The 71,509-nt window shown below is 44.0% G+C and overlaps 5 protein-coding genes, 1 non-coding gene and 1 pseudogene across 8 annotated transcripts; 2 read left to right on the forward strand and 5 right to left on the reverse strand.

Annotated features, from left to right (window-relative positions):
* LOC8058097 (expansin-B3) lies at nt 7,588-9,094 on the reverse strand. Its single transcript, XM_002467463.2, has 3 exons — nt 8,800-9,094; nt 8,570-8,679; nt 7,588-8,362 (listed from the first exon to the last, which is right to left on the reverse strand). Exons 1-3 carry the CDS (start codon nt 9,017-9,019, stop codon nt 7,844-7,846), a joined length of 849 nt encoding a protein of 282 aa, XP_002467508.1. The 5' UTR covers nt 9,020-9,094; the 3' UTR covers nt 7,588-7,843.
* LOC8070815 (dnaJ homolog subfamily C member 2) lies at nt 26,665-30,590 on the reverse strand. Of its 2 annotated transcripts, XR_002448422.1 has the most exons (3): nt 30,345-30,590; nt 27,061-29,176; nt 26,665-26,978 (listed from the first exon to the last, which is right to left on the reverse strand). XR_002448422.1 is itself a non-coding variant. In XM_021449303.1 (2 exons), exon 2 carries the CDS (start codon nt 29,117-29,119, stop codon nt 27,155-27,157), a length of 1,965 nt encoding a protein of 654 aa, XP_021304978.1. In that variant the 5' UTR covers nt 29,120-29,176; nt 30,345-30,590; the 3' UTR covers nt 26,665-27,154. The 2 variants fall into 2 exon arrangements, 1 of the variants encoding a protein (XP_021304978.1); XM_021449303.1 differs by having other exon boundaries at nt 26,665-29,176.
* LOC8055666 (nudC domain-containing protein 2) lies at nt 31,947-35,246 on the reverse strand. 2 transcript variants are annotated; one of them, XM_021452039.1, is made up of 5 exons: nt 34,964-35,246; nt 34,747-34,862; nt 34,554-34,602; nt 33,509-33,651; nt 31,947-32,504 (listed from the first exon to the last, which is right to left on the reverse strand). In XM_021452039.1, exons 1-5 carry the CDS (start codon nt 35,010-35,012, stop codon nt 32,418-32,420), a joined length of 444 nt encoding a protein of 147 aa, XP_021307714.1. In that variant the 5' UTR covers nt 35,013-35,246; the 3' UTR covers nt 31,947-32,417. The 2 variants fall into 2 exon arrangements, with proteins under 2 accessions (XP_021307714.1, XP_002467510.1); XM_002467465.2 differs by having other exon boundaries at nt 34,714-34,862; nt 34,964-35,240.
* LOC8055668 lies at nt 43,440-44,090 on the reverse strand. The gene has a single exon (XM_021452291.1). It carries the CDS (start codon nt 44,088-44,090, stop codon nt 43,440-43,442), a length of 651 nt encoding a protein of 216 aa, XP_021307966.1.
* On the reverse strand, nt 46,488-46,560 carry TRNAQ-CUG. Its single transcript has one exon. It is a non-coding gene; the product is annotated as a tRNA-Gln (tRNA).
* Nucleotides 54,481-56,438, forward strand: LOC8057256 (zinc finger protein ZAT4). Its single transcript, XM_002464907.2, has one exon. The coding sequence runs from the start codon at nt 55,013-55,015 to the stop codon at nt 56,171-56,173; it is 1,161 nt and encodes a 386-aa protein (XP_002464952.1). The 5' UTR covers nt 54,481-55,012; the 3' UTR covers nt 56,174-56,438.
* The window catches only part of LOC110432256, a 4,854-nt pseudogene continuing 864 nt past the window's right edge, over nt 67,520-71,509 (forward strand).

Here is a 71,509-nt window from a genome sequence, read left to right on the forward strand (position 1 = left end):
GGGACCCCGAGGAAATTGTCGCGAAAAAGTAAATCGTACTACTACGGCCCTACTGGATTCGAGCCGTGATTAGCGGCGCTAAAACCCATGTTAACTTGCATGGCTGACTTGCAATTAAGAGAAGCTTCGATGAGCAGACGACTTTAGATTTCACTCTTGTCACCGCGTCAGTAAACGCGATCACGTGAAATGCAGGTCGACCTTCTCTAATGTGAACACACATTATAACGATGATCGAGAATGGATCTAGATTCAGGAGGGGGGATGCAAATGATACTTTGCGCCACTTAACGAGCCATGATTCTCGCGCAATACACATGGACATGATGACATGGATGCACTTATTAGTATTTGGAGCGGGCTTAAAAAAAGAACCCTTCGGTGCGAATAGGCGTCATTTCTCTTCTCAACTTTTATCTCTACAAAATAATCCTGAGATTAAAAAACTAATTTTGGTGTATTCTTTAAAGCTAACAATAACTCAAACGTCCACTAGGAAGTAGACGATATAATCACTCAAACACTGGAAAGAAGATGTTTCGGAGGTGCTAGTCGCCAAGAAGAGGAGCAGTCACGTAAGAACTTTCCGCTCCCTAAAATCTATATTTACCTATACACATGAGGTGTTGCAGATAGACGTCGATTAGTTTCGAAGATCTGCTCTTCCAACCTTGCGCACAGGACATCGGAATAGAAAATTTTGAAATCATTAGAAACAGATAAGATGTAGTGATTCTAATTAACCTCTATGCACACAGGAGAAAGAAATGTGAAAACTTGGAAATAGTAGGAACAAAGAAGGAGAGTGGTTCTAACCTCTTTGTGCGAGCGGAAGATCGGAACTGAAAAACTTAAAGCAATAGGAACAGAGAAGATGTGATGGTTCTTTGTGTTGTCTGTGCACACGCAGGAGATCATACTAGGAAAACTTGGGAATAAAAAAATTATGGTGGTTCTAACCTCTATGTGTGGAATAGGAAAACTTGGAAGTAGCATGAAAAGAGAAGGTGTGGTAATCCTTTGTGTTGTCTCGTGCAAGGTTTCTTGACAGATAGCTCTCAGGTTTACTAGATACGGACAAATGGAGTAACCACAGAGAGTCCACATCTGAGTCAATTAGTCTCGTAGTGGTTTCATGTAATTGCCGAGTAAATGGTTCTATCAATTAGCCCAAGTGGCGCAACTAAGACCACCCTGCACCACATCATATCTTAGCCCGAGCCCGGGCATGGCTCGGTGGCGATGCATAGTCACACGCCGTTTTTTTCTTTGAACCGATGAGCTTTTTCTCTGTATTCCCATAAACAGTGCACACAGAAATGCAGTGGGCGTCGGGTTCGAACCCAGGGTGGTCAATTCGTGCTGCTAACGTGACCAAACGAGCACACGCTCATTCTCTCTCAATTTAATATTGTGATGTATATAGTTTTACTTTTTTATGGAATAGGGTTCAAACCATATATTTCCATAAAGAAGTAAAACTATATACATCACAATATGTGGAGTAAGCCACATATTATAAGTTAAGTCAACATTTAATCAAAATACCATAAAGAAGTAAAACTATATACATCACACCTAACTTTAAATATAGGTATTACGATTTATTTGATTTAATTAAATTAAAATTAGGCTTATCCCAAATTAAATCCAACAATCAAGAGATTGATCGAAATACTGTTTGTAGGTTGGCGTTTCTAAAATTCTTCCATGAAAACATGCTCAAGTCGCGGAGAATAAGGCCAGTCTTAATGCATAGTTTCATGGTATAGTTAACAAGACTATAAACGAGTCACATGAGTTTCATGGGGATAGAATTATTCTCTCATCTGGTGAAACTCCTTCATTTAATAACTTTGCTAAGTCAATAATTTTATTTATGTGATACCTTATTTAATATATATGGCACTTTTACAAAACATGCATTGAGACTAGACGAACCGCCAATCGAAATTGCTTGCGCTGTATTTTATTATTATTATTATTTTTTTTTGCATCACGCACATCTTTTTTTTTCTCTTGTACGGATAAACTCGAGATACGCAAATCTTGCCTACCAGGCATTCCGCATTCGAGGCCCCCCACCATTTTATCTCTTCTTGTCGTGCCGAGGAACGCGACGCGACGTTGGGCAACTTTGGCTTGAGCCGCAGCCGGGGCCCGGTGGCCGCCGGCCGCATGTGCGCGCGAAAAGAAAAGCCGGACGCCGACGGCGCCGTCTGCTCGCTCTCGCGTCGCGCGCATGCATGTGAGGTGCGGGCCACCGCGACAGCAACCGCTCTGCCGCTATCGGCAAGGCAAGCTGCTGTTGCGCCCGCGGCGGGGAGTTTGTGCCGCGCACGCACGCGATTCTGCTCTGTGCTCTACCTCTCCGTCTCCGGGTCCGTGTACCGCATGTGTGCTGCCTGCTGCATGTTACCCGGGGAGACTAGCTAGCTACAGTGGTGCATGTATACGTCGTGCGTGATCCGACTCGCTCCTTTCAGTTGCTAGCTGCTGCGTAGTACGACGAATGATTGGAGCTACTAGCTAGCATGGGGTGTGTGTGTGTGTGTGTGTGGTTTTGTCATGATCGTGCGTAATTGACTAAGCAGTAGTAATAACGAAACTTACATGGCACTCCATGATATCATGCCGGATTATGGTCGATGATATATATGGTGATAAGGTCAAGTTGCCGCACGTACTCCCAATGATAGCGCGCATTCGGCCGGGGCGATCGATAGCCAGAATCGGGGCCGGTTTTCAGGTGTTGGTTCGTGCTAGACTGTTAGTAGCAACAACTTGGCAGACGGAATGTTTGAACAACTGATGAATGAAGATAAATAAAAAGAGAAAAATAATGGAGGTTGGTCGGCACCAGTAGAACTGAAACAAGTAGCTTAGTGCACCTACATGATTTCAGAGATTGTCATCCCTAGCTAGCTTGGTCTATAGGAAATAATAATTAACGAAGAAAACAAGGGCGCGCGACGCGAATGGGCGGGGATGATACGCTCCACGTCACGGGTGAGGAACTGCAAACCACATGTACTGTCGTCCGTCCGCTAACTGAATTTGGCAGTGCACTTATGAGGAGCTAGCAGGGCCGGTCAGCGAAGTTCAGAAGGATGTTGGCATGGCTTACAAGCTGAAGCAATCAAACGTGCATGCTGCGGCGATGGCACACAGCTCGCTCGATCACATGGCAGGTTTCCTGCTTGTGGTCAAGAAAAGAAACACACACACAACCATCAACCAGGCGGCGTGCATGGACTGCTAATAACGCCGTGCGTACGTACGTGGCGTGCTCGTTCATCAAGGACCCCCCGTGATGGCCGGTTATTAGGGCCGGGTAGTGATGTGATGTGATGCGCACGCTGCCTGATCGTGTCAGGTTTGGAAATTTCTTCCCAGCTCACATGGGTCTGCTCGTGCTAGCTCCAGAAGCATGGAGACGCATGCCGACCGCTCACCTATATCCGGTTTGTTGCAGATCGGAGTCGGAGCCGGGGCAATAATCCCGTGCTAAAGCAACGACATGTATTGCTCGGAGGAGGGTGCAGTGCCGGCCGGACGGACGTAGGTACGTACGTGTCAAATGACACTGACAGAAAAGCGCCTACGTTAAACTGATGCGTGCCACAAGGCCGGGGACCAGTGTACCTGCGTGCAACAACTAGTACCTGACGATACATGGCGCAGCTGTCTAGCAGTGCTGCGACCATCGGACGGCCAAGGTCGCCGGCGAATACGTACAACAACGTCTAACCCGTTTCCTGCACCTGCTTTGGGTGGGCTTTGGCGAACAATCACCAGCCAGCAGCATTGAAAAGGGTGAAAGCGGCGACGGAGCGGCCTCCCTTCCTCCCCATGTGCCCCCGCGCTCCCTCCCGTGCAGGGGCCCCATGCCATGCCCATCGAACCGATCGATCGGAACCGCGACGTTGTTTTCGTGCGCGCCCGTTTTGTCCACGGCGAACCGGACCGCGCCGGACGATGCAACGCGACGCGACGGAACAAAGGAGGGGCCGGCCACTGGAACTGGACCACTAACTACCGGGGCGGGGCGGGGCGGGGCGCGGGCGGCCGTTGCGTTGATGCATGGGCAAGGCGTGGTTGGTCCGGAATATAACGACCGGCTAACGGTCGGGGGGGTGGCGCGGAGCCTTTGATTGGCGTTGTCGGTGTTCTGCTTTTAGTCCGTTGGTTGTGTGCGCTTTTAATGATGGCTTTTGCCTATATGTCTCGCCATGTGACCGCACGCACTCGCGGTACGTGCTCTGTCGCTACCGTCGTCGGCATGGCATTGCATTGCATGCCCATCATGCATAAATCATCCCATCACGCTGCCATGGATATATAATGGATTTACAACAACATGCCTAGTCTTTGAAGCTGGCGTTGTTTGGCCTGACTCAGTAAAACTGTTTTTTAAAAGCTTCGACTCTATAAATAGCTCTATTAGTGGAGCTAGAGCCATTTTGGTGAATCATTCGGTAAAACAGCTCGTTCTTTAAAATGTGCTCTCACAGAACACCACGTAGAATTGGGAGAAGTCATTATTTTTGGCTTCTTCACAGCCTAAAGCTCTATGAGAACACGTTTTTAGAGGCTTCATTGATGGAGCCATTCTATTTTACCCTGTTTGGCAAAAAAGGCTCCAAACAGCTCCTGAAGCCGTTGGAGAAGCCGTACCAAACGGAGCCATACTCTCCGTCCTAAATTATAAAATGGTTTAGTTTTTTAGATACAAGACTTCTCTAATTTACTTAGACATACACTATGTTCATATATGAGCAAAAATCACCGTCGGTCCCTAAACTTGGTCGGCGATGTTATCCAAGTCTTTAAACTTCAAAAGTGATATCTGTCGATCCCTAAACTTGGCAGACGTTGTCATCCATATTTTTGAACTTTCAAGGTGATCACCATAAATTCTCAAACTTACCCGATAGTGTCATCCGCTTTCTTAATTTTTAAGGTGATTATCTTAGGTCTCTAAACATGCAAGCGGTATCATCCCTGTCTAAATATGGTCTAACCTACTCTATAAGCTGGTGTGGCACGCTGACTCCAAGTTAGATGTGAATCCAACATGTGCCAATTAATCAATCATTATTTATATAATATTTATCTTCAAAATATAAATTATACTCCCAACATATCCGTAAAGAAAGTCGTTTAGGACAATGACACGGTTTCCAAAGCCTAACTTTGACTCTTTGTTTTTATAAAAATATTTACAAAAAGTGATATATGTATATTTTCATGAACGTATTTTTCAAGACAAATCATATTCATATGATTTTTATATTTCCAAACTCAACAATTTAAAAAGTTATTCATGACTTATATTCTCAATGTTTGACCAAAACCTTGTCCAAAACGACTTTCTTTATGGGTATGGATGAAGTATAAAATAGTTTACATTAGCAAAAAAAAAAGTTAAAGTATTAAAATAATTTACAACAACAAATATATTAGGTTTGAACTAAAATAGAAAAGTACTAAAACTAATTTAATATTTATGTATCATTAAAGTGTTAAAATAATATTAAAATTCCTATAGTATTAATAGTTTGCTCTAAAAAACTTGGAGATACAAAAGTTATGAGACACAACTTTTGTATAAAAGTTCTAAATAAAAAGTAAGGATTTTACTTATAGCTTATGCCAAACTTGGGAACACAAAAGTTATTAAACACAAAAATAATGGATTAATTTATAACTTATACCAAATTAAAACACAAAATTTATGAAACATGATTTGGGAACACAAAAGTTATTCATGTTCTTTCATTAGAACTTGTTGTGTGATGTTTCTCGCTTTTCCTTGGATTTTCAAACAAAAGAATAAATATCTCAGATATTTTGACCGGTGGTTACCTGGACCAACATTAGTCATTATTACAAATGTAGATTCCTACATCGCCACTTTGTTGTGTAGCAGCGAAAACTATATTTTGAACTTGTCTCTGCACAAGCCTTGTTTAGATGTGAAATCTTTTTGGATTTCACTACTGTAGCACTTTCGTTTGTTTGTGGCAAATATTATCCAATTATAGACTAATTAGGGTCAAAAGATTCGTCTTACAATTTACATGTAAACTATGTAATTAGTTTTTATTTTCGTCTATATTTAGTGCTTCATGCATCTGTCGCAAGATTCGATGTGACGAGGAATCTTGAAAACTTTTTGGATTTTAGTGGGAACTAAATCTCCTGGAAGAAAATAACATCAGAAAAGCATGGAAAGCTCGTCGTTAACCAGTGATCCCAATCTCTGTGTCTCTGATGCAAGGTGAAGAAATGGCCTTGTTTATTGTGTCATACCAAATCTTTGACGTATACATAATTTTTTGTTTGCGAGACATACATGAAGTATTAAATATAAATAAAAAAATAACTAGTTAAACAATTTGTCTGTAATTTATGAGACGAATTTTTTAAACCTATTTAGTCTATTGTTGAACAATAATTATCAAATACAAATAAAAATACTAAAAATAACCAAAACTAAAATTTTTTCGCAAACTAAATAAGACCTGGACTCCAAGTCAGCTACAGACCAGCAGCCTGTACTAGGATACCAATCATCTGATTAGAAAGTCAATTCATTTATGAGAGGCACAGGTCCCTTGGCCCTGACATAGTTAGTTGTGAGTATGCCATAATGCTGCTGCACTCCTACATTGCTACTACTATACTTTTTCCATACCCATATTAGGGTCTTGTTAGTTCACCCTAAAAATCATTTTTTTAAGATTCCATATAACATTAAATCTTACGACATCTACATGGAGCATTAAATATAGACGAAAATAAAAAATAATTATACAGTTTGCCTATAAATTGCGAGATGAATCTTTTGAGTCTAGTTAATCTAAGATTGGACAATAGTTGCCAAATAAAAACGAAAGTGTTACAGTATCTAAAACTAAAAAAAATTCGAAACTAAACAAGACCTAGTTAATGTTTAGGACATAATTATGCTTAGCAAGGAGTTATTAATTAGAGAAAATTTTTTCTTGTCTGTCCCTATTAAATGAGACTGCAAGTGCATTTTATATAAGAAATAACAAAGACTCATATGGCTAGTGCAGTGAGGCTTGTGGCACAATAGTTTTGGTGCACGATTTTGCATGGGCAAGCCTTGCGTTCGTTTCGTCATGCTGTTACGGCTTGATTTTCTCTTTTGCGTGTGCGCAGCGATGGGCCCTGCGGCTATGCAATTTAGGCCTTGTTCAGTTGGTGAAATAAAAAATTTTCAGCAATTATAGCATTTTTGTTTATTTGTGATAAATATTATTTAATTATAGACTAACTAGATTCAAAAGATTTATCTTACAATTTATAGATAAACTATGGAATTAGTTTTTATTTTTGACTATTTTTAATACTTTATGCATGTGTTGCAAGATTTAACGTGACGAAAAATCTTGAAAAGTTTTTTATTTTTGAAGTCAACTAAACAAGGCCTTACAAACCGATCGGGAAGTTTAGGCTGCAAGTGTAGTATTGAAAGTAGCTGAATAAAGCCAAGATGCCTACGTGCACACGAAAGAGAGAACCCTTTTTCAGAAGACAAGAGGCAACATGGTATAGTAGTTAAATAGCAGCAGATACTCCATATAGTAGTATAAATTATATATAACCATGATTTGCTGGTTACACACTCTGGTAATGGTAGAGTGACAGTGTGGGCGGGAGAGCACATTGATGCTTGCCTCCTCTAATTTCCCACGCATCTTCAGGACACACTAGCTCACACACCACGACGGTATTGAGGTGAAAAATCCTCAAGTCTCCGAGCCACTAAACAAAAGAACACTTAATTAAGATGGACCGTGTGGTCGGTCGATTAATTAGTATACTGGACGTAGGAGCGGTAATCGACGTCGGCGACATAGTTGGCCGGGATAATGTTCTTGGCCACCAGCTGCTTGCCGGACTCGTTGGTGATGCGGATGGAGAAGGGGCCCCTGAGCGGGCGGTTGGGGTCGATCCTCCAGATGGATCCCCAGGACTCGTGCATGGGCTCCCAGTAGCCGGAGTTGTTCTGCATGATGTCCGCCTGCACCACGTCGCCGTCCTGGTTCTCGTGCTCGATGAGCACGGCGAGGTACATGGGGTTGGACCCGTGCTGCACGCGGAACGTGATGGTCAGGCCCGGGAAGTTGCACGGCACCCTCCTGAACTGCATGTCGATGATCCCGGCGTGCCGGAGCTTGTCGTTGAGGCCCCAGCTCGCCATGGCGCCGAACGCCGTGCCGCTCAGGTCGAAGTGGTACTTGGCAACCGGGTAGTAGTTCATGTCGGTGATGATCACCGTCTGCGGCACGCCGGAGCAGGCCGGGTGGTTGCTCTTAAGGCACCGTATCTGGGAAGGAGGAAAAGCCAAGCACAAGGTCAGCGGATGCACGTGGTCCTGATGTGATGTGAGCAATCCAAGGCGAGCGCTACGGCCGGACGCTAGCTACTGCTGCTATCTTCAATTCATTTGACCAACCAAGTAATTAAAATGATTGGGCACCAACTACTAAACGATCGTCGGCCGTGGTGAAAAACGGTTATCACCCACACCCACCTGATAGCATGAGCCGCAGCCCTTGCCGTCCTTGAAGATGGGCTCGTTGCCACACGACGTCATGGACGAGAACGGGTACTGGTTCGTGCCCTTGAACCCGCACGCACCACCTAGCAAAGATTCAGGACAAACAAGAAGACATTTAGGCATGGCCACATTGCAGAGGACAACATATACAGACATGGATCGGAGAGATCGATGGATGGCTTGGAATGCGCGCGGATCCTTACCGTTGTCGTCGGGGCCGGCGCCGGTGGGCGCTCCGTACCAGGTGGCCTTGGCCGGCAGCCAGCCACTGCTGTAGGACAACAAGGATCTGTCCTGCGACTGCGAGTCGGTGGCGTTGTGCAGGTCGGGCTGCTGCTGGGCGGGAGCGCCATAGGTGACGGCGACCACGGAGAGGAGCGCGGCCACTGCAAAGGCGGCCTTGAAGGAGAGCGCGGTGGCCATTGTTGCAGTAGCTGTGGCCTAGGGACCTCGGCTTTGCTTGGCAGTTCGTTGCTGCCTGGTTTGTGTTTCGATGGTGTGAGGTGGAGGACATTGCTGGTGTCGTATTTATAGGCAGGGACACAGCAGGACAGGGAAACGGGGACGCTTGAACTACCAATCCGCGGACCGGCCGGCCGCGGCATGGACACCTGACCCGCGTTATTGAGGAGCTCGCGAGGTCCGTCGTGTCACATGGGCACCGCGCGAATCATGGAGGAATGGAAGGCGTCGGTTAACGAGCGAGTAATTATAGAATCAAATCTTGGCAGTTATGGCTTGTTACTTGTAAACACACAATTCCTGCAAATAATCTCGTTCTATCGAAGGCCACACACTCGCTCTACGTACACCTCTTTGACGTTGGATGGCAAGGCTGGAATGATTCGATATACTATAAAAGTAGGATTGGATTGGATATGGTGCAACTGGAAGCCAGTACCTCTACTGATCCCGTGCAATACATGGATAATATATATCCCTCATCATTGCAAAGCTAATTTAAAACCCAATGTGTATTGATCCCGTGCAGTGCATATATATGCCACTGACACGGGTAATCGGTCTCCACACCCACCAACTAGCTACTGCTCCTTTCGTTCTAAATTATAAGTTATTTAGTCTTTTCTAATTACACTATGAATATTTGCCCAATAACCCATGTTCTCACACAGGTTAAAATTTTATGAGACATAACCATTAGTTGCTATTTAATACCTTTGTCTAATAGAAAAAATCTAGGCAGCTTTCTGTCAAAAGCCTGCATCTATCAATCCTTTTTGCATCCTAAGATAATTGCCTTTGTTAATAGCTAATTAAATGAGGTGAATAGTCATAGGGTGTGGAGAGGTCCTCTGAATAGTCATAGGGTCGCAACCCAAAAGGAGATCCTAGTTTGGCTGGAACTATTGATGGAGCAAGAATTAACATGGATCCAAAGGGCGCACACAAATCGGTTAAAGCATGGTGATCGTAATTCTATTTTTTCCATCATTATGCATCTAGCAGGAGGAGAAGAAATAATATTAAGGGCTTGGTTGATGACCATGGGACAAGGCATGAAGATGGCAACACTCTGTGGTCTATGATGTACAACTATTTTCCTAGTTATTCCAATCAGAGGTTTATGAAGTTGATGAGGAGGTGCTGAATGTAGTTAAGTGGTAAGTAATACCAGAGATCAACCATGGTTTGTTAGCTCCGTTTTCTTATGACGAAGTGAAGCAACACTCTTTCCTATTGGGGACCTAAAAGCCCTAGGGCCGGATGGGCTTCATGAAATTTTTAGTAAGAGATTTTGGCATATGTTGAGTGATGATCTAGTGCAAGAAGTATTGCAGGCATAAATTCAGCATCTATTCTGGATGGATGGAATGATACTACTATTGTGATGATACCAAAAGTTGACAATCCAAAAAAGGTGGCCCCATTTTGCCCCATCATTCTATGCAACGGTTGTTTATAAGGTGATTTCTAAGATGCTTGCAATTAGAATGAAGGGTGTTCTCCAGATGTTATTAGTGTCCACCAAAGCACCTTTGTGCGAGGGTGCTTAATAGCAGATAATATCCTTAATGCTTATGAATGTATAAATTCATTCCATTAAGAGGAAGAAAGGAAAGCATAGGCTATGGACAGTAAAGTTGGATATGCATAAAGCATATGATAGAGTCGAATGGGGATTCCTAGAAAAGATGATGATCAAATTAGGATTTGACAAACGGAGAGTGAGACTAATTAAGTCTTGTGTTTTTAATCGGTTCAATTTAATTCTATAGAGACAAAGATAATAACACCTACAAGGGGTATTCAGCAAGGGGATCCCTTGTCCCACTATCTGTTCTTAATTATGGTGGAAGGCCTCTCTAGCTTGATCTAGCAAGCAGATGTAGGGTTGAGATGGCAGACTAAAGGGGATTTAATAGCCTTTTTCTAAAATTAATCACATCAGCTAACCAAAATAAATGTGGAATTGAAACTATCGGTCTAGCTAAGACTGCACCCCTCTATCTGTATTCTCAAACACCTTAGAAAGATTCTAGTTAAGTGTTGACGATCGTTAACTACTAAAATAAATTGTCAACCAAACATAGAAAAAGTGCATAAAAGGAATTACCTACATAGAATAGGGGTTAAACTGGTAGAATTGTATAGTTTTGGTGAATCACTATTTCTGTAGGGCTTTATTAGGATCAGGAGAAAATATATCAAGGATGTTAGGCTCAAAAGCATATTCCATCACGACACCAACTTGAGAAGACTCTAGAAGAAAAAAGAAGGTGACCCATCGATGAGGGAGCCCACCTAACATTGAGGCAGGTCAGCTGACCCCACCCCTAAGTCGGTTGAGCTAGCTTGGTCCTGCCTATCAGCCGCCCTTCGTACGATGGTCTTCCACCGCCATTTAGATCCAATCTACCCTATTGATTGAAGTTGGTTTGATCTGAGGGCTCTGGTTCATCCCACCAAACTATATAAGTAGGCCCTTGGCCTCCTAGCTAAGAGCATCCTAAAACCCTAATTCATATCTCCACTTAGGATCGAGAGAGGGGTCCTATGAAAGAATCTACCTCTCAGAGTTAGCTAGCAAGGGAAGATTAGTTCTCATTAGGATCTAGTCTTAAGAAATAGAGAGATAGAGAGAGAGAGAAGAGTTTGGAGGAGGTGGCGGCTTTGTCGGTGCTCCCTCTATGGCTTATACCTTGGCAGAGTCAATCTACACATGAGATTTATCTCGTAATCAACTTCTTCTTTTATTAAGCAACATTGTTTATATTATTCTTCTGGTTTGTAACTCTTTTGAGTGCTTTATTCTCTTCCTAGTGGGAGTAGAGTATTAATCTTAATGTAGGCGTAGTGCTTAGACTTAGGTTAATCATAAATGCACCCTACATCTCTGGACCGGTTGCATAGCTCACGAAGGTGACTTTTATAGCTTTGTTGAATCTTGTGTAGTCCACCTCTGTCTCTAGGCTTGCTAAGATTAAGCATCCTCTGCTGGTGTCTTTTTCCTAGTACAATGTCCCCACATAGAATAGTATAAGACATAGTTTATTGAGATTAGAATGCAACCTCTATACTCTCAACCTTCTTAAGTCTTAGGCTACTCTAGGTTAAGTTATACCATAGTTAACATCACATGTTTCACTATAGATACGATATTTAAAACCTCTAGGTGAAATGCTACATCGGTATCCATGCGCTTGCAGATCATTCATTGTAATTATTTTGTGTGCGTTAACAAATACCAACAAGTATTTTTGGCGTCGTTGCTAGGGAAACAGTTGCTGAATTAACTACGAATGTAGCTTATCCTTGTGTTGGGTATCATAACCCGGGGTAACCAAGGCAAAGAGTTAAGAACCTCATCTTTCCCCTTTAACAAGAGGCCTGATGGGCCAAATAGTCGCTCCTCGCTTTGCCCGAGACCTAACTGCCTCGGTGAAGCCGAGACTTGCCTATTTGTTTTGACTCGCCCAAGACCCAACCTTAAAGCCTCAGACAAGTGAGCAATCTCTGTCTCGCCCGAGGCTTAGCACCAAAGCCTCGAAGGATGCCAGGAGACTTCTGCTTCACCCGACCCTAGGGCTCAGGTGCCATTTCCCCATTGGTGCGCTCGAGACCCCCTATGATGTCATCCGCCACGGAGTCATAGTATGGCAGGATGGGACACAAGTCAATTTCCCACGCCCCTACCAACTCTACACAAAGTAGGGCATGACGAACACTATGCTATCCACACTCGTCATTGTGCTACCTACTCCCATCACTATTCATATGGCCGAGATAAGAAGGGACGCTTAGACGTCAATCTGAACTCCTATGGCCATGGATCCTCTAGAGTCCAGGGCATGGTCCGTGGGAGGGGGAGTCTCGGGAGTCCATTTCAGACAATGAACAGGGGTCGGCACGGCCACTATAGGTATGGACGTCCCTGAAAGCCCTAGTTTGATTTTGGATAATTGATGAAACCCTAAAACTAACCTCTATACTAAGTGTGTATAGACTTAATCAGGCTAGTACATGCCAAGTGATTGAGCAAGTGATGATCATAGTGATGATGGTGATGACCACAAGATGATCAAGTGCTCAACTTGGAAAAGAAGAAAGAGAAAAACAAAACCCTATGGAGATCAAGGCAAAGGTATTGCTTAGGGTTTTGGTTTTGGTGATCAAGACACCATAAAGGGTGTGATCACATTTAGGATAGATAGCCGTACTATAAAGAGGGGAATTCTTTAGCTAAGCGGTTATCAAGTGCCACTAGGTGTCATTGTTCTTGTGCATGCATTTAGAACCTAGTGAGCTAACTTAACTCCTTCGAAGAAAATGATTGTGAAAATGATAACACACGTGCACATGTTGGTTTACACTTGTGGTGTTGGCACACTTTGAGAAGGAGGTGGAGTTTGAAGAGTAGAGAGAGGATGGGTTCCTCTCGGCGCTTTTGAGAAAATGAAGTGCATATTTTGTATTGCGCCGGTGGGAAAATTTGGAGAAGTCGCGGGAGTGTTTCACCGGACGTTGGCCCAGAGGCACCGGACACTGTGCCTATGCGTCCGGTGTGCAGGTTGCCTGGCTCAGCTAGGGTTAGGCACCGGATGCCAGGCACCGGACACAGACTGGAGCGTCTGGTGTTCTGAGTCTGGTGTTCGCACGTTTTGCAATGCTCCCTGGGTTTAAGTCCGGTGAGCACCGGACGGTTCGGTGCTCAGCGTCCGATGACCACTCGAATCTCCACACCTCCCTGAGTTTAGGACCGGTGTGCACCGGACGTGTCCGGTAGCAACTTGCTCAGTGTCCGGTGCTTTGCAGGTTACCGTTAGACTCTGACACGTGGTTGTTTCCAGAGCAACAGACGCAGGGGTTTGAGCGTCCGGTGCCCCCTGAAGAGCGTCCGATGACCCCGAGTTTTGCCCAGTGAAAGAGCCAACTGTTGACGGTCCTTAAGTACTAAAATTAACAATCAAATAAACATGGAAAAGGATCAATATGCACCAAACATCTAGAATTAGGGTTTTATCTGATAGAATTCCACGAGCTTTGGTGTTTATCTATTTCTGCAGGGGGTTATCAGAGAATATGGAGAGAAGGCCCACATGTCATGTTTACAACGAGATAATTACGTGCCGCGCAATTTTCCTCAATCTAGAAGAGTCCAGAAGCCACGGGAACGAACGAGAAGAGGATCGGGCTCGGGGGCAGGGCGCCCGCCCACACCCCTTGGGCGCCCGCCCAGGGTTAGAGTCAATCAGGACTCTCTTTCAGGACTACGCTCCACCGACCTAAAGGATGAATCTAAACCATACAATCAATGTCGGTTTGATCCAACGGCCTAAATTCACTTGAAAGGACTATAAAACCAAGGCCTCTCCACCCCTAGAGGAGAGGAGAAGAAATCATTATTCAGAGGTAGCCATCAAAGTTAGGGTTTAGATCTTCTCTCCCACAGAGAATTAGAATTAGCTACTCCCTAATCCTTCAAGTTTAGAGGTTTGATTAGATAGCAATTAGAGAAGTAGAGCACTACGCTCTGGATTCGGATCTTCGATAATAAAGATTGGTATTATTCATATCTTTCTCTAATTCTTTGTTCTAATTGCATTATGTCTCTAATTATTATGTTCTTAGTTTGCTCTAGTTCTATATTTGATATAGATATGATTGATAATGAGTTTATGTATAAGTTTGCAAAGCGCTTAGCTCTTGACGCGAGGGAGTTAAGTGGTAGATCACATGTGAGCGTGGTGCTTAGATGTTATTTATCTGCAAATGTATCCTATTGGCCGGGTTGTGTGGTAATTCGCGATAGTGACAGCTTCGTTGATTCTTATATAGTCCACCCTCTGTTGATAGGACAGGCAGAACTTGTATTGCGGAGTAAGTCTTGCGATGCTCTGATTTACTTTAGCAATGTTCCTTATACATGAATGAAGAGTCTTTTATACTATATATGATCTTGTAGATAACTAGAATAGATTATGACTTAGTAGATAGTAGATAACTTAGAATCCATTCTCTAGCTAATTCGACGTCACCTACATATATGAGGAGTAGTCTATTTTCTAATCGCTGTGTTATTTACCCTTGAACTTATAATTCATTATCATTATCTTTATGGTTTACCCCCTGCTAAAGTAAGTGACTGTGTGACGAGTTTCTCTTTAGTAATCATGTTCTTGCAAGTTTATCTCTAGTCTATGCCTTGATAGATTTTGTCCTTAATTTAATTTCATCCATTTTGTTCTCTTAAGAAAAATTATAAATAACGATACCTGGAATACTTATCCTAGTGAAATGCTACAATGAGGTGTTTTATCTGTGCGCTTGCGGATAGAATAGATTATTTTCTAGAGAGCCTTTACATTTATAAATACCTTTGTACACTCTGGCACCATGCTGGGGATGACAACCTAGTATCTTAGTGGTGTTAGCTAGTGTCAACACCAACGACTCTATTTGTTTGAGGGGCTTATAAATACGTGTTGGCTGGCTTGGGGCTCACCCTCTTGACATTCTAACATACTTGACATCCTTGTGAGCCTAAGCAAACACCTCCCACTCACCTCCTTCATAGATTATTTATCTTTGTGAGATTGGGAGTGATTCCAAGTGCATTTGCTTGAGTGATTGCATCTAGTGGCATTTGAGGATCGCTCTAGCTGCGGTTTTCTTGTTACTCTTGGTGGTTGCCTCCACCTAGACGGCTTGAAGCAACGGAGGAGGATTGGCATGAGTTGGTGATTGTTCGTGGCCATCTCCCGGTGATTGTGAGGGGTTTGTGCCCACCTCGGCGGAGAGCCAAAGGCAACATTAGTAGATTGCTCGTGTCATTGAGCTACCTCACTTGTGGGTAGGTTCTTGTGGTGTCCTTGTGAGGACGAGGTTCGTGCTACACCTCTTAGCCACTGAACCACCAAGTGTTGGTCGACACAACGGGGACGTAGCGTGCCGGCAAGCACGTGAACCTCGGGAGAAAAATTGGTGTCTCAATTGTGTTTGATTGGCATTCAGACTCTATCATGAAGTCCAAAGTTATTTATTACCTCGAACAATGTGGACTTAGAGTCTAAATAAGACTTGGAGTCTTATTTTTTCTACCTCTTTCTTCAATAAATATGCTGCCACATCAGCAAAATACCATAAATAATATGTAATTAATTGTCTTGGACTCTGTGATAGAGTCTTGCATTGGGAGTGCCCTTATATTGGTGATTGGTTCATCCCTTACACAGCGGTATAAATATCTCATCCTATCTTTTACTTACCGCAACCTAGTGTAATTAGTTTAGTTGCTTTCTTTGCCTTGTGTAGTATAGTTCACTAGTGTAACTTGTAGAGACTTAGTTCTTGTGTGCATAGTGATCATAGCTACTAGAATTGTTGGGTAGGTGGCTTGCAAACACCCCTTTAGAGCTAGAGCAAAAGGCTTTGCTTTGTTATTTACTAACCACTTGCTCTAGTGAGTTTGTAGAATTTTTAAATAGGCTATTCACCCCCCCTCTAGCCATATTAGGACCTTTCAGTCCTGTTCATAGGATAGGCATGGCTCAGCATGGAAGCTATAGGGGAAAGCATGCCCATACGATGACTACGACCAGCTACAGCGTCAAGAATGGAGAGCCACTCCGCTATCACACGATGTCATGCCTCATCTCAGCCTCGAATCAAGAGCACAACACTATAACACGTACACATGTATCCATCGCCTCCCCTTATGAACTATAAAAGGAGGAGGCAGGGTTCCCCTCTGAAAAAAGAGGCAACACATAGAGAGCGCACCGCAACCCGTATTCAACCCCTCACGGTGCCGAGACCTAGGACTGGTTCCCTCTCTCGCACCCAGCTTGTAACCCCTACTACGAGCACTTCAGTGCAGGATAATATAAGATCTCCACTCCTCACTGGACGTAGGGCATTCTTAGCCTGATCCAGTATACATCGCTTGTGTCCCTCCTGCATCACCATCTAGATTCTAGGCACGCAGACACAAATTTACTAGTTGGTGCTAGGACCACGGGTCCAAACACCGACACCTTGTATCATACTCTTTTATCTTTTCTTCTTATCTTTTCATTCTTTTCTTTTATTTTCCATTATGAATTCTAATCCTATCAATCAATTTGCTCAACCCACGAGCACAAGCTTAAAGCCACCAAAATCTTCAAAGCCTATCCTAACACCTGGCTATGAATTATGCCTGTATTTTATAAACAAGATTCAAGAACAACCCTTCTCGAGAGAAGACGATGCTAACCTATACTTGCACCTACGAGAGTTTGAGCTGACATGTGTATTATTGCATATCACTGACATGTCTAACAAGACCTTAAGATGGAAGTTTTTTCTATTATCTTTAGTGGGAAAAGGTAAATAGTCATACAATCTCATCTTATGGAGTATGTATGGAGATTAGGAAATGTTGTGCTCTAAATTTTGCTTAAGGTTCTTTCCCATCTCTAATGTGACTAGCCCTCGAATAGAAGTTCTAACCTTTAAACAACATAAGAAAGAGCCACTTGGTGCATCTTGGAATTGTTTTAATGACCTAATCATCACTACCCTAGACCTTGCTATTCTAGACCCAATTCTTCTTCAACATTTTTATTAGGGTCTTAGTAAGGGTTCTAGGGAATACTTTAATGTAACCTCTAGAGGAGTTTTCCTTCATTTGTCTACTAGTGAAGCAAGAACTGTGCTTGATAGAATTAGTGGAAAGACTCCCTTCACTAGCACTCATAATGAACTCCCCAAGGAAGAGACGGAAACCTCTTCGGAGCAAAAAGAGGAAGTTTTCATAGCCAAATTACAACAATTACAATTCCAAGATTTAGCTATAAATCCCAAACCATCAATATCCCAAAACTCTCCAAATGAAGAATAATTTGAGGGTAACCTCATTGATTTTGGGAGAACGATGAAATCTCGTCCACGTAAGAGTCCTCCAAGTGAACATATTCCAAATCCTCTTAAGGAAGAGTCTCTTAGAAAGCATCCTTATTCTTACATAGGACATTGGAAAAAAACCAAGGATGGCATGTTAAATGATGTCATAGAAGGAGAGCAAAACCATTTAGAAGCTAATCCTATATTCTCTGCTTTAATGCCCACATTAAATGTCTCGTCTAAACCCATCTCTCAACTCATCCTTGACCCTGATGAGCCCTAAGTCTTTCTCTCTCTCCTAATTCTCATGATGACCCTAAAACTCCACTAAGACACCCAAAGCATAGGAGTTATGAAGACCATGAGGATAACCAAGGAGACCAATGACAATGGTAGAAATGTATTAAGAATTGCCTATAACATATGAAGAATACATATGCCATTGTTAAAGAATGGATGGATGAGGATGAAGCCTTATGGTTAGGATCCAAATGTAACACCCAAATTTTATTTTAAAATAGGAGAATTGAGTTTAATTAAATTCATTTATGTGAGCATCAAAATTTAGGAAAAATAAATAAATTTGGGGAATTAAAAATTTAATATAAGTTAGAATAACATTTTTGATGCGTACATGCTGGTACATTTTTACTGTGATGATTGTTATGAAAACAAAATGTCAATTTGATTACAAATTCAATTGGAAAATGGGTTGAAAATTTGTTTAAAAAAAGAGAAGAAACTGGCCAAAGCTCTTTACACCCCCTTCCTTCTTTTCGGCCTGTTCGGCCCAGCTCCCCGGCGCCTCTTTTCTCCTTCTTGGGTCAGGCCCAGCCGGCCCCCTCCTTCCTCTTCCCCTCTCTCTCACCCGCTGACAGGCTAGGCCCGCCTGTCACCTTCATCTCTCCCAACCGCCCGCCCGCTCCCCCTCTCGGTTCCGAAACCGCAGGGCACCCCCGCTCCGACGTTCGCTCCCCACTCCTTTCTCTCCCCCGCGCCTCGGTTTCTAGTGGAGCCCAATGCGCCCAAGCACTCCCTTCCCCATTTCCCCCCTCGCCTCTGCTCCCGCTTGCTGCGCGCATCGACCGTCGCCGGAGAGCCGCTGCGACCCTCCGCACGAAATCCGTCGTTCCGAGCCGTCCTTGCCCCGCTTCGCGCTGTGGTGAGCATCGCCTGCTTCCCCGCTTCCTCTCGGTGCTCCTCCCGTGTCGTTTCGTGGTTCCTAGGGCCCCGACCGCGTGCTTCGGCGGGCCATCAATGGCGCCACCACGGAGTGGTGCGCAAGCCCTTCCCCGGCCGTGCAAAGGACGGGAACGAGTTCCCCTCGTCCTCCTCTCTCCCCTGGTGCTCTCGGAGTGGTAATCTGAGCACCGTAGCGCTCGGACGCTCAACTCCGGCGAGCTTTGGCCGGCCGGACATGGAGCTCCGCCGCGCTCCTCCCCAACTCCGGTGGCCGCGCCCCTCTGTTTCTCTCTCTCTCATCTTGTGATCCTGGCCGTTGAAATCTAATCCAACGCTCCAGAGAGCCTGATACCCCTTCGGGGTCACTTTTGTTAAAGAGACCCCCACCTTCTTGCTAATCGAGCCGCAGTCCTTGGTCAGGGAGAAATCCAGGATTTTCTATATTTATTTAAATCCGTTTAAACTATGCTTTATTTATAGATTTGCCACTGCATTGTTTTGGCCATAAAACATTCGTTTTAGCTCCGATTTGACCCGCTCAAATTGTGTTAGATTCGTAGTTAAATTCTCTACATGTTAGTACCACTATTACTATAGTTTGCAACTTTTTATTTTTAGGTTTAAGTTTAATTAATTAAATGGCTATAGGAAATCGCCATAAATTCGTAACTTGATCGTTTTAGCTTCGATTTTCGTGATCTTTGTATCTATGTGTTCGTAGCTAAATGTAGGTTCTGTTCTTAAATATTTTATTTTGTTTTTGACCTGTTGGTGTACTGTGCTAATTAAAGGAAACCTGGATGCGTGTTGTTTTGTGGTGCCGATCGAGCGCAGACGGTGACGTGACCGTGGGCGATCCGTTTTATTCCGAGGAGCAGCAGGACCAGCAGCAGCTTCCCTTCACCGAAGGCAAGTATAACATAGGTTTCCCTTGTACACCTACTCACTTAATTAATTACGCATCTGCATGTGTCTAATTTTGATAACCCTAAGGATATCCTAGCTACCTGACTATAAATTTACGACACCTATGGGTAGATTGCATATGGGTAGCTTTGCTAGTGCTCTAATTAATTGAGACTTTACTACCATTCTGACTTTAATAAATATGATGTCAAATGATGGGAGAAGGGCTATGGTGCAATTGACTTCGGTCATGTTAACCTAGACCCTCCGTAAGGACTTCTCTGTAAGCGACTACCCGGGACATACAGTGCAACCGTGATGGTTATATGGCTCTAACTTTAGCTCAGTAGTAGGATCTCATCTAGCTGGTTAGAGGTTACCCGAAAGGGCACAAGAGGGGCTTGCTACTTTGGGTATAGAACTGCTTCTGTTCCTATGTGTATAGCCGTGATGGAAATGTGCTATAGGAAAGGGGGTCCTCTATATCTGCCTGCTGAGGAAACCTCGCGGCCCTAACTGGTTAGACGAGGCCTATGGAAGGCTTTATAGTGTTCCCTGCCCGCTCACCTTGGCAATGTTAGTGGGTCTTGCAAACCTCGGGCCTATGGGTAACACGACTTACGGGAAAAGTGCACACCTCTGCGCAGAGTTTTATCAAACTGGTATACTAGCCGTGCTCTCGGACATGAGCGGCCTTGGACCCTTACGGAATAGTTGGGTGTGGTTGGTTATGGGGGAATGACTTATGAAAATATGACGCATTGATCGTGATGATTAATGTGGTTTAACCGTGATGGTGATGGTGTTAGCCGTGAAGGTTAACGGTGTTATTATCAGGTACACATGTGGGTTAATTGGGTTCTAAGCATAACTACTGAATTGTTTAGGATTAAAATATTGACCAACTAAAATGCTAACTATAGTAGCCAGTGTCTGACCTTTTTGAGCCGCATAAAATCCTATGTTATGCTTGCGGAGTACGAGATGTACTCACGCTTGTTTCTATATTCTCTTTGGATAAAAATCCCGGATGGGTAACAGATGACGGCTTCTATGAGGAATTCCCGGAGGACTTCTAGGTTGGCGATCCACCAGTCGGTCGTCCCTGTGTTGGAACTACCAAGCTTTAGTTTGTTATGAGTTTTATTTCCGCTTGTTGCCAGACTTTGATGTTCGTGTTGTAATAAACGTTATGTAAGACACTTGTGATGATACTCTTGTAATTTGTCGACTTGTGTGCGCGACTATTCCTGGGGCGCACATGAGGTTTATTGTACTCAAATTTATCCATAAATTTGGGTGTGACACCAAACTTGGCCTAATTCAAATGGTGAGCTTAAATCAATCACTTTTACTCACCCAAGTTTGGAGGAAGCCTTAGATGAGACTAATCCTAGAAACACTAATCCATGGGAAATATTGGACAATAAAACATCCAATGACTATCATAGACATGGAATAGTAGAAACAAAGTTTTCGCTTATAGACATTCATGAAGAAACACCCTTGGAGGTTGAAAAGGGAGATTATATCATCGATAAGCATGGAAGCTACATCATGAACACTGCATCGAATCCATGCTCATATGAGAAATCTTCTAAATTAATTGGTGTCTCTAACATTCCCACACACGAGATCTCCAACCGCCACATACTCCTTATCCATAAAACCTTTGAAAGGGTGGTTATAGATACATATGTTTATCATAAAATTGCAGATCTCATTGTGCGAATCTTGAGTAAGGTACATAAAGGTTGATGTCATAGGGGAAACCACTTTACCAACTTAAAGCACAATTCGAATGTTTCCTAAGGATGAGATTTTGTCCAAAAACAAGCACTTCTACGGATAACATGAGTGTTCATCTTTTGCTATAATGCCCTCTTGAAATGAACATAGAGATATAATTGTGAAAATATTCCTTTATGTATTTTTGTCACTAACCATTCTAAGTTTGAAGCAAAAAAGAACGAAGGATAACAACACCAGGTATGTCCAGCCAATCATCATGCAACATTGTATACCCGTCCAAACTTGACTTCGCTTTGCAAAATTCAAGCTTGGGGGATGAGCTTTTCTGAAAAATCTTATGTCATGTTGCTAATTTTTAGTTGTCTCTACCTTTAAGCCATGCTCAATTTGCTAAGTAACAATCATGCTCTTTCATCTCTATTTGAATAAATCTCTATAATACTTTCATGCTACCTTTGTTTGTTATAGTATGTTTAGGTTCAGAAGTACCTTTATACATCTTTTAAAGTAAGCATGATGCTTAATTTAAATCAATAGGTGTATGATTTTATTTCCAAAGGGTTTTTTAATTAAGCATAGTGCTTAGGTTAAAATGTCTTAATCAAATTAGACATGGAGTTTAGTTTGGTCATTGAATTAAAACTTGTTGTAGTAGATACTAGATATTTTGTTGGATTAACCCCTATAGGAAACTCTTAAATAAATCTGGGTAGGTCACAAGATGAATTCAAATTGGACAAGAAGCAAGTCACATGACAAACTTCAATAACTCTACACAAGAAGACATAGCTCATTCATCATATATCATAGAACTACACACCTCATTCGACATGGATAAAAGGACTTGAGATGGAAGGTCAAACAAGATGACAAGATCAAAGAGAAAAGGGGATGGCATGACAAAAGGATGAGATAGAAGAAGTGCAATGTAGGAGACAAGCTATTCATAAACAAGATACTCAATCAACAAGGAAAGCCTCCACAAAGGTGTCATGGTTTCATCATGCCCTTACAAAGGTAACATCTAAATGTAAATAATCATTATTTATAAAAAGTTTTCCTTGATTCTGGTATGTAGAAGATGAAGAGCCAAACATGTTTGTGTTACAACCCTACTTGATCCAACCTGATTAACTCAATATGTTTAGTTCTTTAAGTTTGTCCCTAGAACCACTTTCTTGATTTCACTATCTTAACCAAATAAGCTAAAATATTGCACATCCTATCTTTGGAAGATGATATTCATACTCATGTAAACATTAACATATTATGCATAGATAGACAATCCTTCAATAGGTTAAGCAATCCAAATCTTTTCTTCCGAGTGAACCTAAATGATAAGTTCATGTTCATCTTCTGATCCTACCACTTATGTTAAGATTGAACATAAACATCAACTTTATCTTGTTTAATGTGCCTAAGGTTAGAGAAGAATAAAGATTTAGTTATATTGGTGTTTTCTCACCAACAGAGCCTATGCACTTGATCTCTATCTTGTCTTTACAAGTAGGACACACTTCGAGCAAAATGTGGAAGAGTTTGTGGACTCCCTAAATTTTACGAGAGAATGTCCTGAACCTACGAACATGCACGACGCACATGTGAGTTAGCCATTGGCGACAATGGTTAAGTTCAAACAACTAGTGACATGTGACTACTTTGGAGAGGCACGTCCGACGCCTTAGCGTCGGAGCATCCGACGCCCACGCTTTCTGAGCACTAAGGGTTCCAACAACTCTATTTGGCTTAGGGCTATAAATAGAGGTGGAGCTCAGGCTTGGCTAAGGTTGAGCACCTTGGGGGACTTTGTGTCTTTGCTTGAGAGTGCTTGGGAGCCCTCTAACTCACATATGCTTGATAGTGATCATTCGATTGTGTGAGCGAGTGATTCCTAGTGTGTTGCATTGAGAGATTGCATCGAATGGCACTAGGTGTTCATGTTGCAAGCCGGTGGTGCTTGTTACTCTTGGAGGTTACCACCTCCTAGACGGCTTGGTGGCTTGTGACTCCATCAAAACATGCAAGGAGATTGTGGGGTGCTCTGGAGAGGACTTGTGAGGGGCACGGTGCTCACCCCGGGGAGATCACGAAGAGCAACTCTAGTAGAACGAGATACGAAGGACGACAAGTGGTCCGATCGAGTCAAGTGCTTGAGCTTATGGTAAGCACTCTACATGGGAGAGTATGACTTACGGGACTGATGGTAACCTTAGAGCTTGTCTCAACGAGGACTTGGCTTCATGGCAACCAAGTGAACCTCGGTAAAAAATCAATGTGTCAACATTGTCTACTCTTCTCGGTGATTTGCGTTCATCATACACAAGATTGTATTTACATTTTATATATATATATATATATATATATATATATATATATATATATATAGTTGTGTAGTTGCTTTTGTAACTAGTTTAGCTTGTGTAGCTTGCTAGTTACCTTCTTGCTTATGTAGCTAGAAATAGTTCCTTTGCAAAGTTAATTTGGTTTGTGTAACCTTATTAGTCATATTATTTATTTTGTGTAGTCACATCATAAGAGCTCACCCTATGTGCAAAGTACTAGTGGCATAGGTTTGTATGACCTTGCTTCTAAAATTGGTTAAGTGAGCTCTTGCTAAGAGCACTTTGTTTTCTTGTTTAGGATTTTTTACAAGGTGCTAGAGAATTTAGATAGAGAGATGAAGTCTTGGATAGATTGTTAGTTTAATTTCTATATTAGTCGCCATCTCGACCCTTCATATAATACTACTCATACAACTTTTAAAGTAATACTAAAATAGAAGTAATTTTTAATCGAGAAAGCTTTTAATCATATAGGTAACTTTTAATATTATTACATTTGAACATGGATGACATGTAGTGATCATGTTAAAAGTTCATGTACCAGGATGGCATCACCGACTAAATTTAGGATTCTGCAATGATCATCTTGAAAATTCAAGGACACATATGACACTGTCTGCCAAATTTAGAGACCTACATATATTCTTTAGAGGTTGAGAGACCTAGATGACATCGCCAGCCAAATTTAGAAATAGACGGTGAATTTTGCTCTTCATATAGTAAAAGCAATGTATCTTGAAAAAACAAAACCCCTTTCACTTAGGTCAGAGAAAGTATGTATACAAGAATTAGCTGGTTGCATATGCCTACTTCGCGGGAATTTGTAAGGTTGACAACATTTAAGAATTTATATATATATGGACTCCTTTCATTCCATGTGCACAAATTCTATAAAATCTCAAAGCCCAATTGTCCATGTTTCTTAATGGGTTGCAAGCCCACGAGTGGATGTGAAAAAAGCAACACCTATTAATATCATATCACTAATTAATATGGGGCATAGACATGTCATATAGAGCATGGAAACATATAGTGAAAACCAAATCTTCATGAAAACTCGAGCAAGCCACGATAAAAAAGTTATCTAAATTCACCAAAAAATTACACGTGTAAATGATATGATTATACACAATCTTATAAAATATCTTGTCCAAATTCGAATTCGTTTGTGAGACATAAAAATAACAAATTTCAAACCAGAAGATCCACAGGATCCGTTAGAAATTTGTTATTTTTATATCACAGAAACGAATTCGAGTTTAGACAAGATATTTTACAAGGTTATGTATCATCATGTTATCTACATGTGTGATTTTTTTTATAAATTTAGACAACTTTCTTCCTATGGTTTGCATGAGTTTTCATGAAGGTTGTGGTTTCCACCAGATATGTTCTCAATTACTATAGGCATTGGTTAGGGCATGTTTAGTTCCATAAGGAATACAAAATGTAAAATACAACTATATTGGAACGAGGAAATGTAAATTACTAAAAAATTTAGTGTTGTGTTTAATTTCATCTAAAATATGGAATTTATTGCTCTCATTATAGCCTCTTAAGGCTCTTTTGGTCTTTTTTTCCTCTCTTGAGGCCAAAATTCAAAGTGGAGAATAGCCATCTTTTTGCCAAAAATTCTAATGCAAAAAGATAAACCAAAACTCAAAATTTTTTTGGGATAAAAGAGGAACTAAACACCCCCTTAATATAGTTTAAGAAGCAAGAAGATATAGTTTAAGAGGCAAGAAGATACAACATACCAAAGATATAATTCTGGTAAATATGAGAATCGAATGAGTACGCAATAATTGAAAAAAGTTGGTTTTGCAGGTCATAATAATCAACCATATTATGTAATTTTCTCAAGTCATACTACTAGAATAAAATCAGAAGCTCACAATGAGAATATATTGGTCTACAAGTGAATGATAAATTCAGTTCAGAAAAAAGAAGTATAAACATGCAGTTGCATGTGCTGTTGCATAGCTTCAGAAAGCTGGTTCAATCCACAGCGCAAAACTATGAAGTTAGCGCATAATCAATTGTCAACATCCTAGGTGGAAGAGGATTAACTCAAAAGGCACTAAAACAAACTACTGAAAACAGAGTAGCTAAGACATAGGTGGAAGAGGATTAACTCAAAAGGTACTAAAACAAACTACTGAAAACAGAGTAGTGCAAGACATACAACATCATTGTAACTAAACTCGGGGCTGCCTGGGGGGTCATCGAATGCCAAAGGCACCCATATGCACACTGGAAACGAAAAAGGGTCCCTCTTTGGCATCCATATGCACACTGAAAACGAAAACTGGGCGCACTTTGTCATCCATAAGCACACTGGAAACAAAGAAAACAAAAATGGGACCTCTTTGACACCCATATGCACACTGGAAAGGAAAAACGGGCCCTCACGACTATAACGAATAGGGAACAGACCAGATCATTAGTAACTGGAAAGCAAAAATGGGCCCTGAAGACTATAGCCAATAGGTGACAATTAGCAACTGCGTTCGGAAGCATTGAAAATGATTCAAGGGCAGATATAGCTACCACACTAAGTGTGGCCAGGAAAAATAATGCTTACTTCAATAATAGGTCTCGTGATGTAGCATATATTCCTATCTCATAGTTATTAATAATGAATACATTAATAATGAATAAAAACATATATGGTTCTCTACATTTTACCGAACCAGGGCACCAATTCCAGCAACGCGTAGACAACCCCAGGAGCCAGACCAAACAAAGTCCAACAGGAACCACTGCTACAAAATGCCAATCATCAGTCCATCAACAGTAGATGAGCTTCAATGGCATCCTCCTACGGCTGACCAAAGTCAAACAACCCTGGTGGCCTGGCACAATAAATGAGTTATCACAGCTCCATAACAAAATTATCCTCACCACTGAAGGCATGAGAGATTCGCCAAGCAATACCTTGCCAGCCAAGATGCTAAATCCAATCTATAGATATTGCCATCCGAGATTCTCTTCCTTGCAAAATGGACTTCCAATGAGGCAATGCCTCAGTCTACTCCCCAGTTTTCTTGCTCCGGAAATTCTCTCTCATTGCTGCAACCTTTTTCTTGCACTGGACTACAGTTTTACCTGGGACAGCAGCAGCCACACGCTCCCATCTTTGGCTCGCATCCTTGGGAAAAGCCTTCAAAGCTTGGACTAGAGCCAGGACCTGTGCCTCTGTCCAGGCATCTGGATCTGCCACAGATGGTGCTCCATCTGGGACAGGATCAGCAGCAGCTTTCCCATTGGCTGTCTGGCTACTCACAGCTTGCACCGCAGCCTTTGATGATGCAGTCCCAGCTCCCTCAGTTGAGGAACTAACTTCATCTCGGGTCGAGAGAGGTGAAGCAATAGATTGGGCCGGTTTGCGCTTCTCAAGGAAAGAGTCGAAAGCTTTCGATGAGTCTGGCTTCTGCAGAAGAACACTCTTAGTGGCCTTGAGAATCTCCTCAACCGATCTGTTAGTCCCAATAAATTCTGAAACAACCTCCCATCTTCTCGAAGTTCCCTTAGGATACTTTTGCATTGCTTTCCTAAGCATCTCAACCTCTTCCTTTGCCCATGGTCTCTCTTTTTTTTCATAGCTGTTCAATATGCTGCTACTGCCTTCTGTCACTCTACCTCCTGTAGAGTTGGATTTTGGAGCAGAAGACCCCACACCATTTGCTTCGACTTTCTTCACTTCCTTTGAGGAACTTTCATTGCGAAGTGCACTGCTCATCAACCTGGCCTTTTCAGCTGCATCCTTGCCATCCATTCCATCACAGAGCTTCTTCAGCTGTTCCATATCAAGTTTAGCACATGTTGATTCAACATCTTCCTCTGACATGCCAAAATGGCTATCTGCAACCACAGGTGCTGCAAGAGTGCGCAAACGAGTTTTCTCTTTGCGGAGCAGCTTCTTCTCTTTCTCCTTTAGCTTCTTCTGATGTTGAGCAGCTTCTGCAGCTTTCTTAGTCTCTTCTTCTTTCCTTATCCTTTCCTCTTCAGCAGCTCTTGCTGCTTCCTCTTCTTGCAATTTCTTTGCCAAATACTTTGCCTCCTTTCTTCTCTGTTTCTCAGCTTTCTCCTCCTCTTTCCTCCTCTGGATCCTTGGGTCTTTCTTATAAGCATTGTCCACAAGAGTGCGTACTCGCGCATATTCCGCCTTTTTGGCCTTCTCTTGTAGCTTTGCGTTCTGCCTCTCCATCCATCTCTTATGTTCACGAGATTCAGCTTGCTCCAAGTCATACTCATCATCATCTGGAAACTCCCTCCAACTCTTGAAGTTGTACCAGAAATTGTAGAACTTATCAACCTCCTCTACAGCAGTAGAATCATCTCCTAGAGAAGGAATAGGCTGGGTAACAGACCAGCGTCCATTTCTCATGAAGGCTGGGCCGAAAACCTTGAAGAAGTCTTGTGGGGCACAGTCTGTTGGGACATCATCATCAAACTCATCTGTAGAGTCATAAATCCTCCTCTTTGTAGGGTCTATGAGGACTTCATAGGCCTCCTGGATGGCCTTGAAATGGCTCTCTATCTCATCCTTTTTTGCTTGTTTTGCCTCCTCTGTTGTCTCTGCAAGAATCAAGGCAGCCTGCTTATCTGGATGATGTTTGAGAGCCATGTCACGGTAACTTTTCCGAATCTGATCTTCAGTGGCCAAGAACCTCAAGTGTCCCAACCCAAGCAATGCATAGTGATCCTGCTGTTGACTGCCAGATGACTTCTTCTTCCCTTTGCTGCTAAAGGTATCAGAAGCAGTATTAAAATCTTGGCTTTTGTCATCCGATGAGACACTACGATCATCAGTTTCTATGTCTTCATGCTGCCCAAGACCAAGAAGCTTCATTGCCGCAGCATGGAATGAATGGCCAGCAGGTTCATATTTCAAAGCTTTTATAGGCAGGCAGTTTGATGAAACATACAAAGGCACTCCATCTACAATCTCATGGGAGTAAGTGATCAGAAGACAACTCTTCTGGGACTCCATATGTCAAAGATTTCAAAGTGTTAACAAAGCTCCTGAGTGAAGATAAAATGATACAGCCTGCAGAAATTAACGAGTCAATTAGCCAGATACTTAGCATTTAGCAAATTAGTTCCAAATTGAAAAACAGCATATTTCGAAGTACAAAATATACAACAATTGTAATTAGTAATCAGTGCAACCAAACAATGAATGAACAAACATACAAAAAGAAGCTAAGTCCCATCACCCAGTTGAAAATATGCTCAGTTTAGCCTTTAGCATGCCATCTGCTATCTAAGTTGATAACAATTTGCATGCAAGGACTAAATACATGCAAAAGTAACTTGGTAGCTAAAACAGCATAAATGCTACTAGTATTCTGTATAAAAGGATTAATAATTAACCATCATGGCCATTAAGCCCACTTGCTGCCATTGGAATATGAAACCTAAGACACTTCATAAAATGAAGCCACCTTTCCAGTTTGCAAGGCTACACAACCTGTAAATGTTCAACAATGAGTGCACAACCCCTGCTGTGCCTCATTGTAATACATAACATAGAACATTTGGACGAATACAGCACCTTTTTTTTCCAAATCTTATGGCTACAGAACCCTTAATTGTTCAACAATAAAGCAGACAGACCAACTGAAACACTAAGAATATGTAACGAAGGAAGGGGATTTGAACAAATAGTCACTTTCTTCAATTTGGAATGTGTAACATCAGGCATGTGGACAAATGCAGTACCTTTTTGGAATGTGTAAACATAAGACATGTGAACAAATGCAGTACTGTTTTTCAATCCTTAGAGAGAGAGAGAGAGAGAGAGAGATTTGAACAAACACAGTCCCTTTGTTCAGTTTGCAAGGTCACGTAACTGATAATTCTTCAACAAAGTGCAGCCAAACCAGCGCCAATGATCTTAACTTACAAGCAGGTAAACAAATGCAACATAACATGGACAGTATTTTTTTTTTTTTTGCGAGGACAGTACTCCGCATACTATGTAGAACGAATTAGGAGAGCATGACAACCTAATCCTAAAAACCACGAAGCAAGCCCAACAAGGCACAAGGTGGGGTGTCATCAGGTATCACAAATCCCCGTGGTGGAGCGCGTGTCATAAATTACGCATCATCACTTATGGGACGGCGAGTTAACCCCCTTCCCCACAACAAAAGTCGAAGCCTCGCCTCGAACATGGATTGGAACAAACGAAGGTCTGATCGGGGATTCCTTACCGAGAGAAGGACCGGGGCCAACGGATCTCCCTCCGTTCCGCGCGTCGGCTCGTTGGAAGGCGGCGGCGTGAGGTTCAGGGAGACCGCAGGGAACGGAAGAGGAGGACGGGAACGGCGGCGATGCGAAGGATCGGCCACGCGATGAGGGGGCGTCGAGGATGGAGGCGATTCTGCTCAGGTCGCGGCGCCAACCATAAAACCCTAGTAGCCGGCGATAAATAGAGGCGGCGGTGGGGAAGGGAAGGAGAAGGAGGAGGCTTCCTTGTTCCGGGTGCCGCACGTTTCCTCTGCCCCTCACGTCTCTCTCTAATGGGCTGGGCTGAGCTAGTGTTGGCAGTTTTGGGCTTTAGAGTGATGGAGGGCCCAATTGTGACGGGTTAAGAAGACACGAAAATGAAAGCCCGTGAGAAACATCTTCTTCTTCTTTTTGGCATTCGTTTTGTGTCCACATCAAATAAAATGTAAATCTGTCAAACAGGTTCGGAGAAAGCTTGACCTGGAGGATCTGAGGATGCAGTTGAACAATCAAAGATCTACTCTTGATGTCATGGATTTTATTTTTACTCTCCAAGAAGAAACAAAGCTGAAACTGAAAGTGGCCCACTGTCTTGTAGTGCTGGTGGAATGCTAGAAACAAGACAAATCAAATCAAGGGGAAAGGAAGTACACCAATATGCAGCTCTGTTTTGTATCACTCTTGCCAAATGCAGAAGTTAAAATCAAATCAGCCCCTCTTAGGACCAAACAAGGCCATGTTCGCTTGAACTACTTTAGTAGTACTTTTTATCGAATAAATAATGTTTTTCTCGCATAACAAATCAGCATTAGCATCAGCCAAAATTTAGTGAGGCAGATATAACAATGGAGACCACCTCTAAATGGGTTTTACAAAACCATTGTGACTAAAAATATAAAATCTGGAGGATGGGGATGCAGAATCCGAGATCACAAAGGAGCCTTTTTATGATAGCTGCTGCAGGGCCTTTGTAATTTCTTTTAAGTGCCTGGCTCCGTTTAAAAGGCTTGGAACTGGCAGCACCGTTGGAATGCAGAAAGTGTTTATTGAGTCAAATGCCCGGACCTTGATATCTGTACTTTCTTCTAAAGTTTTTGATCGATTAAAACTAGGGAGTGCTGTTCAGAGAAATAAAACGTCATATGGCCTTTGGTTTCATATGTCGTAATATTGCCAAGTGCCATGGGACTTGCGATATTGTAGCTGATTGTCTAGCATCTTTTGGTGCTTGTTTGAATGTGGGTAATTCTAGGTTGTGGCTAGCTAGATCATTCAGCGGAGTTTGTAACGCCTCTCGTTTCCGGTGATTTACCAAAACTGGTTAATTAAATTAATGGAATTGTGTTTCCATCTAAAAAAAATGCTTTTTATAATAAAGTCAGACCATGAATTTATCGCCAACCCCTGTTTGTTTTGCTGAAATTTGGCTGCTACTGCTGTTGATTTGTTGTAAGAGGAAAACAATATTCCTTTACTAAAAAAATACTTTTAAAGTAATACTGAAAAACAAGTCAAACAAGTCTGCAGTGTGAGTATGAGACCGTGACACCGGATATCAACTTTTGGCTGAAGAGACAAAAAAAAAATGCACGCATACCAAAAAATATTATTACATACATAGTGGCAAGGCATAATCTCATACATTACGGTCAGTTCAGCAGATCCCCAGCTCCTAAACAGGCTACGGCTCCACCTTCTGGCAGGTCTTTAGCTGAAGCCGGAGCCGCTCCAGGAGCTCTGGCAAATGAGCCCTTTGGGTCTGTCTTGGCAGGGCTGCCTCCACCAAAAACTACATTGTCATCAGCTCTCCCCAAATATTGATACATCCAAAAACGAGAACTGAGTGATGATCACAATTATAATTAGAATTTAGCACACAAAGGTTGCCAAAAAAGGTCTGCACTCTGCAGTGAGCTAATGAGTTTGGACAGTCACACACCACGATTATTTCCATGACAGACACCAACCCATTTACAGACGGAATAAGCACACCTGCTAGGCTGCTACATCTAACAAGATGCTGGGGATATAGCAGCAACATAGGCAGGTACAGAGCTTCATTCAGAGCGTATTCCTCCCATGAAGGTTCTTGGGTCAGGGCAGGTTCCACTGAACTGAGCCTGCGAAAAGTCGAACCCTGGGTTCTGAAAAAGTAAAAATGGTAGATAAGAGAATTAGAAAAGGTGCATGCAAAATGAAACTCGAAATGTGTATGATAAGGCTGCTCCATGTCATATGGGACATCTACATACAGGTCATTGTCCTCCAGAGGAGTATTATGCACACCGTTCGGGTTTAGAGAAGGGTCTTCAAAAAAGTTAGCACTGTTATTAATAGGTTCAACCACACCTATAAACATGGCAGTGTTTTGCCATTTTGCTCTTATTTCCACCAAATTACTACATAATAGAGCCAGGGTATTCTCTTTATTCTGATGTTTGACGGAGTCAGGCTACCACACCCACAGTAAACTTCTCTTATTGGTAGTAGACATGTTTTGTGATTGCAGAATTTGGCAAGATCAGTGTTAGGAAATAACTGCCAGCAGCCTGAGCACATTATCATAAAAAGAATTCACTAAGAGTAATACCGATAAGTCCACTTTTAAAGAATGGAGGGAAAACTCTAGCTTATTACACAATATCAGAGAACATGCCTCTGCAAGTCCTAAAATTCTCGAAACGAGAAACATGCAACCTACATAGTTTTATGCCCTTATTATCAGTAACAATCATGAGATTAGTATAGATCGCGGGAAAACTGATCAGATCCAAATTCAAACTGGCTGATATCGTTATTAGCTTGTTTATCGTATTCTGATTCAACCATCTTAGCTACATTCTCTAGTTACATTGCAAGTTCCTTTAATAGTACACAAATTTGAATGCGAAACTAATCTTGCCAAACACGACTTTTCCATTGGATCTGTAATTTGATTTGAGGCTTTAGCATGCAAACTATGATAATATGGTTGGTAATTAAAAAATATCTGGCCCTGCTTCATATATTGTATTCATGTACAGTACATATGACCTGAGTTAGAAAACTGAAAACAACACGATAAACTAAGAAAAGAAAATGAAGCATGAAAGCATGAGATGGGAATGCACAAAATAGAACTTGTACAGGGGAGGGAGGGAGATCATACCTCTTCCTGAAACCTTTGGAGCATAAGCCGCTTTTGCTCTTGATCTGCAGCATATGGATCCAAAACTCCTTGCCCTTGTATTGGAGATGACCATGTTTTCCCCTTCTCTCTTTTTTGCAGTGTGATATGCATCTCACCATCCTCTGTATTGTCATCACCATTGCCCATATTAAAAATTATAGTCGAATAAGGTGTGTATGACTCAGATGTCATTACATACATATCCTAATATCCATAGTACTAAATTTCATGTGAGCAGATGCTAGCATGGCCTTATGCATAATCTCATGTTATCACTAGCTCACAAGTTTTACTGGCTGTTCCAAAAATCATCACAAAAGAGCCTTATTGTTGATTCTAGCAAAGCTTGTTGTCAAATTCACTTGATCTGTAGATTGACAGAAAAAAAAAAGTGTTTTTCTACAGCCCTAGGTTGGCTGCACAATTCAATGCTACTTTTTCTCTAGTTCTGCACTAACTCAGAGTATAAATAAACAGCCAACAATAGCCAATAGCCCAAATACTTGATGCCAGCGAGTTTCTACCAAAAACTATACAGACTGATAAGATCATTGGCATGGTATTGTCCGTATTGACACTGCTTTGTCATGAAAGATATATTCATATCATTATATTTATGATAAGTCGATAACTATTACCGGTGTAAGTAAGACTATAAAAGGTCAAAGATGTGTGCTGGAGACATTTTGTTGTCTAAAGTAACTAGTACTAAAACACAAAAGGGTACCAAATCAGGAGCAGTACCTCTCAACTAACCCTACCAACGATTATCAGTACAGCAGCTAAGTAGTTGTTTACTTGTATCAGCTAAGCAGGAGCAATCACTTTCATCAACTAAACCTTGTATTAATTGGTAAAAGCACCGTGCCAATTTGGTATAAGCACAAACAGCTTGTACCAACCGAACAGCAATTTCAAGAACACTTCTCGCGAAGATGTCAGAAATACTACAGAAATAAATATCTACAGTTCTCAGGTTCAGAAAAAATGATGTAATGTTCAAGAGCTATAAGTTCGACCACACCTATTGTCCAGAACGACGAGTCGGTCTTCACGGGGTGCGTCAGGTCGTGCTGCAAAATCACCCAAAAAAAAATCAATCCCCATTCCCCAACCAGACGCGAGGAAATCTTGGGAACCTAGTGGAACCAAATCGCAAGGGAGCCTTGAGAAGGAGCACAGACATTGAGGTATGGTGGGTTGCCGCGGATGCCGACCTCGACGTGGCTAGCCTTGATGGTGCAGTGGAAGAGCTTGGTGGGCACGCCCTTGGGGAGCTCGATGTACATGTTCACCTCCTCTAGCGTCTGGTCCCACTCGAACACCTTCTGCCCTGCTCATGGCGGGGGATGGGGGATCGAACCTAAGTCAGAGGCGTGGGGGTGCCGCGGGGAAGGCGGGCTGTGGAGGACACGAATAGGGGAGGCGGCTCACCGTTGTGCACGAAGGTGTGGCGCTTCTCGGGGCCCAGCTTCTCCGCCATGGCTGGCAGCCGGAGGGAGCACGTGCTCAGTCCTCCCGATGTGTCTAGAAGATTCCGGACTCTGGCTCGTGTGACTCTGCTTAGGTACGGGTGGCCCTCGAAGACGACGGTTGCGGCGACGGGCGACCGGAGTGGCGAATTTTGCGGCCGGGTCGGGTCGGGCCGGCCGGCGCTCGTGTTGGGGAAAAGAACGGTTCTGCAGAAGTGCTGCGATCGGAATAACGACACTCTTTGTGGGACTTCGGCCGGGTGGTACGACGACACTTTTTTTGACGGAGTATGTTGCAATTATACACCATAGACTTGAACCTAAGTGGGGTTTCATCAGGATGTCATGCACATTTATTAGAGCGCTATGTTAGTAAAACTGTACTTTTTGCATGAAACGAAGAGGAAAGAGAAGGAAGTAGTTTCCGCTGGCGTTGTTTCCCACGCGGTGAAACAGGATGAAATCCCCACTGAGGACTAAATCGTTTTATCATATTGCATGTGATCCAATCATTTTTGCAGTAATTAAATGCTTTGCCCAGCCTAGGAAACATCAAGGTGAAACTCATGCATTGTGGAGGTTGTTTCATTGTTCGTTTCATTGATGCTCTGTCAGCAGATTTGTTTTGGAAACAGTGTATTGAAATGGGCCATTGAGACTGGGCGAACTAAACAGGACTGGACTGGGATGGCACCGTAGGCTGAACTATGGCCTTGTTTAGTGCATTGGAGATGAAAATTTTTTTTAGTGTCACATCGAATGTGTCGGAAGTATGTCGGGAGAAGTTTTTAAAAACTAATAAAAAAACAAATTACATAACTCGTCTGGAAACTGCAAAACAAATCTATTAAGCATAATTAATCAGCCATTAGCACATGTGGGTTACTGTACCATTTAAAGCTAATCATGGACTAACTAGGCTTAAAAGATTCGTCTCGCGATTTACAACCAAACTGTGTAATTAGTTTATTTTTTATCTACATTTAATGTTTCATGCATGTGTCCAAAGATTCGATGGGATGGATAAAATTTTTTTGACAGGGTCTTAGTTCCCATCAAAAAATAAAAACTTTTTAAGATTCCACGTCACATCGAATCTTTACGGTACATACATGGAGCATTAAATATAGATGAAAACAAAAATTAATTTCACAGTTTGTCTATAAATTCCGAGACGAATCTTTTAAGTTTAGTTACTCTATGATTGGACAATGTTTATCAAATAAAAACAAAAATGCTATAATATTAAAATCCAAAAAGTTTTCATAACTAAACCAGGCCTAGATCTAGTGCTTTGTCACAAAACTAGTCAACCGCTTAGTACGCCTCTCTAGCGCCACCGTTTGAGCCGGTCACCTGCGTTAGTATTTTAGGCCGTCTGCAGCTCGCCGTAGTCCAATGGGGATCGTATAACTATTGTCCAACTTCTCTTAGGTCTGGTTTAGTTCCAAAATTTTTTAGAAAATTGACAATGTAGCATTTTCGTTTGTATTTGACAAATATTATCTGATCATAGACTAACTAGGCTCAAAAGATTCGTCTCGTCAATTTCGACCAAACTGTACATTAATTTTTATTTTCGTCTATATTTAATACTTGATGCATGTGTCTAAAGATTCGATGTGACTGAGAATCTGAAGCAAAATTTTTTGGGAACTAAACAAGGCGTTAATGGAAAACGTGTCAAGCACGATTTTGAAAGAAAAAATCTGAGAACTAACCGAGAAATGTAAGCTTATTGGATGCCATGGATTAGCAAGCATTGGATAGAAGCCTCTAACTGAAAGTGATTGTCTTCCACTAATACAATAGATATGGAGTACATACTACATAGTACTCACTCTACTCTAAATTTTAAGTCATTTACTATGATCATAGGTCCAAACACAAAAACAATATACCTGGGAAAACCAAACTAAAAGAAGTCAAGGCACCTGATTTTCTTTCAAAAGGGAAAATGTCTGTAAATAAGTTCTTTCATAACCACAGTGGTACACATCCTTCTCAGGATTGCATTTTGGTCTCCACTTGCTTAGTTGTCCATGCAGGCTGCAACGAACTATAAAAGGTGTGGTCGGCGTTCTATGGAACATCTGGTGAGCAGCTTGGTGTGGCATTCCATCGACCAAATGTGGTCTAGAAGCCATGACATGTCACAGGAACTAAGTGGTATCCCTCTCAGTTAGTTCACGGGTGACAATGGAGAAGAGAGGAGGCGCACGACACATCGGGTCAATTGATCGAAACATTCTCAGAAGACCGGATAGCATGAAAATTTAGCCTTGCGTCCTGCTCTTCAGCACTGCTCCACCAGTATTTTTCAATGAAAGAATATTATTTTCTCTTATAATAAATTAACATAAGCAACATCCAAAATTTAACAGCAACATCCAAATTTCAACCAAAGGAACAAGGTTCAAGGGTAGATGACACGAACCTGGGCAATGTCGGAAGTCTATTACTTCCTTGTTGGCGCTTGGCTTGTGAAAATGTTAGAAATAAAAATACAGAAAGCTTGTGAAAAGGTTAGAAATAAAAATAGAAAGGCGTAAATGAAAATAGGAAACATTTGAGCTTGTGAAAATGTTAGAAATGGAAATACAAACAGCTTGTGAAAAGATTAGAAATATAAATAGAAAAAATTGACACCCTTTCGAACCAGAACAGTTTGTGAAAAGGTTAGAAATAAAAATAGTTAAATAGAAAGTTGCAAATAAAAGTAGAAAACGCTTGAACTTGTGAAAATATTATGAAAATACAAAAAGCTTGTGATCTATATCTTATCTTTATACATCTAAAAAATAATTATTATCATTGTCATATGCTAATCATCGCCTTGCTCCCGCTACCTATCGCCCATTCACCCGCAACAGAAGGCACGAATAATCTATAGGTCGGTTCCGATTGGGATAGAGTCCGCAAGCAATCACGTACAGGCACGACTAGAGCCCGTTCGTTTGATGTCGAATCTGTCAGTATTTTTAAGCATGACTTTTTTAAGCGAACAAGCTGGCGGTTCCGAGTATAAGAGTCCGCAAGCAATCATATACAAGTCTGGTCAATTACTTAGACGGACACAGACAAATCATGTACAGGCCTGAGCCAACTCGCCAAAGCAATCACGTACGACCAAAAACAAAGCAATCACGTACGGGCCAAGTGCCTGTGCTCGGCTAAGGGCATTCCGCTACAATTTATACGTAGTTTCTATATCTATTAATTTTTATAAACACTACATAAAGAAAATTTTGGTTTCAATGGATAACAATGGATAATTTTTATAGAATATTTTTTTATCCAATCACATTCATTCTCTTTCTTTATTCTCAGTTAATCATATCACTTCATGTCTTCGATTTTGTGTAGACATGGTTTCTAACTTAGACTCAGTTTCTATAATTTTTGCTCTCTTCAATAACTACCTTAATAAAATATTTAGTTGATACTATAATTAATGTTTATAAAAACTACGATAATTTTTATATTGGGAGTGCCCTTGTACCTCTGTGCCCGTGCGAATTCAGTTCATTTCATCCAGGCAGTATGTGTGTGCTACTGGACGCTCGACCGGTGAGCATCTGCTTTCATCAACTTCAACGCTCCCTCTAGGTACTGTATTTTATATAATAATAAATCAGACAAAAAAATTGAGAAAGCCTGAACAGATTTGAAATTAGTTTAGGGTTCTCAATGCAAAAATATGTTTTTTATTTTTTTTCAAAAATGATAAATCAGCTAAAACTTGCAAAATGTATATATAATATATCATACAAGTATTAATTGAAAAAAGTGAAACCAATTTTGTTAGGCTAGATATGCATGATATAAATAATTAACAAATTATGTTAGGCTACATCTGCATGATATAAATGATTAATTGGAAAAGTGAAACCAATTTTGTTACACTACATATGCATGATATAAATGAGTAAGATCATGAATCAAATAAGTATTCTAGCAATTTTATAGGATAGATTAAGAGGCAAACAAAATATGCATGTAACCCTCCAATAACTATAGATAAATCTTGTGCTTGCTATATTATTTTGAGCATGATGGAAAACACTAATGGCAGTTACGCATATTATTGGTAGTTTTATGGAGTTAATTCACCTTGGATACCATACAATTTAATATAAAATTTGAATGTCTCAATACATTATATTTCAGGACGAAAAGAGTTAAAAAAAACAAGTGGAAGACTCAACAACGTTGATGGAGAAGTGTTAGAAATCGAGTCACTGAATCGCTCACAATATTTGGACAGAGAGATGGGAGAAGAGTGGTCTTTGTATTCCTTTGTTTCTCTTTTCTGATGTGTATTACAAGCATGAAAGTGACCCTCTATTTATAGGGGACAAAGAGAATGGGTACAAAGGTTTTACAGTATTTGAACTCTTGAAATTCCTCTCCTCCTTCATTAATTTGGCCACCATTCAAAGTCTATGTTCACATACTATTTTTGACTTTGATTTTCAACACTCCCCCTTGGCCAAATTTATGCTATGTGTATGCCTCGTTAAAAACTCCCCCCAAAAACCCTGTGGGAAAAAAGGGTAGGAGAAAAGAGTACATCACACGCATCGCTTTATGCTGCACCTGTTGCCTCGTTAAAAACCTTGCATGAGAAAACCCAGTGGGAAAAACTCATCAAGGGAAAAAGAGTACAACAGTTGATGTTCATGTCGGTCTTCAGGACCGACTCGTGATCTTCAGGACCACGGTCATAGATTATGTCTTTAGGGCTGGTCTCCCCCTAAATCCTGCAACTCTCTAAGCCGCCTCATACCAATTCCATGGATGCACTTATAGAAGCTAGAGGCGGGTAGAGATTTCGTGAAAAGATCTGCAAGGTTATCGCACGATCTTGCTTGCAGGATATTTATCTCCCCGCTCTTCTGGAGCTCATGGGGATAAAAGAACTTTGGAGCAATATGCTTCGTGAGATTGCTCTTGACATAACCTATGTGCATCTGTGCAACACAAGCCGCATTATCCTCATAGATAATGGTGGGGGTGTCGGCGACGTTCAAACCACATGACTTCTGGATGTGATTAATCATTCGTCACAACCAAACACACTCTCGTGCAGCCTCGTATAGAGCGATTATCTCTGAGTGGTTGGTCGATGTGGCAACTAGGGTCTGCTTTACAGACCGCCAGGAAATGGCTGCACCACCATAGAGCGATTATCTCTTGTGTTTCTTGTAGGTACCTCAACATGGTTTTGATGCCAACCCAATGTCTTCTGGTTGGGGCAGCACTGTACCTTGCCAATAGATTTACTGCAAATGCAATGTCAGGTCTAGTGCAGTTTGCAAGGTACATCAGTGCTCCAATGGCGCTTAAGTATGGAACTTCGGGTCCCAATACTTCCTCATCATCGCCCTTGGGTCTAAATGGGTCCTTATCTGCTTCTAGGGATCGGACCACCATGGGGGTCTTAAGAGGGTGGCACTTGCTCATATTGAATTTTTCAAGTACCCTCTTAGTATAAGTGGACTGGTGTACAAACACTCCTTCAGGGAGGTGTTCGAGCTGCAGGCCCAAACAAAACTTGGTCTTGCCCAAGTCTTTCATCTCAAACTCCGCCTTGAGGTAAGCCATTTCTTCCTCAATGTCCCTTGTAGTCCCGATGATGTTCAAATCATCGACATAGACGGAGATTATGCAAAATCCATCATTGGATTTCTTTATGAAAACACAGGGACAATCATCATTATTGATGTAACCTCTCTGCAGGAGAAAGTTACTCAATCGGTTGAACCACATCCTTCCAGATTGTTTCAACCCATACAACGACCGCTGCAGGCGGACGCTGAACATGTTGCGGTTTTGATTCGGTCTAGGGATCTTGAGTCCTTCAGGGACTCTCATGTATATTTCCGAATCAAGTGACCCATACAAGTATGCAGTCACAACATCCATCAACTGCATTTTCAAATTTAAGTTAGCTGCCAGAGATATAAGGTATCGGAACGTTATGCCACTCATAACAGGAGAGTAAGTCTCATCATAATCGATGCCGGGTCTCTGCGTGAACCCTTGTGCCACTAGTCTCGCTTTGTATCTTACCACCTCGCCATGTTCATTCCTCTTCCGGAGGAAGACCCATTTGCATCCTACAAGGATGACCTTTTGAGGTGTTGGGACTGTAGGCCCAAAGACCTCTCTTTGGCAAAGCGAGCGCAACTCAGCCTCAATTGCTGCTTTCCATTTATCCCAGTCCGAGCGCTTCCGACACTCTATCATGGACTTTGGTTCTGGATCCGGATCCATTGAGTCAGCAATTTTTGAGGCAAAATATATGTCGACAATAGTGGTCTTTCTATGATATGACTCTCCTGATTCCACATAATTAGTGGCGATCTCCTCATGATCGTCCTCCCACTCATCGTGATTTCCCATAACGATTGAGTTGGGGCGTTCTGATCTTCCAATGCGATGATGCGCGCGCGACGCATTGGGATTTCCATCTCCAGGATGGCGTCCTTCAGGGACCTCCTTAACTTCAGGTTGAGTTGCCATTTCTGGGGCATTCTCGACTTCGGGTCGAGCCTCTTCAACTGATTCTTCGAGTGGTGCAAGTGTCTCAGACCGTCGCCTCTGCGGATGTCTCCGCGGGACCTTGTCTTGAGCACCCGGAGGTCTCCCCCTCTTCCTAGGATTAGGGGAGACTGTAGAGTTGGTAGCCTTCAGGGGTACCTGAACTCTCTCCGGCGCATTTACTGCAGGTATATGCGACCTTGTCACCCTTTTGTGATCAGTGAAGGCATCTGGCAGCTCATTTGCAAGACCTTGCAAATGAATAATTCTCTGAACTTCCAATTCAGATTCGCTAGTGCGTGGGTCTACGGATTGCATCCCTGATGCATTCCATTCAATTTCCCGGCATTCTTCTGGATGCCTATCTCCCCCTAATGCTGGGAAATGGTCTTCATCGAAGACACAATCAGCGTACCGAGCCGTATGAAGATCCCCAGTCATAGGCTCTAAATATTTGATTATGGACGGAGTCACATAACCAACATATATCCCCAACTTCCGGTGAGGTCCCATTGCGGTACGCTGGGGTGGTGGTATTGGCACGTACACTGCGCAGCCAAATATTCGCAGATGGGAAATACTTGGTTCTTTCCCACGCACTAACTGTAAGGGGGATGTATCATGGTATGCAGTTGGCCTGAGTTGGATCAGTGCTGCAGCATGCAACACCGCATGGCCCCAACAACTGGTTGGCAGCTTACAATTCTGCAGCAACGGCCTGGCAATCCACTTGATCCTCTTGATCAAGGACTCAGCTAGACCATTTTGTGTGTGGACATGTGGTACTGAATGCTCTACCTTAATGCCTAGGGCTAAGCAATAATCATCAAAAGCTTTCGACCTGAACTCACCAGCATTATCCATCCGAATGGACTGGATGCGGTTATCAGGGAAACTTGCTTTTAGCCTGATTATCTGGGCAATGAGCTTGGAGAAAACATGGTTTCTAGTGGACAACAGGTCCACATGGCTCCATCTGGTAGATGCATCAATCAGTACCATAAAATACCTGAATGGGCCCGACAGGGGTTGGATAGGTCCACATATGTCACCTTGTATCCTTTGCAGGAACACAGGTGACTCATCCCTAATCTTCAGGAGGGATGGTCTAGTGATTAGCTTCCCTTTTGCACATGCGGTGCAAATAAAATCTTCAGGATTTGGGAAGCCTCTAACATCATGGCCAGCAGAATTGTTGATGATTCTTTTCATCATTCCCAACCCAGGATGACCTAAGTGGTCATGCCATATTCGAAACGATTCTGTGTTTCTGAATATGGTCTTCATCGCAACATACTCATCTGTGGGCTTTATGTACGTGTAGTACAAACCCGTTGGCGATGAAGAGAACCTTTCCACCACTCGCTTTTGGTACCCGTCGAATTTAGTGATCAGCAGGTATTCAGCACCTTGCTCGATCTCGGTTTCTACATGGAAACCATTCGCACAGACATCTTTGAAGCTCAAAAGCGTGCGCTTTGAGTCGGGATACAACAGTGCATCCTTTACAAAGATTTGAGTACCCATAGGGAGAACTAGTGTGGCACTTCTGGTGCCCACAATATGAGCATTGCTTCCGGCAATGGTCATAATATTTCCACTTTTCTTTGTTAATGTTTGGAAATATCTAGTATCCCTTAGTATCGTATTGGTGGTACCACTGTCTACAAGACAGAGTTCCGCTTCCGCCATCGGGTCCCACAGGCTCTGTTAAATACCATAAAGTAAAAACAGGAATTTAACATAAACATGCATTATCATAAAGACAACATTACATAATTCCTGGGAAACGTTACAACAGTTTGGATCATCTACTACATTACAAATGCTCTTCAGGAGCATACATGACCAAACTAGTACATGTGGGAATCGCTAACATGACTCTTTGGAGATTACTGCAGGTCTCCAAATATATCAAAGTCATCAAGAAGGTTGTCCTCACTCTCGTCCATTCGAACGCCTCCACTTGCATCGACGACCCCGTCGTCGCGCTTCTCCGGCCGAGCTTCAGGCTTAGTGAGGAAGTGGGACTCATGTTGACCTTTACTCTTGTTTTTGCTCTGCTGGTAAAGGTCAACGAGGTGTTTGGGGGTGCGGCAATTACGGGACCAATGTCCCTTTGCTCCGCATCTATAGCAATCTCCTTGCTCTTCCCCACTGTGGTCACCTCTCTCCTTCTTGGGGTCGAACCTACCTTTGGGCTTTCCCTTTCCTTTGACCTTGAACATGGCACCCTTCTTCCCCTTCCACCTTCCCTTTCCACGGCCCCTCTTGTGGTTGCGAGAACTCTCAGCAACATTGGCATGTGCTTCAGGCACAGCTATGGAACCAGTAGGCCGGGCATAATGATTGTTCATGAGAACTTCATTCTGTTGCTCGGCAACACATAGTACTTCACTCAACTCAGAGTACTTGGTGTACCTTGAGTTTCTATACTGTTGTTGAAGTACTATGTTGCCGGGATGGAAGGTGGACAAGGTCTTCTCGATCATATCAGCGTCAGTGATCTTCTGGCCACATAGACGCAGTTTGGTCACAATCATGTGCAAGGCGGAGTTGTACGCAGCCACAGACTTGAAGTCTTGGAAGCGTAGGTTGATCCGGTCTTGTTGTGCTCTCGGGAGCACAATGGTCAGCTGCTAGCTGAAGCGGTCCTTCAGGGACTGCCTCAAGACTAGCGGGTCCTTCTCCGTCATGTATTCGCACATCAAGTCCGGATGAAGGTGGTGTCGCAGGTAATGCAACGCCTTTGCCTTGTCCTGCTTTGTGCGCTCATCCTTGCCAGCTTCGGGCTGGACAATGGTATGATCGAGGCCCATGCCATCGAGTCTGATCTCGATGTCGGTCGCCCAAGTGAGGTAGTTGCTGCCATCCACGGTGAGCATCTCAAAATCCCTCTTTGCGATGTCCGACATGCCTGCACAATTAATGCGCAGGATTAGTAGATGTCGGTGCGTAATCTTCAGGATTACGACTTAATATAGTCTTCAGGACTATATAATTTCCCAGGTGTAATCTTCAGGATTACTTTGCAATTAAATATGAAGTATTGCAATAAAGTAAATGTACGAAATTGAATGTAATAAATAATTGTAGAAAATAAATAATAGTAAAATAACAATAAATAAATGAATATGGCGGACTTCAGTCCGCACATGATTTACGGACTTCGGGCCGTATATTTTTGTATTATAGTGGGCTTCAGGCCACTATTTTGCGCAAAAACAATAATAATATGCACTGTTCATCTTAAAATGGGCTGCTGGGCCAAATTCATCTTCCATGGGCTAAATATGTCGGCCCAATCAACCGTGGCCGTCCATCACGATGGACGGCTCAGATTTTCCCGAAGTTTATATAAATTGGGTGGGTGAAAACCCTAACCCTATTTTCTTTCCCACTTCCTCTCTCTTCCTTATCCATTCTTCTTTAGAAAAACAGACAAGGGGAAAGTGGCCATGGCAGTCAGCGGCAGCTAGCCGGGGGCGCGCGGCCTCCTCAGCGGGCGCAAGCCGGCCAGGGGCGTGCGGCCCCCTCCCTCGGCTCGAGCGAGCTCCGCCAGGGCGCGGCCGTCCAGGAGCGCCTGGCTCGCGGCGGCGTCTGGCACCCCAGCGGGCGTGCGGCCCTGCGTCGGGCGGCCATGGCGCGGGGTGGTGGCGCGGCGCTCGCGGCCTGTCCTAGCGCGACGGCACGGCGCCTTGCTCGCGGCCAGGCGCCGGCCCTGGCGGCTCCTGGCCAGGCGCGGCCCAGCTCGCGGCCCCGGCGGTGTGTGCGCGGCCAGCTCGTGGCCCCGTCGCGGCCTCAGCCCCGGCCCCGGCGGCTCGCGATTTTCGCGTCCCTGCAGGGGACAGGCCTGCCGGATTCGCACGCACGTCTTCGGGACGGCGGCGGTTCGTGCTGCTCTTCTTCAAGATGGCGGTGATTTGGTTTGGTATGCACATCTTCAGGATGGCAGTGAGATAGTCGTGCTCGTGTCTTTTGTGTGTGCTTGTTCATGGTCAAAAGAATCGAGCATCAAAATGAATCGATTTCTCACCTATTACCTTTTAGCTCGGTAGGGCTCGTGCTGATAACGTGTTAGAAATCGAGTCACTGAATCGCTCACAATATTTGGACAGAGAGATGGGAGAAGGTCTTTGTATTCCTTTGTTTCTCTTTTCTGATGTGTATTACAAGCATGAAAGTGACCCTCTATTTATAGGGGACAAAGAGAATGGGTACAAAGGTTTTACAGTATTTAAACTCTTGAAATTTCTCTCCTCCTTCATTAATTTGGCCACCATTCAAAGTCTATGTTCACATACTGTTTTTGACTTTGATTTTCAACAAGAAGGACGTCAAGCAAAAATAGTCTATGGTTGTGCCTCCGATTGCCTCAAAGCCAAAGGCCACGTGTCATTGTAGGTGTTGGTAAAAATTCGTGACAAAGCATATATCTAATATAGAAAAAAAATAACGAACGTGAGATTTGAATCAACGCTCTTTCGAAGCAAAATAGCTTGTGAAAATGATAGAAATAGAAAATAGAACATTTAGACAATGCGTCATTACAGGTGTTCTTAAAAATTTGTAACCTCCGTGTATGTGCATCGTAGGGGCATATATCTAGTATAGAAAAAAAAATGGCGACCGTGGGATTTGAATCAACGTTCTTTCATACCAAAATATAGTTTGTTAATTAAAAGGATAGAAAAAAAAAGTGGTGCCCATGGGATTTGAATCGACGCTCTTTCTGCCCCAAATAGTTTGTTAAAACAACAGAAATGAAGAATAGACCAAAATAGTTTGTGAAAAGGATAGAAATTTTTTAAAAAATAGTTTGTTAAAACGACAGAAATGAAGCATAGAAATAAAAAATAGAAAAGATTGACGAGAGTGGGATTTGAAGAATAGACCAAAATAGTTTGTGAAAAGGATAGAAATAAAAAAATAAAAAAGACTGACGAGAGTGGGATTTGAACCCACGCCCTTTCGGACCAGAACCGCGCCTTAGACCAACTCGGCCATCTCGTCATTGTTGTATAAATTCAATAAAATTCGTTCTTTGTAATAACAACCGAGAGCATCTTGTCTGTTCTACTTATTAGGGTACACTTACATGTTGGATTCATAAAACAACACATGGTTAAATGACCGAGTAACAGCTGCTCGTGCTAACCTATGGGTATTTATCATTTCAGACCGTATAAGCACGTTACAGTATTTATATGGTAAAATATTGTGATATTATAAAGAGGTCCTCTTCAACTTCTGGAGGCCAGGCTCAGCAGGCCAGCAATATAGACTCCGGCCGGCCTCTGCTTCTTTGCACGTCGCAGACCTTGGGAGCTACGTGGCTTCAAAGTTTTTTTTTTGGTTATTTTCTCTGTTCTGTTTTTTTTTTGCGAAAAATGAACGCCAGCAAATAAGAATTACGTACTGACCGCCATGTGTACCGACGCGTTTGAGCAAGTGGTAAGATACACAGCACCTTATATTAATTGATTGATGACTATTTTTGCTAGTAAAAAAGAGTGACAATAATGTAGATCATCAAATTGAGTGAAGCTGAAATTGACGATCGAAACGCTCTCGATCGCTAGCTAGTTTCAAGTAGTCGCTGTGTTCATCGTGCCCTTACTACGCACGCATGGTATATATTCGTCCATGCATGATCGTCAGGAGCAACATGCATGCTACGGTACTAGTCCTAGGCCTTGTTTAGTTCCAAAAATTTTTCAGCTGAAAAGTTTTCGTACTGTTGAACCAAAATTTCGGGTACTGTTCATCCAAAAACCTGACAATGAATAGTACACTGCATTACTGTTTCAGTGACATGCAGTACCAACAGCTGTGCATCTGAAAATGCACAACATGCAGCATCTTATTACAAATTTATGAACTTACAAATGTCCAATTAAAATTACATGTCCAAACTGTAAAAATTACATGTCCAATAAAAATACATTGTACAAATGTCTATAACAAATGTAAAGATACAACCGGCAAAAACTGTTACATGCCAGCATGCAGTACAAACAAATTACATGTCCAACACTTTGAAATAGAAATCATACAAATCAAGACCTATTGAACAAACCATTTGCGATGGAGTCACGAAATGCATTCATCTGCTCACATTCTGCAGAGGTGGGCGCAGGGACACTCCGGCTGATCCATATATGCTTCCGGATGCACAAAGTTTGGATGACGGTCAAGGTGATCGAAGTCACTATCAAATGCACCACTCAATCTCATGAAATTATGGAGAGCACAACAAGCAACTATAATGTGTGTTTGGGTTTCCGGTGGATAGCTAGGGACACTCAACAACATACGCCACTTCATCTTCATTACGCCAAAGGCCCTTTCAATCACATTTCTTAGAGACGAGTGGGCATAGTTGAATACCTCTTTTCTACCTCGAGGTTCTGCGCCGTTTTGAAAGTCTTGCAGATGGTACTTGCTTCCCCTGTATGGTGCAAGGTATCCGGATCGGTTTGGATAGCCCGAGTCCACCAGATAGTATTTCCCTAGAGCACCACCAAGTTCCTGTAAGCGTCAATGGTTTCAATTAGACAAAAATATTGAACTGTGTACTAGTTGTATACCTGTAGGGGGATGAGGAAACACATCCTTGTACGTTGTCAAAGCATCATCGAAGACTCTCATGTCATGCACTGATCCTGGCCACCCAGCCAGGACAAATGTGAAGACCATGTCAAAGTCACATGCAGCCAGCACATTCTGTGTTGTTTTGCCCTTCCTACACAGGTGCTGAATGAACTTGTCCGATGGCACAACCATAGGAACGTGAGTGCCATCTATAGCCCCTATACATCCGTTGAAGAATGGAAAAAACCTACGGTTCTGCAGCCTGTCATGCATTGTTCTAAATAGTGGGTCCCGGGGGGCAATGATGTCATCACCAAGCTTAAGGACACACTTCAACACTCTATGGAAAAGGTTGTGAACAGTGGCTAGTGATCTCTCAAATCTATCCTCAGCTTGCCTAACAGATTGTGGTGCACCTACCATCCACAGGAACATTCCTAGGGCTTCAATAGAGGTAGTTTTTGGGTTCGATTTGAGACCATATCTATCTGTCAGTAAGGAATGTAGCCTAAAGAACATATGTGGGGTCATCCTAAACATGTTGTAGCAAGAATTAGCGTTCGCAAGCTTCCTTTGTACCCATTCCAACCCAGTCAAAGGTGGAACCCTATAAGGACCCCTATTGCAGTACTTCTCTAAATGTGTGGCATACATGTACGTACCGGTCATGAGAACAGTAACTTCATCGTCATCGTCGTCTAACATCAACAATTTCAACAACCTAGCACGTCGAGACTCCTGACTACCAAGGGTATTGCCAATGTCTCCGACATCCTCGTGCCTTCCCGGTGTCTGTTCATGTGAACAACAACAACAAACAAATGAGTTCAAATTGAGGCGTACAAATGACTTCATGCAGCGCACCCCAAAAAAGTATTTCGAACTGTTAATCAGCAATCGGCAGGCCAAGTGAAAATAAGATTCAAATATCATTCATGAAATAAAGGTTCAACAAACCTGATACAATACCATACTACATCCCTCGGACTCACTACAAGTGCTACACAACAGACATTAATGAAAACACAACACATGACTACTCTAATGCTGCACGACATATATGCATGCATGAGGAGGACTAGTTGCCGACCGAGGCATAGTGCTCGATGACGGCCAATATGCCTTCTGGGGTGGAGTTGATGAAGAAGTCCATGAGGTTCGGCACTAGGACGATCCTCATGACACCAAGCCACAGTCTTGGGTTGGTCTCCGATGCGCCAGCTTCTCGTGCGAGCTGCTGCACTAGCTTGATCTTGTCCGTTTGGTGCTGGTCATCCTTGTCAATGGCAGCCAACAGTCCCTTCATAGTTTCATGTTAAGACTCCATGATAGTGCTCACCATGCTAATGTCTCGCTGCATAGCCCGTACAGCGCTTTGCTTCTTGGACTTCTTGTTGGGGCTAGTGGCTGTGCTGCGTGAGCTGTTGCTCCTCTTGCTACTCAGGCTGACAGGGGTGAACTGCTCCTCTTCCTCGTTGTCATCGTCGTCGCTGAGGACAACCTCCGTGCGGTTGCGTTGTCCCGTAGCGTACGATGTTGTTCCGTCGACTGCTACGCCACAGAACATGCGGTCCAGCTGTGGGAGGTACGTAGGCCACCCATCCTTGAGCTTCTTCCACTCTGGATATTTCTGCATTGTACCAATCAGCATAACTGTTGCAGTTGTAGTTACTGCATGGATTGTAGGTAAATGGAAGAGCAGAGGCACTTACCCCACACTTGTCCTCCCACCATGAATCTGGTGCAAGAATGGAGCCATCGTTTCTGCGTCCGAGACCCGTGAATTTGGTTCGAAGGTCATTAATGAAATGCCACATGGCCCTCAACTGCCTGACCCTACTACTGAATTGCTCATTGTCATGAACTAATCCCGTTGCTGCGTAGTACCTTTCAGCAACATCCTTTCATCCCCATTTGCTCATGCTACCCCTAACACACTGGCCTAAATCTAATTGCATGCAATAAATATCACAGAAAGTGTGTGTGTTTTCACAAGTCCATTTGGCCCTGCTAGTTTCGTGCTGAAATAGACATGTGTAAAAAACATTCGCACAGCGAGAACACATAGTACACGTAAGACATTGGAGCACAACTAAGTGCAGAGAAAGTGTGTAATAGACATGCATCAACGGACTGTAAATAAGCTTAGAAAGGGATAATGGACAGTTACCGGGATTCTAGGGTTTGGGTTGTCGTCGCTGTCCTCCAACGTGTCCGACGGAGGCGACTGCCGGAAGCGACGTTGTCTTCCAGCTCGGGCACGCGGGGCGCTTGGAGGACCCATACGAACAGGGCCATCTGGATCCATGGACCCGAGACGACGTCGTCCGGGCCCTCGAACTGCCGTTGTCCCGCCGCGAGCCGCGCGGAAGACAGGTGCAGCACCGGTGTTGGGGGCCAGCACGCGAACGGGCGGAGGAGCGGAGGTGATGTCGGCTCCGCCTTCTTCAGGACCGGATCTGAACGTGTCGCCATATGCGTCCAGGCTGGGCCACCCTTCGCCGACGTTGAGGTCGAGGTTGAAGAACCCAAGGTGGCTTGGGGTCGGGGTCGGGGTTGGCGCTGGAGCGGAGCGCTGGCGCGAGGACGAAGGAGCCCGGAACGACGACGCTTCGGAGAGGAAGTCGCGGGCGGTGCGGTCCTCGACGTAGTCGCCGGCGTAGGTGTTGTCGTGGCCGAAGAACTCGTCGGCGTTGAAGGCGTCGCCGTGGTAGCCGTCGCCGTTGAAGCCGTCCATGGCGCCTGCTGTGCGACCAAGAGCCCCGGATCTGCACGCGTTCGCGGCGGATCTGCACCTACAGCCGGTGGATCTGGTGGAGGAAGGTCTAATGGAGCGGCTGAACAGCCGGGGAAGAGAGGGAGAGGTTGAGCGGCGGCGGCGAGATGAGGGGAGAAGGGCTAGGGTTCAGCCGGACGCGAGAGGGAGAAAGGCGGCCGGTCCGTGCTTTTATAGGGGGGGGAGCACCGTAATTTCGGCTGAACAGTGCAGCCCGAAATGTGAAATTTTGGCCCAGGCTCGTTTAGATCCGAAATGCTGAAAAGTGGCCCAAGGCCGAAATTATTTCGGTTTTCACCTGGAACTAAACAAGGCCCTAGTCCCATTTATGATCATCACGACACTCACGAACGAGCATTGATGGAGCAAAGCCAAAGGTACGTGGCGTCACCGCGTCAGCTTCTGCTGCGGCGCCCGTACGTCCCTTGCAAGAAGAGTTCGCTGTCTGTATGCGCCGCAGATACGAGAGGGTTGCAGTGTTTTTTTATAATAAATTAACTTACAGAATTTTTGTCATTATTTATTATCCAAACGAACAAACGGGTCACGACTGTAGGTTACCGAGGCCTTGTTTAGTTCACCCCGAAATTCAAAAAGTTTTCAAATTTTCCTATCACATCAAGTCTTGTGGCACATGCATGAAGCATTAAATATAGATGAAAACAAAAACTAATCACACAGTTTGACTGTAAATCGCTAGATGAATCTTTTAACCCTAGTTAATCTATGATTAGACAATATTTACCACAAACAAACGAAAATGCTACAGTAACAAAATCCAAAAAAATTTCACATCTAAACGAGGCCTGACACAAGACAGCGAGGAGGCGTGAACAGAAGGCTTAGTGGGGCCCCAATCTTCTGCTCACGTGTGGCCCACTTTTCATGCATGGGCCCGTGCCATTGCCGGACCCAAACTCCACGCTTTAAGGATTCGATCCACTTTAGGCCTTGTTTTGATACACGCAAAAACTCAAAACTTTACAAGATTCTCCATCATATCGAATTTTACGGCACATGCATGAAACATTAAATATAGATAAAAAAGATAACTAATTGCACAGTTTACTTGTAAATCACGAGACGAATCTTTTAAACCTAGTTGCTCCATGATTAGATAATGTTTGTCAAATAAAGACGAAAGTGCTATAGTGTCAAAATCCAAAAAGTTTTTGGATCTAAACAAGGCCTTAGTTTTTCTTGTCCAGATTTTTTTTTTCTAGCTACACTAGCGCTCTCCATTTCCTAATCTATTGGACGCTACTGCAAAATCAGTTGGACGCTCGTTTACTACCAGCAGATCAGAGTAGCTACGACTACGACCTGCCTGAGTGCCTGCATCTGCATGGGCCGATCGATATGCACAATGCCGCAGTGTTGGTGGATGTTAGCAGTAAAATCACATGTCGGATTGCAGGCGGGGCGGGTTGCGGATGGCCACTTACCCACTAAGCTTGCCACAGATTAATTAAGCGGGTTTGTGACTGTCCACGAGCGCAACTGCGACCTTCGTCGTGATCCCGCGGACTCTGTGGCTAATACAAGAAACCCGCAAGGCCCGCACACGGCTAGTGCTAGATTTGCCATTGCCGCTACGAGATCATCTGCAGCATCGCAAGGATTCGCACGGACATGTCAGCGAAGGAGCTAACTAACTCGCCGGCAACCGTACCTCCGCTTGTGGAGTTCAAATCCTATGATCTAGTAGCTGCTATTGCTATTGCTGGACAGGACGACCTGGAGAAGGTTTATTAAAATCCTCTGATCAGCGGGGGTCTAGCCTGCAGCTAGGTGCTCGTGGATGTCGCTGCCGTGCGTTGACGGTGAGATCGGCCGGGGTAGCCGGGACCTTGCAGCACCCAGCACACTACACAATCGCCACTGGAGAAGATTTAACTCCTCATCCTCTACACTCACCACTCCAATCTCTTAGCCGATGGACACCGCCAGGCCAGCGCCAGAACAAGAAGGTGTAGGTTGTCGCGCTGGATATTTGATGAGGCAGGACACAACTATTGTTGCGGGTTCTTGCGGGACGTTGCGGGCTTGTGCTCTTGTCCAATGGACTTCGCGGAAAAGCACACATGATGCCGCAAAACTGTTGCAGCTAATCCACATCTGCCACAAAGCAAGATTTTGCGGAGCGGACATGCGGGTTGCGGTAAAAACCCGCCCCGCCTGCAAGTGAAATCACATGCATCGACAAGAGGGGTGGTGAGCATTAGGGCTCCATGATGATGTACTGTTACAGCATTTCGAAATTACTCCGGGATGAGTTTGCGATGGGAAGGCGTGTGATTAATTATTGTTAATGGCCCGTAAATACCACCCACCCGGATCACAGCTAGATTGGCCAGATTTACTCAAATTGCATGGACGAAAGCGAAGCTGCCAATTGCCAACAAAATCCTGGCTATGGCCAGCTGACGTGCGTTTCTTGCGCTGCTCTTTCTGGTATGGTTGATACAACCAAAAGGTAGGTGCTAAGTACTAGCAGTAGTAGCAGCCAAGCAGCAGCTACATCATAATTCTCTTGCTTGTAATCTTGTTTGTCTAAGGGGTGTTTAGTTGAGGTTGTTAACGTTTAATAGGTACTGTAGTATTTTTGTTTTATTTGATAATTAATATTCAATTATAGACTAATTAGGTTTAAAAGATTCGTCTAACAAATTACTCTCTACTAGTCATATTTTTAGTTTTATAAATAATTTATATTTAATACTTTTATGTATGTGTTTAAATATTTGATGTGACGTAAGATAAACTTTACCGGCGGGAACCAACAGGCCCTAAGCTCGCATTGCATTGGAGCCATCAGCCGATCGATTCCCATCCGTGACTGCAGGAAACAAAACAAGCTAGTACTGTACTCGAAGTAGCAGGAGACTTGTTCAACAAAAAAAAAAAGAGGCATGTGCGATACATGCATGCACAGTGTACATGCGCGCCGACAAAAGCATCGCACGTCCATGTGGGGGCACCCGCATCGACATCGATCTCCTTGCTGCTCTACTACCAGTAGCACTGATAACCGAACATCACCAGCAAGTACTAGTGCAGTGTATGATGGATGTGATGCACACAGTTGGTAGCACACACAACAGCCATCGCATCCTCTGCAGTCTTTGCCCATTTTGCAAGTCAGTGTTTCCAAAGAACAGGGCCTAGCTAGAGCCCTCTTGGAGAATGGAGGCGATCACGATCTAGCTGCCAAGACTTTGAGTGCAACGGATCCGCATATGGACTTTTGCAAACTTGTGGTGCAAATTGCTGGATACGGGAGGAATTGAATTGAATTGGAGAAGATGTGAAGAGAATCTCAAGTGTCAATACATTCCATTAACTCGCCAGGATCACATCACATACTACTCTCTCAGTGGTCAAATGCAATGTACCTTGGGGTTTTTTTTTTTGCATTGCCAAAATATTCCACGCACACAATTAACTTAATTAAAATGTTTCTTAATTTTCCCACCAATACACTGTCAATTGTTAAAACTGTAATAACCTCCTACAGGCTACAGGCAAGCTGCCGTTCCCCCACGCGCAAGCAAGAATTGAAGAATTACCGAGTAGTACGCCCCCAGATCCAATTGATCTCCGTATTCAATCCGGCCAGTTATGCAAATGCGAATTTCTCTCTGTTTCATTTACAAGACAGGCTACGCCATTTCCTTGGAGCAGTTATTTTCTGTTTTTATCTTGTGGATCTTCAGTTTTTACAAGTGTCTTCAACGCCCTTAATTTTGTAAACCCTGCCCCTGTGCTGTGTGTGTATTTAAGTGTTGTGCTTAAGCAACTTTTTCTTTCTCACCTTCTCCAATCCTCATGCTTGTCACCTACTCCTTTTAAGTTCCCCACTCCCCCGTCTCACACTTCTTCCGCCTCTTTTTCCATCAGATTAGGGAGTGAGGCCCGCTCAAAGGCAGCGCAGCAGCAAGCAAAGGGAGAAAGCAAGCAAGGGAGTAAGCAGAGGGCAAAGCAAGCAGCTAGCTCAGCTGCTCAGTGCTCACTCCTCCACCATTGCAGCGTTTGCTCTGTGCTGGTCGTCTTCCGTTTGCAGGAGAATTCCTTGCTTGTTGTTGCGTGGTGGTGATGGACAGGCACACCTGCAAGCTCTGCTTCCGAAGGTTCCACAATGGCCGCGCGCTGGGCGGCCACATGCGCTCCCATGTCATGGCCGCGTCGGCTGCAGCGTTCCACTCGCCGCTGCTGTCGCGGCAGCCGCAATCGCCGCCGCTCTCCCTGTCCCTGGCGTCTACCTCGTCGACAGAGATGGGTGACGACAAGCCGTCGGCGCAGCAGAAGCCGCCACCGACGCCGTGCGTTGTACGCGAAGGCACCAAGAAAAGGTTCGACGACTCCCCTGGATTCTCTTCCCGCGGTAGGGCCGCCCGCGGCGGCGAGTCGTCGGTCGTGCAGGACGGGGAGAGCGACACGGAGTCGTCGTCCCCGCGGTTCGCCGTCGTGAGCCGGCGACGCTCGAAGCGGGCGCGCCGGCGCGCGCCGCCACCGGCGGTGGTGGTGGCGTCCGACGATCCCGAGCAGCCAGCTGCGAGCAGCGTCTCCGACGCGATGCCCGTGGAGGACGTGGCCATGTCGCTCGTGATGCTGTCTCGGGACTCGTGGACGCGGTCCAGCAGATCCGGCCGGGGGGACCCGGCGAGCTCGGAGGCCGTGCAGAGGCAGAACAATGACCACGACGACGACGACGACGACGGCGTCCGCTCGTTCGTCGGCGTCGGCGCGGACGACGCCGATCATCACGAGCACGAGGACGACGACGTCGTCGCGCGCCCGCCGCGCGGCGGCAGGCACCACCAGTGCGGCGTGTGCAGGAAGGTGTTCCGGTCGTACCAGGCGCTCGGCGGCCACCGCGCCAGCATCAAGAAAGGGAAGGGCGGGTGCTTGCCGGTGCCGGTGCCGGTTCCGCCTCCCGCCGCGCCGTCGTCGTCCAAGTCTCACTGCCGCGCCGAGAACAACGGCCCGGCGCCGGCGGTCCACGAGTGCCCGTTCTGCTTCCGCGTGTTCGAGTCCGGACAGGCCCTGGGCGGCCACAAGCGCGCGCACATGCCGTCCTCCGCCGCCGGCGCCGGCGCGCCCGCCCCGCCGACGACCCCATCCCCGCGGACGCCTGCAGCGAAATGCGGCGACAGCTCCGGGTCCTTCGATCTCAACGTGCCGGCCGCCGCGACAGACGACGACTTCGAGCTCTCCGCCGTGTACGACACCGAGTTCGGCGGCGGCAGACAGTGAGGCCTGCCAGCTGCTGATCCGATCGATACCTACTACGACAGTAGGACGCCAACTTCAGACCGAGACCGGCCGGCTGATGCTCTTTGCGCAGCTGCTGGCTGCTGAGGTAAGGGCGTGGGTTCCATCCATTCCATGCAAGAACCAGATGGATCATGGAGAACAACAGTTGAGCATTTTTTTTTGTTTCCTTTCTGTTGTTTCCTCTAGCAGTACGTATACTGTACCTAAATTAGATGAACATCAGCACATTCATATTCTTTTGGTTTCTCTTGTACCTAAATCAATCAAAGTGGCCCATTACTCGGATTTTGTTATTGAAAAGCGCATTCACCATGTTCTTGATCTTGACCTGCCCCTCCCATTAAACTCTGCTTCCTTGAACCTCACAGCAGAAGCAGTAGCAACTAGCAAGTAGTAACAGAGTATTTCAGTATTTTGTAACTGGCCTTGTTTAGTTCTCAAAAAATTTTGCAAAATTTTTCAGATTTCTCGTCACATCGAATCTTTAAACGCATGCATGGAGTATTAAATATAAATAAAAATAAAAACTAATTGCACAGTTTGGTCGAAATTAACGAGACGAATCTTTTGAGACTAGTTAGTCCATGATTGGATAATTTTTGTCAAATACAAACGAAAATGTTACAGTATCGATTTTGTAAAATTTTTTGGAACTAAACATGCATCACACATTCACACGACTCGCGCTGGCTATGCATGGCGTATTGCCGTGCCGCTTTGTTGGGTACTCTCATCAGTTGAGTCAGTAGCGGTCACGAAGTCATGAGCTCAGGTCTTGTTTAGTTCACCTTAAAATCTAAATCTTTTTCAAGATTTTTCACCATGTCAAAAACTTGCAGCATATATATAAAGTATTAAATATAGATAAAAGAAAATAGCTAATAACACAGTTTGTCTGTAATTTGCGAGATGAATCGTTTGAACCCAGTTAGTTTATGGTTGGATAATAATTGCTAAATATAAACGAAAGTACTATGGTCTCGAAATTTTAAAACTTTTTGAATCTAAATTAGGCCTGAAAGTGTGTCAAGAGCTTGTTGAGCAGTCTCGGACGCTGACCGAGATCGATACGGCACAGCACCACACCGTCCACAGCAGACAGCACCAGGCAGCTGTTTCCGCCGAAACTGCTTTCCCAGCAAAAAAGCTCCTGCTCCTGCTCTAGTACTTTGCTCGTTTCCACCGCCAGACGCCAGCCCGCCACCGCCACTACCGGTGCTCGCTCGTGCTCGTGCCCGTGCCCGTGCCCCGTGCTCGTGCATATGGGCTGCAGCCTGCAGGTGGGGCACCTGGTCCCCCGCATTGCAGTGCGCTGTGCCCGCTGTGGGTGCGCTGAAGCCCCCAGCTGGAGCTTACACTGGCCGTTCGGTACTACCTGTACCTGTACTAGAGTAAGCCGGTACCATACGGTTTTTAAAACTCAATACTAAAGTATTTCGGTTTCGGTACTTTCGGTTCGGTATCGGTAAATAGTGAAAGTAGCGAATAACATGTAATATCAGGCTAAGTAGTAAATTTTGACAGAAATTTTATATGAATTCATATAGAATAACAGTGCCAAATCAAACAAATAGAAAGCCATAAATACATAATATATAGTTGTCCAGAAATATATAATATATAGATATCCACAACATAATATATAGGAGTTACATGGGTTGCTGGCAGGCTGATTCCGTACTTTTCAGTAATTTCGGTTTATCAAGGTTCAGTACCGAAAGTACCTGGAATCAAATTATTTAATTTCAATATTTTTCGAACCGGTTCTCAGAATTTTTTCAGCTCAATTTTGGTTTTTAGGCTCTATTTAGTTTCCCACCCAAAAATTTTTCATCCATCCCATCGAATCTTTGGACACATGCATAGAACATTAAATGTACATAAAAAAATAAACTAATTACACAGTTTGGTTGAAAATTGCGAGATGAATCTTTTAAGCCTAGTTACTCTATGATCAGCCTTAAGTGCTACAGTAACCCAAATGTGCTAATGACAGATTAACTATGCTTAATAGATTTGTCTTGCAGTTTTCTGACGAGCTATGTAATTTGTTTTTTTATTAGTTTCTAAAAACCTCTCCCGACATCCTTCCGACGCATTTGATGTGACATCTAAAAAAAATTTCATCTACAATCTAAACAGGTCTTAGTATTTTGTGTTCAGGGTTAGCTGGAGGTGGTGGCTGCTGCTGCCTGCGGAGTACAGTATACTGCTGGGTAGGCGAGCGGGGTCCGTCTGCGCGCGCCGGCTTGGCCAACTGCTCGCCGTCGCTTCTTGTCGCGGCCCTGCGCCTTGCCTTGGCGGTTGGCTGCCTCCCCACCACCGCTTCTGGTATACTCGTATTTAATCGGGGCTGTTTAGGCATTGTTTAGTTTATCTAAAAAACTAAAAACTTTTAAATATTTTCCGTCACATCGAATCTTACGATATATGCACGAAGTATTAAATATAGATAAAAAATAGAAACTAATTGCACAGTTTAATTGTAAATCACGAGATAAATTTTTTGAGCTTAATTAGTCTATAATTAGACAATATTTAGCAAATAAAAACGAAATTGATACGGTACTCAAAATCAAGAAATTTTTGGGAACTGAACAACGAAAATTTTTCTAAAGTTTTAAAGATTTTTTTGTCGTAACAAATTCTACAGTACATGGACCAATATATCCGTCCATGTTATGTAATATCTCCGTCCATGTTGGTAGTTGGTACTGGCGCCAAGCGACTCTGTGGCTCATTTCCCCTTGATCTCATCTTCTCCACGGTTGATTGTCTCGCGGTAATGATAGGACGTGGGCGTCCGCTACGTCCGGACGCGCAGCGCCGTGCTCCCAGGCCTGCGGCCCAACTAAACTAAGCGGCGGTTATATAGCAGAAGAAAAAAAGACTGCATCGATTTCTCATTTTACATCGCAATCTCCACTGCGTATCACTTCTTCTTCATAGGTGTGGCTATGACCCTCTCTCTCCACTCCAAGCGGTCGCTCCTCTTACTCCATGGTGGCTCAAGCAAACCTCCTCCCCTCTCCCTCCATGGATCCAGCCACTCTTCCTCCACGTGCAGCTTCCTGATCTAAATCTGAGGTCTCTCTTCCACCTCCTTTCCCGGTGACATCCATGGCCGTCAGAGTAGGGGCCATGGCGGCGGGTGACTTCCGATGAGCCCACACGTCTCCCCTCCCTCCCTGCTCTCTCATCCTCATGCGCTGTGACCTCCATATATCTAGAGACGAGGACGACGACGTGCCTCCAACGAGGTAGGTAGGGAGGGATCTAGATCTGAGATCTCTCTCCCCCTTCTTTCTCCACTAGATCTAGATCTGCTCCCTCCTTCTGCACCACCTCCTTCTCCTCTTCTTCCCCTTTTGGATCTAAGGGTTTGGTGGTAACTAGTGTTCCAGCGAGTCAGATCTCGGCGTTGTTTTGCAATGATTTATTTTCAATGTTGCAACAGATGATGTGGAATGTTGTAACGGTATCTTTTTTAGTTGTTGCAACATGCGTTTCTCTAATGTTGCAGAGCAGTTCTTGAGATGTTTCATTTTGCTTTTTTCGTTGTTGCGGTAGATTCTCCCTCGATGTTGCAGTATATATTTTTGTTGCAACAAGCGCTTTTTCTAATATTGCATTAGTAGTGCTTGAGATGTTGTAATAGCTTTTTCTCATTGTTGCAGCAGATTCTCTCCTGATGTTGCAGTAGATGTGTTTTGAATGTTGCAGTAGACTTTTTTGATGTTGCATTTTATATTTTTGTTTGTTGCATTAGATATTTTTTTTGATGTTTTAATAGCTTTTTTCCATTTGTTGTAGCGGTTTTTTTCTTTTTGTTGTATTTTAGACGTCCTTCGATGTTTGCAATAGCCTTTTTTATGTTGCAGCTAGAGGACAGACTATGGTGGTGAAATAGTGGTAGGGTGAGAGGTGTTAGGTTGGCAAGGTTGGGGACGGACAGATCCACACACATGATGGTCGCCTTTCTTCTCTATGCGGGGGCGGGGCGGGAGTCACTTTTTGTGGAGACGAGTTGACGGGGGGCGGATGTGCTAGGGGGCAGCAAGGTGAGGGACGGGTCGGATCCCGTGCTCGTGGGGGTGGGGAGGGACTCCTTGCGCGGGGAACGGACGAAAGGCGGTCCTCCGTGCGGGACGAGTTGGTTGGAGGCAGACATGTTTTATTTTGTTTTATTTCCTGTGTGTAGTGCGGGTGGGAAACTTGGCATTCGGACGCGCTGCTGATGTCGGACGTCCGGGAGCTAGCAGTACGGATTGTCGATCCAAGCTCCGAGGTGAAACAAAAAAACACGCCAGTACAGACCGGTTTGAGTGGAGGCGGCTCCACCACCCCGCGGTGTCCTTTGGTAAGAACCAACTAGTGACACAAGTTCTACGTACTCCAGGGGTATCATCTCCCAGTAGGCAGTACCCCCAGAGGTAGTCCGTCAGAGAGGGAGGGAGCTTTTTCTTCTTCCTTCGGGTCAGCGCGCGTCGTGACTAGCAGTTTAGTGGAGCGATCACTTGTGTTTGGGTTGGTGCGTGCATGTGCATTACTATAGATAGACTACTCGTAGTGGTCAGCGGATTTTGGTGGCCTGGTGGGCGCGGTTAAGCCTGCGTAATCCACGCTAGTTATCTAGTGCAACCATGCCAGAAGGTCGGACCCGGACCCGAACCCGCACCCAGACCAACTCAACTGCATGGCCGTGCCGTGAGGTCCGGGGGCCGACGACTACTTCACTATCACGTCCGGGCAGCGCAAGAGCGTACCTGCGTGCAGTCATGCGTCGGATCTCCGTCCCGTCGTCATCACCGGCGGGCGCGATCGAACTTATGTACCTGCAGCTGGCGGCGTCGATGCATGCACCGGGGCGCGCGCGTCGGGCGGATCTATCACTGATGAGCCCGAGCGCCAAACTGCGGCCTACTACGGGTCGTCGTCGTCGTGCGCGCACGGTGCACGGCATGCTGGTGTACGTTGTACGTTTACGCAATAAAAAACAAGAACAGATCTTGTAGCAATAGTTAAGAGTACAAAACAAGTGCTAGTGGCGCATGGTCTCATGTTGATGATATCTATGCATGTAGTAGTAGTGTAGTGTCCATGGGAGGTACGTAATCATTGATTAGGCGTAGCTAGCTGGTCAGTGTTCGTTGTTTGACATCGAGATCGCTTGCATGATGCGCCATTAACCTAACCTTGCATCAATTTTGCTGCCAAAGTTTCTGCGTGGTCGTCTGCACTGGACCGACGGCCGGCGATCTGGATCCGCGCCTCTGCACTCTTGCGCGTCAACGACCGCAGTGGCGCAGTGCATGCTCGCGGAGGAAGGGGCTGCAGGTTTAGTTCCCACAATTTCAAGATTTTTTCTCACGTTAAATTTTTAGACACATGTATAAAACATTAAATATAAACAAAAATAAAAACTAATTATATATTTTACTTGTAATTTATGAGACAAATCTTTTAGACCTAGTTAATCTATATTTAAATAACAATTTTTAAATATAAATAAAATGCTACAGTAGCTAATTTTTTTTTTTTTGCAAACTAAACAAGGCCTCCCTAATAAAATCCACGGCTAGATGCGATGCGTTGGGTCGCGGCTCACACGTACGAGCAGCGTGGCGACGTACAGGTACAGCGTAATCGTATCGTACACGTACTGCTACAGCCTACAGCGATGTAGTGCGGGAGCGAGAAGTAGTCCTACATACCAGCTCAGCTACTACGGTAGGTTCATAATTTTTTTGAAAGTCAGTTAGGTCCATAAATCTCTGTTTCGATTTTAAAGGGCCAGCGACGGCCGTGTGCTGCTCTATTAATTTGGGGAAAAAATGGTGGCAGATGACCGTACCTGAACCTTTTATACTTTGATGAGTAGGACAAAAAGGAAAATAAAACAGCACATTTTGCATAGTAAAAAAGAGAGGAGAGTCTGCGTCTTCACTAGTACCGCGCAGACGAGTAATCGTATGACTATGTCGGCTAAGGGTGGTTTCTGATGCGCATCATTGTCAACTGGCAATTAAAGTATACTCCATATCCCGCCATGGTTAATTCGCCTTGTAGCATGACAGGCAGTTAGAGGGTCTGCTGATGGCAAGATCATGTGGAAGAACAATAATACTAGTATAATCATCATCTCTAGCTAGCCTTCATGCCTAATTTAGTGGTCAATCGCGGAGGAAGGCTGCTGTATGTGGCGCAATAGATGCTGTCAGAAATGAAAACGAAAGAATGCTTGCTGACTTCAGATCAGAGCGATCGACTGCTCTCGTGTTGTGGCTCCCATTGTCTCCGCCTCGCCTTTTCTTGCTCGAGCTGGTTTGGTTGGTTGCTGGGCCAAAGACGCTTTGCCGATCCAACCGAGGAGGATTATACTTGCAGCAAGCATAGTTTTTAAGGCGGGAAGGCGAGCTGCGGCGCTCCACCACCTTCCAGACGCCTAGGCGACTTAGGCGCTCGGCGAGGCGACGCCATACATATACTCTAAATTTCCATAGAACAGCACAAGTATACACTTATACATACCTTTCTGCTGCCAATTCTGGAGCCCATGTAGCAGTGATCCTCCTTTTTCCAGTTCTCTTCTTCAATGTGCCATACAACCCCTAACAAGTTTGAACATGTGACTCATTAATATAATTATGTAACAAAAATAGTTTATAATCTAATCAGATTAAATATGGACAATGAAATACCTTTTGATGATCTGAGCTCTCTTTTCTTCTCCCAAACAGCAAGCTGCATATACAATAAATAATTTAGCAACAGCAAGGAAATGTAGCAACAGAAGACAGACACAATCAAATACCAATATATCATCATTACATAAGCTCACAAACTTAGATAAGAGTCTTAGTGGCATAGTTAGCCACATTACAAACATTCCATAAATATAGATAAAAGTCTTAGTGGCATAGTTAGCCACATTACAAACATTCCAGAAATATAGATAAAAGTCTTAGTGGCATAGTTAGCCACATTACAAACAGTTCACAAATATAACTAAGATAGTCTTAGTGGCATAATTAGTAGTCCACAGCCACAATTACATAACATAGCCCAACCACCAAAAGTCAGAGTCTCATACTCTCATGGCATGCTAAGTAGTGCACAAGTACAACACAAAAGTAATTTTAGTGCAGATCTGAAATCTGCTAGCAGCCAACTCTCAACAGTCAATATCCATCATCAAACTCATCAAGGATATTTGGAGCCTCCACGTTTTCGCTGCCACCATTGGAGCCATTGGGATCCTGCTCACAATCACTCACGTCAGCATCGTCATGTGGATCTTCATCTTCCTCTTCTTCATTGAACAGAACCAAGTCATGTGGATCTCCATATCTTGCACGCTTGCTGCTGGCATTCCTTGGAAGATTGCGGCCACGCAGCGAGCTTGATGCACCAACAGCTTCATCCACATGTTCCCATGTAAGGCCATTACCATTGTCACCATTGTCACACCCACGGGCACCTTGAGGATGAACATAGGAGGAATCAACCCACTCATTGTCCCAGTCAAAGTCCTCAATGACTAAAGGATCAAAATTTTTCCCTTTTTTCTCACGCCTTAACTGAAACCTTGTCTTCATCTTCCGGTTATAGGAAACAAACACAATGTCATTCAATCTCTTATGCAGCAACCTATTTCTTTTCTTTGTATGCATCTACAAAAGAAGAATGGGAAAAGAACAAATAAAGTTGTTAGTAATTGGCTAGCTGAGCAGTGAGCACAAATTAATTAGAAGAAAAACAGTGAAGTTGGAAATACTCACAAACTCAAATGTACTCTAGTTTCTTTCACAACCAGAGGATGAAGCACAAAGACTAACAATGCGTTTAGCAAACCTCTGAAGCTCAATAGCACGACCACCATATGAACACCACCAATCAACTATATTGACAAATACAAACATATATTAGCATTTTGAGATGAAATATACTTGCTGGTATTAAATTGCACATACCAAAACCTGCTGCAAATTACAAGGAAAACAGCATGTACGAGGGTTCAAATTATGTAGGTTTTGCTTGGCCAATTTGTTTGAGAATGCATCTCCTCTAAGGCCTTCATAGTCCAAGGATTGAGCATCAATCTTGCTTCTAATTTCTTCATCTTCCACCATTCTTCCAAGCACATCAAGAAAACAACCTCTTAACTGCCCAACAGTTGCATCATCATTAGCTTGTATGAGAGAATGTAGTCTTGCTAGCTTCAAATATAGTGCAGCCCCATACAAAGGATGATCCATTTGTGTCACCCAACGTTTCTCAATGATCTTAATGATATTCTTGAGAAAGGTCTTCTTGTTTTCAGTAGCCAAGCTGAGCTTGATCTTCTCTTTCGCATAATTCATTAGTGCTGCAACCTCTGGCATTGCAGGCCTCTCATCACCATCTACCACCCTAAGAACGATAAGAAGAGGGGCTGAAGCCCTAAGACAATCTTCAACTGAATTCCAAAATTCCACAGAGAGCACAGTGTTGTGCACTTCTTGACCGGCTGCAGTTTTTGCCAATTTGTTACCCATCCATTCTTCACTAACAAATAAAGCCTTCAAAGCGTCTCTATGCTTGTACAAACTTTTTAAAGTGAGGAAAGAGGTGGCAAATCGAGTAGCTGCAGGTCTCACTAGATCAGCCCCTGTCTTTTCTCTCATCAAACTGAGAATTCTTCCATGCCTATAGATGAAAGTTGTGACACGTTTGGCTCTTGCAATGGGCTTCTTAAATTCTTTCAAGTTCCCTATCTCTTCTAGCATAAGATCTAAGCAGTGTGCAGCACATGGGCTCCAATACAGTGTAGGAATTCTTTCCATTAGAATTCTACCAGCTGCCTTGTAATTAGCCCCATTATCAGTGATAACTTGAACCACCTTGTCTTTCCCAATCTCCTCAATCTTTGCCTGCAACAAATCAGCAAGCATAAATGCATCATGTACCTCACTTGATGCATCAACAGACTCCAAGAAATAAGTCCCCGCAGGGCTGTTCACAAGGAAGTTGATCAAATGGTGGCCTCTCTTATCAGTCCAGCCATCTGACATAAGTGTGCAGCCATACATCTTCCAGGCTTGCTCATGTTCCTCCCTCATAGAACTGGTCAATTTCACAGCATCCTTAAGCAATGGTTCACCTAACATATAGGGAGTAGGAGGCTTGTAACCTGAACCAAATTGTGCAGTTGCCTCAACTGCAATCTCAAATTGTCTTGCTGCTGCTGCATTAAATGGCACACCACACTCATAGAACCACAAGGCCCACTGCTGATCCACATAGTGCTTCTCCTCTTTGGTCCTTATCTTGGCTGGAATTGTTGGCTGTGAACATCCTTTACGCCTTTCATTGACAACTTCTTCAGGCGTTTTCCGAAGCATCTCAGCAATTGACTTGTTACCCTTCGGCTTTGCCTTTGCATTGGCTGTTGCAGTAGCCTTGAATAAATAATTTGCACGCCTTTGTTTAGCTGCAGTCCCTGAACTTGGCTGCACCTTGGAAGCTTGAGATTCTGCAGGTGCAGTGTCTTCAACCTCAACAGATTCAGCTCCAGCTGTTGGGGCTGCTATTGCTTCCACCTCCACCACATCTGCTTGTTCCTCTAGGAACAATGGCCTCACCCTCTTATTAGATTCCAAGTACTCTCTCATCTCCTTCCTAATAGCAGTGGTGGTATTAGGACACATTTTTGTATCTCCATAACCACTTGCCAGATGCTGCTTCAACCTTTTTATCCCTCCAGAGACCTCAGTGTCACAAAGAGTACATGTCACCTTATCTATCTTTTGAAGGTTTGCCCAATATCCATACTTCCAGCCTGGATCATTTGAGTTGGCTTTTCTTGCTTTGTCAGTTTTAGGATCATAATTCTCATTGTTGACAGAAGGTGGACTTGCCATTCTTTCCTGTTGGCTTGTGCTGCAGTGCTGCATAGATAGTACCAAGAGAGTACTTAAAAACTAAAAAGATTGAGCCTGCAATAATCTAATCTAAGCAGTGACACTAATCTAGCAGTTCAAAGTACACAGGTCAGTAGGCACTAGGCACTAGGAAATTAGCAAGATGGCAATGGGCCAATGGCAAGTATAAAAAAATACTAGCAGACAACCAGTACATGTACATGTAATAGATTAATAGACAATTAGGAATTTTTATACTCTTGTTTACAATCAAAGCATCACAGGCACATATAACAATGACACATATTAATAATTTATCCTCTCTTAGACAGACAAGCATATGTTAATTATTCACAACAATTAGGCAAAGGCAACCACATCAAACATGCAACGGAAAAAAAGAGCACATATGTGAGCTATCTCTTCCACCCAGAATAAATAAGAGCAGAGCAGGGGAACGAGGGGAAGAGCAGAGGAAAAAAGGGAGTGCAGAGCAAGGGAACGAGGGGGAAGAACAGAGGATAGGAGCAAAGGAAGGGAACGAGGGGGAAGAGCAGAGGAAGAAGGAGAGGAAGAGCAAAGCCACAGAGGCACAGAGCACCAAAGGAAAGAGGAGGGGAGAGGAGGGAAGGACATACCTGCGTCGGTGCTGCCTCGCGGAGCAGAGTCGGCGCGGGCTCGCGGTCGCGGCGGACGTCGCGGAATCGCGGAGCAGAGCTGCGAGCGGGTGGAGTCGCGGACGGGTGGAGTCGCGGAGCAGAGCTGCGAGTGCCGTCGAGCTGAGTCCAGAGCGCGGGCGTGGTGGACTCGCACGGACGGGCCTGGCTCGCGCGGGGAGTCGCCGGTGTCGGTGCTGCTGCGGCCGCCGGATTCAGGTGCATCGTGCGCCTCCGCACTCCCTTTCCTATCTCTCTCTCTCTCTCTCTCTCTCTCTCTCTCTCTCTCTCTCCTTCCTATCCCTCTCCCTCTCTCAAATGAATCGACAAGATGGGGATTGTGGAGGGCGGGAGCTGTAGGCGCGCAGCGGCTTCTTTCCCCGCGCGTGCATCGCTCTATCCTTTTCCCGCGCGAGCCCGCGGCGCCGCTCTTTTTCGCGCGCGTTTCTTGCTCACGGCGTCCGCCTCGGAGAATAGGACGCCTAGGCGACGCCTTCCGACGCCTTACGACGCCATATACGAGACGGACACGGCGACTTCGACGCTCTGCTTCAAATGACGCCTAGGCGACGCCTTAAAAACTATGGCAGCAAGTAAGCAAAGCATCGTGATATTCTTTCTATGTTTGTTTGGCTCAAAAGCAATGACAAAAAGTATTATTCATTAATTTATTTTGAAACAAAACATTAATAAATAACAACTGATAAACTATAGAGCTCCGCACTGGCACTTGACTACTTACGAAGGCATGAAGGCTAAGCAAAAGCATGGGTAAAAGCCCTGTGGCGGTGAAAGGCTCCGTGCCTCCTCCGTTCAATAATATAGGAATCCCAATTTCCAATTCCCAAATCCCAACCTACGAATCCCCCGGCTCCCGCACGACCGCTCCCCCACCTTCGTCGCCGGCGAGCCTGTCGGCGATGGGCAACGACCAAGGCCTGCCTCCCCACGGCGCCACCTGGCCGCCGCGATCCGACTACGACCCATACTCCTACACCTACACGTACGCCCTTCACAGCGCCGCTGCCACCTCCTACTACCACCAGCCACCCCACCAGGAACAGAGCATGCTGCTCCCACGGCTGCCCCCTCGTTGTGGTCGTTCGCAGCGGGAGCATCCAACAACGTCGTAGTGGGTGGACTAGGGGCGAACCCTTTAGACGTTTCCGTGATGACGTGATGTCGCAGCTAACCAGCTTTGGCACCTCGATCGGGTGGTCCGAGCGCAACATGGGACACCTGCCGTGCTACGATCCGCAGTACCCGCCGGCGCAACATCTCACACGGGTATTCACGCACCTCGCTTACGTCTTTCTATTTACTGAGCTATGTACAAATTTCATCAGTAGGGTAAAAACCTACCGTTGTTTGCCGGAAAAAAACTTACCTCTGAAATTTGCTGAGATAGCATTGGTATAAGGTCAGTCTCAATGCATGTTTCATGAGAGTGTCATGCACATTAAATAGGGTGCCATATAAGCAAAATTGCTGACTTGGCAGAGTCATTAAATGAAGGAGTTTCATCATATGAGAGAGGAGTTTCATCCCCATGAAACTCATGTGGCTCGGTTACCTAGTTTATTGTCTTAGTAACTGTGCCATGAAACTATCCATTGAGACTGGCCTAATGGTACTGTGACGATGTGTCCACTTAATTACTATTTGATTTACTAAAGGAAGTCTGTTCAGGCTCTTGAAACCGTTGATGATAATTAGTCCTTGATTCATTAAAGGAAGTCTACTCACGCTCTTGAAACCTTGATGATAATTCTCTAGAGGGAAGGTAATTAGTTTCTTTAAAAGAAGTTTCTGTGTCCGTATTGTGAGTAACTGATGAATGCACATGGACTGCTGATTAGTAGCCACAAGGCATTCATAAAATTTTCACCATGATGTGTTTGGTGTGGCAGATTGTGCTAATAGGAGATAGGCACAATCTTCTAAATTCCATTCCAGAGGGCGTTATAATTTATCTTTTGGAATGGAACATTACGGTGCCAACCTATACTGGTGTACAATTCCGGATTTTAATATATAATGAGTATGCCTATACACATATGTACTTGTATGCACACAAAACTTTAGTAATAATCATGCTTGGATTGAGTAGTTTCAGATTGGCGAACAGCAGCTGCAGTGCGAGAGAACCAGTTGGCTTATTATATTCCTCTAGTTTTGTCGAATCAACTATAAATGACCTATAGCCAAATGTCTATTCGGCATATCTGATCTGTATAGTTTCCCAGAATTAGATGTACCTCTTGTGAACTCGTTATATTTGCTGCATATTCAGTCTGTTTTTTGTATGAAGTAAGATATGTATTTGAAAATATTATGTTCTTTATTATTAAAGCTGGAGTTTTGATGGACTCTTCCCTGTATTACATGATTAAGTTTCTTTGTATGCACTCAATGGATAGATAATTGTATTGTATAAATTTGTTTGCTTAGACATAGGGTGGAATGGGGTGTCCACCATCTTCTCACTTCTCATGTTTTTGTTTGGTTTGGAGAATTGAATGAGTTGATCTATCCTCACCTCATTCCTCACAAGCTAACAATTAGTATAAACTAAAAAAAAAACTCCCTATGAAGGTTGTGGGGTGTAAGACAGTCCCTGGGCATTGCATTAAGAAGGCCTTCTCACGCAGGTTGAGAAAACCTCCGAACCTCCATCCCACATACAATTAGTATAAACATCATTCCACCTAATTTGAGTGATGACTTGTGATGCACCACCTCACCTAAGATGGAATGGTTCCTCAAACCAAACACTCCCTAACCGTGTGTTTGGTTGGAGAGTGGGGCGAGCCGGGTCGGAGCGAACCCGTTCCTGTGGCTGTTTGGTTGGAGGATGGGAGAGTTGGGTTGGCTCCAGGGTGTAATATTCCTCTCAGATGCGGGTTGGACTCGTCCGTCAAAATCTGGCGGACGGAGCCGCTCCAGCCGGGTTGGCTCCCACAAAACACTAAATTCCTTCAACCAAACACCGAACGGAGCCGCTCTGTCCCCAATTCTTCAACCAAACACTAAAATGGGTTGGCTCCATCCCCAAAAGCAGAAGTGTAACCAAACACTGGACGGGTTGACTCCGTCCTCCAAAACTGGGTTGGATCCAACCCAATCCACCCAACCCCCAACCAAACACACGGTAACTTTTGGACCAATGCAAATCAAATGCATGTGACTTATCCCATGGAAGATAAAAGATTATTTTCTTTGCAAAAGTTTTATGGGTATTGGCTTATTGGGGTGATTTAACTTTGGAGTCCTGTAAAACAAGCAGTATACTATTGGAACATGCAGATATCTTGGAATTTTGAGAGTTCTTGGATGACCTAAACTTCACACTCTAACAATATATCTGCAGTGTCATTATAACCTAACCAATAATTGTATATGATATTCCCTTGGGAAGGGTTTCTCGTATTGTATGTAACTATCAAACCCATTTGCAATGTTGGCCAAACAAGTTGGTTGATCTACTGTAGAAAAGAATATTGGTCGAACGAATAGGGAAGATAATTATATATTTTTTTTCTTATCTATTCCTGTGAGGCACTATTGGCTAACAACAAATTCATTCCGGGATTGGGCCAATGAGAAGTTTGTTGTTGTTGCTGTTGAAAGACGAACTGTGGGCTAGTAACTTGTCCATGGTTAATCCTTCAAATGAGTGTTTGCTAGCGCAGTTCCATGGTTTCTGCTGTTATTGTACTAATAATGTCACATACTCCATGATCACACCAATAATTCATGGATAAGTGGAACATATAAAAAATGATGTATTTCTCTGCGTGACATCTGCTTTGAGCTTTGCTTGAGATTCCTGTTTATTAGTTCTTCATTAAGATTAAAATCTCTTTCTGAAAATAAGATATATGCAAGAGAAGAGTATTATGCTGGTTTGGAGTTCTGTGTTTTAACTTTTCCTATTTATCACTGTTATGTGTCTACTGCACACAAAGACAGGTGGTAAATTCTTGTACGTTCGTGTTTGTAAGTAAGCTGCAGCAAACTGTTAATTGTGTACTCCTAAAGTACTGGCAACAATACACAATTGCTCCAAAGTGCTGTGGTTCAGTGCAAATTAATGCGAGTCATGTAACCAGATACCTAACCATGGTGCTGTTATATTTTCTTGCAGGTCGGGGGTATAGGTACACTCACGGGTGTAAGCAGAGGTGGTGGGCCTTCGCATGGTGGGCGCAGAGGTGGAAGCGCTATGTATCATCCTCTTACATGGAATGCAGGAATTACATCGCCATGTGATAGAGGCCGAGGCCAAGGGCGTGGAAACAAGAGTAGTGATAGGCAGTTAGCCATTCGAGCCGGATCATCTACACCACAGGCTCAGCCCGAAATAGTGTGTGCACCGACACATGTAATGCAAGCTCCAACCACCAATTTCACACCAGGTACTGTAGTGACAGCTGCTTGGTGTGATATATGACGAGTGGGGTGTAATAGCAAGGAAATCCTTAAGCAGCAAAAAAATGGGAAGAAGCATAATCGGACTGTGCAGAGAACGCAAGATATGGCTCACCTGCAAGGTATAACTCCTGCTACAGCTGACATGGGTGCTCCTTCATCAACATCTTCTTAGTTGGTTGAAGTAGAAGGCCCGTCTGCAGTACATATGGTCCCACCTCCTGGTTCAACCAGCATTGGTGGGGAGCACAAAAACTTGGCTCCTGAAAATGTTGTAGCTTTAGTTTATGGAGTGCAAATTACTGAGGTGAGAGGCAATTGTTCCA

The sequence above is a fragment of the Sorghum bicolor genome, chromosome 1 (assembly GCF_000003195.3).
Source record: "Sorghum bicolor cultivar BTx623 chromosome 1, Sorghum_bicolor_NCBIv3, whole genome shotgun sequence".
Lineage (NCBI taxonomy): Eukaryota > Viridiplantae > Streptophyta > Magnoliopsida > Poales > Poaceae > Sorghum > Sorghum bicolor.

What these genes read in the sequence shown, in the direction of transcription:
- LOC8058097 (XM_002467463.2), bottom strand. Translation starts at nt 9,019, where the DNA reads ATGGCCACCGCGCTCTCCTTCAAGGCCGCCTTTGCAGTGGCCGCGCTC. An exon ending in CGCCGGCCCCGACGACAACG is followed by an intron (nt 8,680 to 8,799) that starts GTAAGGATCCGC and finishes AATCTTTGCTAG; the next exon opens with GTGGTGCGTGCGGGTTCAAG. An exon ending in GCTGCGGCTCATGCTATCAG is followed by an intron (nt 8,363 to 8,569) that starts GTGGGTGTGGGT and finishes CCTCCTTCCCAG; the next exon opens with ATACGGTGCCTTAAGAGCAA.
- LOC8070815 (XM_021449303.1), bottom strand. Translation starts at nt 29,119, where the DNA reads ATGGAGTCCCAGAAGAGTTGTCTTCTGATCACTTACTCCCATGAGATT.
- LOC8055666 (XM_002467465.2), bottom strand. Translation starts at nt 35,012, where the DNA reads ATGGCGGAGAAGCTGGGCCCCGAGAAGCGCCACACCTTCGTGCACAAC. An exon ending in CCACACCTTCGTGCACAACG is followed by an intron (nt 34,863 to 34,963) that starts GTGAGCCGCCTC and finishes CGCCATGAGCAG; the next exon opens with GGCAGAAGGTGTTCGAGTGG. An exon ending in CTCGTCGTTCTGGACAATAG is followed by an intron (nt 33,652 to 34,553) that starts GTGTGGTCGAAC and finishes ATGACAATACAG; the next exon opens with AGGATGGTGAGATGCATATC.
- LOC8055668 (XM_021452291.1), bottom strand. Translation starts at nt 44,090, where the DNA reads ATGATTGTGACCAAACTGCGTCTATGTGGCCAGAAGATCACTGACGCT.
- LOC8057256 (XM_002464907.2), top strand. Translation starts at nt 55,013, where the DNA reads ATGGACAGGCACACCTGCAAGCTCTGCTTCCGAAGGTTCCACAATGGC.